Consider the following 71,786-nt stretch of genomic DNA (forward strand, 5'->3'; position numbering starts at 1 on the left):
AGGACTAAGAGGAAACGCTTTTGCTTTGAATTGTGAAGAGGTCCGGCGATGTCCATGGCCCAGCGCATGAAGGGATATGGTGGCGTGATGGAGGAGAGGACTTCCGCTGGTTGTAGGATGGTTGGAGCATACCTTTGGCATTTTTCGCATTTTCGTGCGAACTTCTCACAATCTCCGATCATCGTTGGCCAGTAGAATCCATGGCGTTTGATTTTCATTTTCACTGCTAGCGACCTTCCACCGGAATGGTTTCCGCAGGACCCAGAACTTCATAACTTTTCCTCCTTTCTTTTCTCGCCTTTTCTCCCTCCAGACACGTCATGAGTGGTCCGGAGAATCTCCATTTGTAAATTTCGCCGTCGACTGTTACGAAACGCACGGCCTGTGTTCGATTTTTGCGGGCCGCCCATTTTTCGAGAGGTAATGTCCCGTCGGTGATGTAGGCTCGAATTCTTTGCAGCCATGGGGTATCATAGCCGTAATCGGATTGTTCCGGTTCCGGCTGTACCGAAACTTCCTCTACCTCTTCGTCTTTGGTCCCCGATGAGGTTGACGACGATTGGTTGTCCGATACTTGGGTGTTCGATGAATTCGACCAGAATTACTCTTTTAGAGACCTGGGTCGGAACTTGATGCCAGGGCCGCGAGAGCATTGGCTTGGACATTTTCGGAACGGGGGATTTGGTAAGAGCGAAGCAGTCAAATTCTTGGGCTAAATTTTGGACCAATTTGAGATACGCGTCCATTCTTTTGTCTCGTGCCTCGTATTCTCTGCTATATTGACTTGCAACTAGCTGGGAATCGCAGTAGGTGCGGATATTGCGTATCTTCAACCCGTGAGCTAAACGTAGCCTCGTTGTTGGACGCGTGAAATTCAAGCCTGAACGACTGTTCTAGGATCTCACCGGTCGGAGATGTGAGGCGGATTCCGATGCCCGATCCTTTCTTGGATGAGGATCCGTCGACGTGAAGGAGCCATGTCGAATTTGGTTCCTCGTTGGTCACGGTTCCTGTTGGTAGTTCGACTAAGAAGTCTGCGAGTACTTGGGATTTTGCGCTTGTTCTTGGTCGGTATTCGATATCGTACTCACTTAACTCAATCGCCCAATTGGCTAGTCGGCCCGACTGACTCGGGCTATGCAAAATTGTCCGCCGGGGGAAGGTCGTGAGGATGACGATCGTGTGGGATTGGAAATACGGTCTTAGCTTCCGCGCCGATGTTACGACTGCGCATGCTAATTTTTCCATTAGTGGATACCTAGATTCAGCATCCAGCAAGGTTTTGCTTATATAGAAAATAGGTTTTTGTTCGCCGCGCTCTTCCCTGATCAGGACGCCGCTCACAGCTGTTGCCGATACCGCGATGTATAAGAACAAAGGTTCTCCTTCCACAGGTTTTGCGAGGACTGGAGGAGTAGCTAAGTATCGTTTCAGCTGTTGGAAGGCGTTTTCGCACTCTTCCGACCATTCGAATTTTTTATTTCCCCGTAGGATGTCGTAGAAAGGTAAACACTTGTCTGTTGACCGTGAAATGAATCGTTTAAGTGCTGCGACTCTTCCGGTCAATCTCTGGACTTCTCGCTTATTTTGGGCGAAGCCATCTCGATCAACGCATTGATTTGTTTCGGGTTAGCTTCGATACCGCGGTATGTCACTAGGTAACCGAGGAACTCTCCCGATGCTACGGCGAATCTGCATTTTGTCGGGTTAAGCTTCATGTTATGGGAGTTTAGTTGCGTAAAACATTCCTCAAGATGTGATACGTGATCCCTAGCCCGGAGGGCATTGACGAGCATGTCATCGATATAGACCTCCATCGTTTTACCGAGCTGTTTGGAGAACATACGGTCACGAGTCGTTGATAAGTTGCGCCGGCGTTTTTGAGGCCAAAGGGTATTACCTTATAGCACTAAGTTCCGCGTTCAGTAATGAACGCAGTTTTCTCGCGATCGTCGGGATTCATCATAATTTGATTGTAACCTGAGAAGGCATCCATGAAAGATAGAAGTTCGTTTCCCGCCGTCGCTTCGACCAGCCGATCGATGTGTGGTAAAGGGAAACTATCCTTTAGACAGACTTTGTTAAGGTCAGTAAAGTCCACGCAGACTCGCCACTTCCTGTTTTTCTTTTTGACTACTACGGGGTTTGCGAGCCAGTCTGGATATCTCACTTCTGTTATCGATCTGACTTTAAGCAATTTTTTCGACCACGTCGTTCACTGCGGAAGCGCGTTCGGGTCCTAGCTTACGTCTTTTTTGTTTGACTGGTTTGAAAGTTGGATCGATATTCAGTTCGTGACATGTTATGTTAATGTCGATTCCTGGCATATCCTCCGCAGCACATGCGAAAGTATTAAGGTTCTTTTTCAGACAGGTTATGAGCTCTGTCCTCAGGGGCTCACGGAGATCGGCTCCGATCTCGACACACTGTTCTGGGAACGCTTCGTCGAGACACACCGTCACCACGGGTTCGCAAGTTGGTTCACGTTTTTCTTCTGGGCCAGGATTTTACGGGATTGCCAAAAGAGTTCCGCTAAATCCTGACTCCGGGTGTTTTCGTCGGAGGCCATTTTCTTCACCTTTCTAGGAATGGTTTCGAGGTCGGGTCTTTTTCCTTTTTGTTCTGCGGCGAAACACACTTACGATACCCTCGGATTTCCCCATATTACCTCGATTCCGTTAAGAGTTGGAAATTTGAGGCAAAGGTGGTACGTTGATGGGATCGCGCGCATGGAATTTAACCATGGCGTTCCCATGATAACGTTGTAGGATGCTGGACGGTCTACGACTAGAAACTCTGTGATTCTCGTCATGGTTCCAGCTTTTACAGCGAGATTAATTGATCCGAAAGCTGGTTTCTCCCGAAAGTCCCAATAACGGGCTAAGATTTTCCACTATTTCAGATGGATCGATCTCCATCTTCTCGAGAGTATCTTTGAAGATGATATCAACCGAACTTCCAGTATCGATTAATACCCTAGCGATATCGATATCACGAATCGTTAGCTCGATAACAAGGAGATCGTTATGAGGTTTGGCCTGATCGACCGTTGCTCCCCCCTTGAACGAGATGATGTTCGCGCATGTCGAGTTTTGCATATCGTTTCCGATCGTTGAGTGGCTTTTGCGGGTTAGATTGATCCGTACGTCCCCTCCTTCTAGCGCCAAACTGTGGGAACCGAAATTTGCACTGACGATTTCCGTTTAAATTAGGAAACTAGGAAAACCCTAATTTCCCAGAGATCCCGGATATCTGCTAATACCACACGCCAAGCAATCAGAACACGATATAACAACGACGAAAATATAAGAAATCGAAAAGAGAGCAAAGAGAAGTCTTATTCTGAATTTGCGTATGAGCGTTACAACAAGGTAAGAGCCTTGGCTACGAGAGCTGTCAGCGAGATCCCTAGTTCTAACAACCTAAGACTGCAAAATCTAGTTGATTCGCAGCTCATAATAACAAAAACGAAAAGTTGCCTAATTGCTCTAAGTGCTAAGTTTGCTCTGAGAAAAGTCATCTTCCATGCCTCTCGCCTAGGCCTCCTTATATACTAGCTCCTAGGTCGGTTTACGCTTTTCCCCTTCTTCCCTTAAGCCGTCATAGCCTAAAAATGGAGATATTCCTTTTTCCCGATCTTCGTAATTATCTTCAGAAACTTCGTATCCGCGGAAACTTGACATTTATCTTCCCTTGCGAACCAAGCATAAACTGTCCTACGTTTTATGAGCTTTTGGTTAAAAAATCGTAAGTGGGCTTCGAATCACGTCTTAGGTCTCTTTGGGCCGTCTTTTGATTCGAGACGTTTATTACGATTTCTTTCGATAAAAACGAACTTTCCGCGGTTTTTATCGTAAAGTTTGATTGATGACTTCAAATGACGAGAAACATGAAATGGGTTCGCTACGGTCTTCGGGGAGTAGCATTAAAGAGTAGACGAGAATGCATGGGTTCGTGTCGTATCGACGTTTTTGGAAAGCTCGATCACTTCGTAACGATCAAAACGTGCACGTGCTCGATCGCTACGTAGCGACCAAGCGGGACGCGCGCTCGGTCGCTACGTAGCGACCGAGCTTGGCTCGAGCTCGGTCACTACGACGCACTCGGTCGCTATGTAGCGACCGAGTGGGACGCGCGCTGGGTCGCTACGTAGCGACCGAGCTTGGCTCGAGCTCGATCGCTACGTAGCGACAAGCTCGGTCGCTACATAGCGACCGAGACGTGTGCGTGTTCGATCGTTACGCAGCGACCTTATTCGGGTTTTCTCCGATGTTTCGCGAACGTGTTCTTTCCGCAAGGCTCTTTGTAAAAACAAATCTTTTTCGAAAGAATATTTTTCGTAGAAATATTCTCGCTTACTTCTTCGGACATTTGAATGTTAACTTTGTCGTAACCGTTTTTGATCCCAACAGTCGTCATATGAACGGAATGGAGAACCAACATCCTACCCCCCCCTGTGGATATTGGAGGTAAACAAATCCTTACTCAGTGTCAAAGTATTCCTTATACTCAATTTTTTGGTGAATCTCTTTATTAGTCTTCACAAACCATTTTAGATTATCTCCTCTGGAGATAATAAGCTCTATCTAATGCACTATCTCTGCAAATATGCTCTCCTCTTTTTCTACCACCACCTTGCCTAAAAACTCAGCCCTGTTTTCTAAGTGATCATATAGGATCATCCTTCTCTATTATAACTTGCATCATGATAGAAACGTTAATGCAAAACGGATGATCTATCTCCCAGACTATATTTGCGAAGTGATTTTGCCAGATGTCCTCTCTACAATCAATTTCACAAAACAAATATGACATGGCTATTGAAATTGATGACATGGCTTCCGGAAAAATATGACATAGATAATTTCATTTAATGTTGATTTATATTTTTAGCAAACTTATTAGAATATGATAATAATTCATATATTACATTTAATATTGACATTTCTTTTTGGTAACCTTTTTTAAAATATGGTAATAGCTCATACATCATCTAGGGCTGGGCAAAAAATCCGGATCTAAAGAACCGAACCGAACCCGATCCGAAAAAGTAGTACCAAACCCGAACCGAAATTGATTAAATATCAGAACGGGTTCAAAATTTTGGTATCTAAAAAACCGAAACCGAACCCGACCCGAACCGAAGTATCTCGGGTACCCGAATGTAACCGAAATAGATTTATATACCTAAATATATTACTTATTTTAAGATTTAATATATATTAAAAACATCCAAAATATATAAGATACTTTAAAGTTGTCTAAAATACTTAAAAATATACATAAATAGTCAAAAGTAAATGTCTAAAATAGCTAAAATATATTCAAAACACCAAAATTCTTGAAATATCTATTAATTTTCAATCCATATATTTAAATCAAACCAATTTATATGTTAATTTTAGGTATTTTGACATATATTATACAAATTTATATGTAATATATTATTTTGATTTATTGATTTTGAGAAATTTTAAGCATATAATGAATATTAAAATTTTAAAAATAATTTAAATGGGTTATCCGAACCTGAACCGAACCCGCAAAGATCCGAACCGATCCCGAACAGAAATTTAGAAATACCCGAATGGGGCTGAAATCTTTAAACCCGAAACCCGATTAGATCCAAACAGAACCCGAATGGGTACCCGAATACCCACCTTAACATCATCTATAAAATAAATATATTCATATATAACATTTCAAATTTCGAAATATTATTATTTTTGTATAATTATACAATTTGTATTACTAAAACTTTCAAAAAATTTACAATTTAAAAAAAAATATCTAATCGTAAAATCATTAGTTTCTTATATATCTACAAATTTTATAAATATTGTTTAGGTAAATTTTTGATAATTATACAATTTTTATTAGTTTTATGCAAATTGATTTAATATATATCAAATCTATATTAAATATTAGTAAGAAAATAGTAAAATATATAATATTTAATAAAAAAAATTTAAATATAAATTAGATTTAAAAAATTCATTACTGCACACATGGTGTGCAGGAAAACACCTAGTTTAACAATCATCATTCTCTGTTAGAAAGTTAACCATTAGGATGTCACTATCTGTAGTAAACATTACGCTTAGTGGGCTATTAAGATAGTTCTGCGGGAAGGTCATGATAGCGTTAAAGAATCCCCATTCCCTGCAAAGCCACCAACTTTATTAAAACCCCATAAAAGCATTGAGACAAAAAGCAGAGCATTGAGACAAAAAGACAGAGCGATCCTCACTCCTCTCCCTCTGTTCCGATGTAATCAATTGGAAGCAATACCATTTCAAACAAACCCTTATCTAAGAGTCAATCCCAAGATCTCTAAAAATGTTGATTAAAGGAAGTAGGAGCTTACGAGAGAGTATCATGATGTCCGATAATGGTAACGCTCCACTTGGATATATTCTTCTCATCCACCAGTGTAGCATAACAATCGTTTATCTAAATCGCAAATATACCAGGAAAAAACAAATTGTAATCATCGCAAGTATCATTCCATGGTTACATGAAGGTGATAAACTAAGCTTAAGTTTTATGTTAAACCAAATGCTTACAAATATTTCATTTTTACAGGGAAATTATCACTCACAACCACACCAGGATCACGTTTTTACTTTGATAACGACATTGATATCATACAACACTTCCAAAAGATGAATAAACTGCCATCCTAAGCCTAATGGCATAACTCCAATTGGGATCAAACGTAAACCAGTCAACGGTTTTTAAATTTGCATTACCGTTTCGTAAGTCAATTAAAAAGGCACACTCAAATACTCTTTTCTCCTACGGAAATTGATTGAACAACTATTTTTTAATTAAGATTATAACTTAGATTACTATTTTTGGCTTATTTATTTAGTTTATCTTAATATTTGCAAATTTTCATTACCGTTTCGTAGTCACATTCATGAAAATATCTTATAATATTCCAAAATTCATGTATAATTATGAATAATTATAAAACAACTTACTCCTACTAATTGGTAAATCATCGCATCCTTAAAATCGAAACTATGATATTAGATGATAACTATACACTGTTTGTAGTTAATTTTTTAAATCATTGGGTCAAAATATAATATAATCCTCATACAATATGTTTTCTAAAAGTCAAAAATGGAAACTGACCGAAAATTAAACACATGTTGGTAGGAGAGTTCGAACCCTGGTCCAGGAGCATTTAGGAGGTCTACTCTACCACTAGAGTAAGGATACACTTTGGATAATTCGTGCTCGAAATACCACATATAATAGGAAGCCGGAAGACACAGGATTTTTTTAATCACGCCGTTTCAGAAAGTTCGAGTGTTTCTTCTTCCTTTTAACGAGGGAAACTCGAGACTCTTCCTCTTCATCTCTCCACTGCTCTCAAATCGATCACATCCGCCATGGCTGAACAGAACAATTCTCCTACTACTCGATCTAGACGGCAGAGGTTCACCGAGATAGATTCCTCACTCGGAGAGTCCTATCACTTCCGACCTCAAATTCAATTCAAGTCGTACGATGATCGTCTCCAGAGCAGCCGATTGTTATTCCGCAATACCGTTACCCCAATCGGAGGATATTCTCGCCGTCATCACAATGAGGACGCCTCTATCGGGTATCGTTATCTCTGTCTCCGAGGCTTTGTAGTTCAGGGTCCTTTTAGATCCTAAGAATCATGCTTTAGATGATGTGTTTAGCATTATCGATAGCATAGGATGGTCCTATACTGTGATGCATGTGCATTCGTTCTGTCCTAGAGTTGTGAGGGAGTTCATCTCGAACAAACCCTACAACGATGAGGGTGCTCTTATTCGGGGTTATATTCTCCAATTTACACCATCGGTGATCAACCAACTGATGATGACACCATCTGTTGAGCACTCTTTTGAGTGGAAAAAGGTTGTTCTGAAGCAAGCCATCTCCCATCTCACTGGAGGCCAATGCTCCGGATGGACAGGATTCAACCTCAATGCTTTGCTCAATCCTTTCCATACACTCTACCGTGTGTGTGAGCGGAATTGGCTTCCAGGTCCTGACTCTGATTCAATGATGAAGAACCGACTCCACCTTCTATATGCTGTCGCCAAACGCGAGAAGATAAGCTTTGTTCATCTTGTGTATGACCAAGTGATGGACATGACCCGCAAGACAGATTGGGACAAAAACCTGATTTTCCCAAACCTCATCTACCAACTCTTGATGCTTCAGAAGGAAGTTCCTCTGCTACCAGGAGATGAAGAACCTATTGGAAGAGGTCTTCCCATCAGTGGAGTATCAGTGACACAAGTGGACCAAGGGGACGTAGAAGGCTGAATTAGAATAGCAGCCAAGTGATTTTTTGTAAAGTCAATAACTCTTTGAAGAATGTGACTAATATATGATCTTTTTGTCAAGTAGCTTGTGTCTGAATCCTCTTCTAATCGGTTGTAATCTCAATGACAGTTAGTTTTTTGGTATAATGTTATTGTCTAAGTTAAAATGTTGTTTCGAAATGATATAATGTTCCGAAACTCTGTCTGCATCTAGCATAAAGCTAAATATCTCTCTCTCTATTTTTACTGGTTGAATCGTTTCAATGATGGTGATTCACAGGATACAAGGCCAGAACCATAACCAAAGACTCCTTCAGATCTTACTTTGTCTGACAGATCTTCCGAGCATCTCACGGTATCTGCTATTCTTGCTTGGCTCAACGGCGGAGATTGGAGGATGGTGAATCGAGAGTGGTTCAGGCAGGACGACCTGCTTCACACATCAGTCTCCTGTTTCTCTCTTCCTCCATACCCGAAGTTTCAAGCTTCCTCAACGTATCCTCTCTTCCTAAGATTGGTCAGTTTAACCCGAACCTTAACTCAAAACGTTTGGTAAGAAAGTCTTCAATGACCCACACATCTGCTCCATCATTGCACACATGAGTAAAAGAAGTAAAGTTATAACAAAAGCTTTCTAGATAACAGGCCAAAAGGGTCAACGAATTGGCTATAAAGCTCTAACTTTCAGGAGTAATCATAGTATATGAAATATTTCAAAACCCTATTCTACAATGCAAAAAGCAAAAAAAATATTACTCTGTGGCTACGGCTTGAGTCTTGCATAACATGCTCCAAAACATAAGTTTTTGATAAAAATATAGTTACTAAAAAAAATTAACCTCTAAAAAGTATTATTACTAACTTTAATTAAAAGTTGTTTAAAAATACGATAACATATATTTGGAAACAAAAAAAAATATTATTAAAATATCTTTTTCTCAATTTTATACAATATCTTTCTATTAAAATACTACTAAAAAATATTTGTAATATTTATATTTCAGACATTCTTATTTGTGTGAACTTTTTATTTATTGGATACTTAAAACTACATCAAGTCTCGCATTTTTTTATAATGCTGTGAAGACTTTGTTTTCCCTTTATTTAAAACTATGCTTCTAAATTATTTTTATTTATATCATGAAAAAAATATTTAGTATTTCTATGGTATCAATTTAATTAGATATGTGATTCTATAAATAATAATTTGGATCCTTTCATGAACGGTCCCAATATTTATAACCATATTTCCGTATTTAATTGAAGAGAAACAAAAAAAAAACAACAACTTATACCATTGGATTGACATGATTTAACGGTGGAGATTAGTAGTTGAAGTTATCCTCACCATTGGTCGAACTTTTTGGAAGTAACCTAGATATGCTACTACCCTTATCGATTTCTCTCTTCCCTCAAACCACCACAACTCTCTCATATGCCGTAATCCATCTCAAGCCACCACAAACTCTCAGAGCCTCCACAATCCTATATCAAATCCGTCTTCAACCACCACGATTTAGATAACAGTGTTATCTTACACATGTTATCGACATCTAGTCCCTCGATCTTATTCATCCATCTTATAAATCTTTTGAATACACCACAAGCCTCATAGATCCACAAAGATTTGAAGCCTTACGTACCTCAGAGATAACCAATAGTCTCGATTTATAGGGATAGTCAAGGATCTAACTTTTGTAAATTTATCAGTTTTGTCTTTAGTAATTCCTTCTTCACATAGTTTTGTTCATTAACTTAGATTGCATGTTCTTATTTTCGTTATTTACTTATTTTAAAGATCTAAATTTGGTTAACTTTCCAGCTAGCAACTCTAATGGAAGCAGAGAAGCAGTCAACACAGCTCAACCAGACACAATAACCGCCACAACAATTAGCGGTCAACACAGCTCAACCAGCCACATCAATAATTAAGCACTCAAGAAAGCTCAACCTCAGGAGTAACTAATGTATACAAGCTAACCAGAGCCGAGCGCAAACCAATTGATACGCATTGAGGATCGGGAAGAAGACATCGACCCAGATTACATGCATTATCTGAGGGCAATAGGTGCATATGACTCAGTTCAACCACAGTCAGCACGAGGAAAGTGTCGTGATCGTAATGGTCCTCGCTAAAACATCTACCTAATATTCCTACTGCTGTGATATTTGTATCACCATTGCTTCACTTATGTTTTATTTGCTTCAGTATGCTATATTTGCTTGGTATGTTTTATTTTGATTCTCTATGTTTTATTTGCTTCAGCACGATATTTTCTTTCTCCTATGTATGAGATTTGTGTGTGTCTCTAATACAAATTATAATTCTAATTGTATATTTCCAAAAAATCTACAAATTATGCAATTAAACATTCCAAATCAAACAATTTTGCAGCAATTCAACCAGCAAATGTTTCATTATCCAATATGCTACATATAAAAAAATGTATATATGAAACTTGATAACCTATCACAAGAAAAAAAAAACTACATTATAGTATTCAATGACACATGGTAGATGATATAATCTTTGTGATTTAATATAGCAATATAAAACATTATAATACCGTGTTTCATAATACCCAGACTATGTATTTAAAAAATGATATACATATGAGCACAAAAAAAATAAACTTTAGCAAAAAAACAGAGTATTTTAATTACTAATAAATATTAAGTATGATTATTAAAAGACTAATATAAACATTTTTTCAACCTCTTCAACTGATACCATTTGACTAATATAAACTTTAACTATGTTTACATATAAAATATGAAACAAAATATGAATTTATGGTATTCCAAACAGAACATTATAATCTTCCGAAGAACTTGCTCTGATTTTACAAATATTTTATAAAAAAATAAGATGATAGTAATGATTTTGATGTTATAGTTGATGTTAACACAACAAATTCATTAGTATAATTTAAACAAAATCATTAGTATAATTTAAACAAAACATAAATTAATGATATTCCAAACATGACACTATAATCTTCAGAAGAAATTGCTCTGCTTTTACAAATATTTCATAAAAAAAATTATTAATAGTAATAAACATTTCAAATCAAACACAAAATTGCAATATCCAATTTTCCTTAATATAAAAATTACTAATAGTAATAAAATATTCCAAATCAAACACAAAATTTAAATAGCCCATTTTCTGCGCGTAGCGCGGACAACGACTCTAGTCCGGATAAAAATAAAATCTTGCACTTACTTTAGACCATCTGACTTGGAAAAGAAACGTTTAACCTTTTAAAATCCATATGTACCATGTCCTGAGCCTTGTCTACTGGATATGCAATATGCACTGATGACAATGTGGAGAGTTGATAAGAGTTTCTGTAATAAATCATAAACACACAGATACACAGACATGGAAGACAACCGTAAATCTTGAAATAAAACCCCAAACCAATTCCATTATTCCAAACCGTAAATCTTGAAATAAAACCCCAAACCAATTCCATTATTCCAAGACCTTGCAAATAAATGCTAATTAGAAACCAAGTTCCCCCCTTTTCTTGAAAAGATAGTCCTTAATTTTATAAGCAATCCATCTCCTTATTTATTCCTAAGAGAACCACCAATAAACTCCAAAGCAGTTGTACACTAACCTCAGTGATATGATAGAGAATTTCTTGACTCATTTATGAAAATCACCCTTCATAGATCTTGACTTGTTTATGAGAATTTCTTGACTCTTTTATGAAAATCTCCTTCATAGATGAGTTAGTTTTTTTCTTTTGTGTCGTGATAAGTATTCATCATTAGTCAGGAATTTTTTTTTTTTTTTTTTGTTAGTCAGGAATTATAAATTGTTGTTTTATTAAGGGAAATGCAAAGCATAATAATTTGTTTAGTAATTAGTATTGATAGAGAATATTCTCTTGCTCAATTCAAATAAATAGTATTAATAATTAATAATAAAAATAAAAATGTAATGTTTATTAAAAATGTAATACAACACATTGTAAATAATTCAAAACTTCAAGGTGACCTCAAAAAGGACCCTTCAGTTTTAATAGTATTGATGATAGATATGCTATACAAAAAATTTATTTGTATTTATGAAATTAATTTTAAAAAAGTTAGTTTTTTAGAAAAGTATTGTATTAATTTAATTTATTCTAAAGTATTATATTTATATACTAAAGATATTTCCTAATTGCATATTTTAATATTATTTTTATGCATATTTTATTTTTTAATGATAATATTTTTATTCAATTACTTAGATGCATATTCCAACTATATAAAAAGAAGTTGGTATGGATCTGCTAACGTTTTAGCTAAAGTAAATGATAATAATTAATTAGTATTTATGGTTTTATTTTGGTTTGTAAAGAAAATTTATTTGTTACCATAAATATAGGGATATTTTCATTGTTTTGTAAATATGATAAAATCCAAGGGTAGAATCCTGGATTTATAAAATAGGATCCTGCTTTAAAAAACATAAATTACCTTTCTCGTTGACCCCCACCCCCAATAGAAGAAGAAAGACACTAGGGTTCCGGCGATCTAACATCGGATTGGATTCGCGAGGAATTAAATCCTATTCCTCGGACTAGCATTGATTTCTCATCAAGCTTGGGTCTTTGTTATCTCCGGGAGTCTCACCTTCTCTCCCGACCCGATTAAGGTTCTTTTTTTTCCTTTTTTTTTGTGTGTGTGTGTGTGTGTGTGTGTTCATATATATATATATATATATAGTTCAAGTGAATAAATCAATCTTATTATTCCCGTAATAGAAAGGCTAGGGGATTCACGTTTAGTCTTTGGTTTGTATGTATTCATTCAATAGTAATTGTAGTTTCTTTTCTTTACGAACTTAGCTTAATTCACGGTGGTTGGTTGTCAATTCGATTCCTATTCTTCTTCTATTTCTGATGTTTCCTTGTTGATGTTGTAGAGAAGAAGAAGAAGAAGAAGAAGAAGAAGAATGACGTCGCCACCACAACCTCCTCCAGAAATCTTAGTAGTGATTGAGAGAACAGCACGTGTGGTAGCCCAGTTGGGCTTAGAGCATGAGAAGTTAATCTTGGAAGCCAATCGTTGTATTGAGAATGCACCTTACAAGCCGCCTGGTAGCAAGACTGTATTGGAGGTTGAAAGGTCCGGCTTTTTGAAGAGTTGTGATCATCCCTATCACCAAGTCTACAGGAAAAAGCGCGATGCATACTTTGCTCAGTGCCAAGATGGGGTGATTCATTTCCTACGACCTAAATTCGATGATGATGATGATCTCAAGCCTCCTCCCAATAGGGACGACCCTCCTCCTCCTCCTCACCCTCCTCCAGATGACATCACACCCATCGACCTCGGTTTGGTTAAGGTCACTGCTCTGTTTGTGGCGCGCTACGGCCAACAGTTTTGGCACGCTTTGATCGACATGCCCATGTGCCCCCATTTCAGCTTTTTGAAGTCTTCTGACAAGACATTCAGTTACTACAACGGACTTGTTGGTCTGTATCATAGAGTCCTAAGGCCTTTTCCTCCTGATGCTGATGAAGCTCCTCTTGGGGAGTTTTTCCGCTATGTTCAGTTGGAGAAGCTGCATCAGAAAGTCACTGATTTGCATGCTTTGGCGTATGGTCTTGACTGCATGGACGACCGAGATGCTTCTCCTCTTGCCATGCCACCCTCCTTTTCACTTATGACTATGCCTCATCATCCTAATCAAGATGAGGATGACATCCAACCCCAGTGTGAACCTGATCCCATTCCCCCATATATGTTTCCCGAAAGGATTTCACTAGAAGAGCTAGTTATCATTAAGCTTACTGCATTCTTTGTGTCTCGGTACGGTCAATGTTTTCTTCGGGCGCTGATGATGAGAGAGGTTTCCAACCCTCACTTTGACTTTCTGTTTTTCCGTTGGGATCAAAGGCCTCAGTTTCCGTCAATGGAGCCAGCTGAAATCAGGTCCCATGTTTTCAATGTGCTTGTTTATGCCTATTCAAAAATACTAATGCCTTCCAAAAGGGCCAACGACCCTGGTTTCTGTTCGGTGGTCGTTCTTGCTGTTTTTTCTTCCCGTCTTCTTCGACTTGAGAAGCCGAAGCTGGGGGAGGGAGTGAAGACTAGGGCTATCATTGATTTGCATGCCTTTGTGGCAGGTGTGGACTATCTTGCTCACATGCATGAGCCGCAGTATTCTGGTATCATGTCACCACCTCAACGCCTTTCAGTTATGATAAAGAACCTGCAGTCACCACTACAAACGCCGCATCCTGGTATACTTGTTCTGCTTCCCCTGGGACGTAAGCTCAGTGACTACCCTCAATGCTCAAGGTCCATGTGTAGCCACCTTGAATACACATTTCCTCAATCGATTGGACCCGATGAGCTTGGTGTTATCAAGCTCACAGCGCTGTTTGTAACAAGGTATGGGATGTCTTTTATGGAGGCTTTGATGAAGATAGCGCCTACTGAGTTTGAGTTTCTGAAGCTAACTCATAGCAGGAGAGCGCTCTTTTTCGCGTTTATTGACGTGTATTCCAGTGTATTGAAGCCTTTCACAAAGGGCGGTGATCATTTGGCCATGGCTCTTGAGTTTTTCTTCTACTGTCTTCAGTTGAATAAGCTTAAAAAGGGAGTGGCTGTGATGGAATTGTCGGCTTTTTTGAGTGGTGTTGATCATTTTGCATGGATGGATGTTAATGGCTACTCTGCTATCGTGGCTGCACCTGAATGCCGTTCAGTGATGATGAACCGGCTAACGCAGATTGATACTGGTGGTGGTCTTGATCAGCCTCCAACTCTAAGAACTCCCTTCTCGTTTCCTTCTAACTATTATCGATTTTCCTCACCCCATGATATAGCTATCATTAAGCTGACAGCTGTGTTTGTGGCACGGTATGGGGTGCGCATTTGTCGGGAATTGAAGAAGAAATTGGATGCAAGAACAGTTTTAAAGTTTATGGAACCAAGTGATGAATTGTTCCATTTTTATGAGGTAGCTGTTCATGCATATTCCAACATATTAGAGGGTTCAGATGATGCTGATACAGAGACAGTTATTGAGAGATACTTCCATTGTGTTCAATGGGAGGAGCAAAAGGAAGAAGGGTCAATGACTTTTGATGATGATTTGTATGGTTTTGTGGAGGCTGTTGACTGCTTTGCTCAGTTGGAGGATGGATACTTTTTTCAGATGATGGGGAACATCCATCTCCATCTAGTACGTCCGTGTGATTGTCTTTATGAACAGACCTCTTCATCAGAGCCAAAGAGACGAAAGGTTGACGAGTCATCTAGTGTTATAGAGGTAAATATTTTTCTTCCTTGGGCTGGAACTGGACTAGTCTTTGTGTGTTAAACTTGATATATATGTATGTGTATTTTTTTTTCAAGGATTCCTCGACGATCAAGGTGTGGGTTCCAACAGTGTATGGAAGGAAAGTCATTAAAATAGCAGTGGGGTCGTTATCGGAAAAGGTGTCGAGTTTGAAGGAGAAAATAGCCAATGAGATTCAAATGCCAGCAAAGGATCTGAAGTTACGTGGCAAAGAAGGGGTATTGAAGGGGGACAAGTCACTAGCACAAAACGATGTTGAAACAGGAGAAATCCTCACCCTGACTTGGCGCATTTCTAGGTGGTATTAGAGAAATGCAAGTCTCGTCTATTTACTAAAAATATGTCCAAAACTTGTTTTTGATTGGCAAGCAACGTTTTGTCTCTGGTATCTCTGTTTTGTCTTCAAATATTTACTACTTTTGTCTCTGCTATCTCAAAAATATTACTACTTATGATTGTGTGCTCATTCACTTCACTGGTTTCTCGTGCAAAAAACGGAGCATCACAATAACATTTGCAACAGTTTATGAACAAGGTTGCGCACATGTTCTGCTTTTGAAATAATGAGAGCAGAACAAAACATGGTACAACCTGATAATCTCATGTCAATGCATCAACCACAAACACACACCCAAAAGAAAAACAAAAAAAAAAAACCTACAATATTTCACATCTTGATATCTCTTTCTTCTATCATATGGATACTGAACATGACACAAGTGATATCCCCAGCTTTTCACCATCCGACTCCCAAATACAGACTTGGTAGGAATATCTTCTCACTACTAAAAGCTTCCACCTCCACTCTGAACAGAAGATCTCTTCCTCGTCCCCACAATCAACTCATTGGGAACTCCGTTCTCCCATTGTCTTGGCTGGCTGGCTGGCTCCTCACATTGACGAACGTCTCATTATATGTATGGTGTCTCTGTGGTTTCCCCTCAATCCACCAGGCCGGATTTCACCTGCAAATTAGGCAAGTGAAACTTTTGGATTACACAATAATCTAACGTTCACTATCATTCGAATAAACTCTCTCCAGTCACTTAAGATAACCTATGCAGCCTCTTCAGTACAAACCATTATCATATTAGCTTACGCATGGTAAAGAAGCATACGTTTATTCAGTGCTACCACGTCAAACTTAACGGAGTTTTACAAGCATCTTCAGCTCTTTTAATTGCCCGTAAGATAGAAAACAAGATAAGGACGGTTTCCTTGTTACTAAGTAACACCGACAACATAGGGCTGCAAAGGGAAGATGTAATAATCAAAAATTCAACAGAAACTAATTAGCAACAATAAACGGAACTTAGCTATTACCCACAAAACCGAGCATATACATGCTCATCCATGCAGTCTTCTGAAGGGAAATCCGGGTCATGTGCAAGAACATGGATCAGGAACACTATCATGTTAATCTGGACAATCAGTGAGTGATCTACTTCCCGTTGATCTACACCCCCAGCTTCTCTTGTAGCATTTCTGATGAATCCATTGATATATCTAAGTGACTGAACAACTGAAACATTCCCATCTTACAGTGAGAAGTATTAGCAACTTACATCATTTTGCTGATCTCTGCATGGATCACAGATGGATGGAAAACGAAAAAGCACATGCGTATCTTCTGGCTGGGTATCATATTTTCCATCAATAGCTTGTGTAATTTGGTGAGAAAAGTCATGGTAATAAAAGCATTGGAGTCCTGACAGAAAACAAAGGCAAATGACCATAAAGACAATCAAGTGCACCATAAACTCAACCAAACTAATCCAACTTTCTGAACACAGGTATCTAGTACAAGAGACCAAAAGAAGCAATTACAAGTCAGACAGCCCTCACTGCCACTAAATGGTTAACTATACTAGTAACATCCCTTTTTTCAGGAACAAATGACCATAAACCCAAGCCAATTCCACTAGAGCAACTTTTGGATATGTCACATATGCAAGGGTAGATACTCTCATAAGTTATCAAGAAATTCACATAAATTCCTTCAATCTAAGAAATCGATATGTGATCAAGTAATGTAGAGTCAAAGAAATAAACGCACGTTGCAGAAAAAATAACCTTGCATAACTTGGAAAAGACAGATTTTTCAAATGTCTAGCCAACGAAGCAATGGCAGAAACAGCATGTTTTGCCTGAGAACGAGTACCCTCCAAACACATCTTCTCCAGAACAGTGGAATAGTCACTGCAAAAGCAAACCAATGTCTTAAGTATGTCCAGGTCTCACTAATCCATACGTAGTATAGTAGTTGTCTAGGCATGCTAACTTACATAAGCGACATTCAAAAGTAACAAAGTATCTAAAACGAACTCAAAGCATCTAATAAATCTATAAATTTTAGTTACTCTTTAGAAAAGTAGACTTTATGTTTGACCGAAAACGATAGACTACATAACGTGCCTATATCTGAAATTTTGTATTCAGAATGTTCATTGTATATTGCCGTATAATAATCTTCTTCAATTAATTTTCCATCAGAGAACTAATATTAGTTATGGGTGTAGTATAAACAGGCAGAACACTTAAGCCCAATAGCTTGATAAGTTTATGTTTATATCAGCACAACATATTTGCAAATGTTTGTAAATCAGATCTCAGAGAGTAGATTCTGAAACCTTGCGCTACAAAGATGGACAGGAAATTCTTTAGTATGATCAAACAATTGGTTAACTAATTAGCTTTTTACTTTGTGTCTGATTACGTATACAAACTCAGTAGAAAATGCCATGTTACACATTTCTCTAGCAACACCATAAAGCAGTACAGCAAGATACTTAAGATGATAGCTTAACCTAAACCCATTGCAAGTCAAATAGTGCTGGATGGTTACCTGAAGTTGGCAGAAATATATGGAGCTGCCTTTGACAAAGCTTCAGTTACCTCGTCAGCGAATGAATCATTGTCCTCTAACAGCTCCGAAAACTGTTTTTTTTTTCTGAACCTCTCAGGTAAGAAGGGAACATGTTGAGGATTACCTAATTTAGGAAAACAGTAACTGTGTCTCATTTTCATATCCGAAGTCGATTTAAGCATATAACACTAATGTACACTTAAGAACGATGATATTCATAAAATAAAATTTAAATGTTTTATGGATTATGGAACATTAGTGCACAACAGAACACCTTAAATGAACAAAGGACGGATATCAAACGGAACAACAAAAAATTATACGCAAGGATAATAATTAGAGGATGCCTGCATGTTTCTCTGCATTTGTTCTTACCAGAAGAAGTTTGATGACAGAAGCCTTCAACTGCGTGTCAGCAGAGGTGCTGTTAGAAAGCTGTTCCAGAAGATACCGAACATGCTCTGAGCTAAATATAGTAGGGGCACATTTTGTAGAAAGTATGCGCAGGAAGTCAAAAATTTAATGATTTGCACCAATTCTCTCGAGAAACTTCTCCTGGAAAAAAAAAGAGTAAAATGTAAAGAGCAAATATGTACTGAAGTTGAATATATCTACTATGCACATTCAAGTGTTTATATATTTTGCTTCTTTCTGAACACCAATGCCTTTCCTGAAAAATATACTCTAGCCGATAATACTAAAATAACGCAGCACAGAATTAATCAAGAAAGAAAATGAATAGAATATTCACGATACTGTAGATGTTTCAGAGAAAACCTTACGAACTGTGAAGTGAATTTAACATAAATTACGCATAAGCCAATCATAATAAAAGTTTGGACTTACTCTAATAGTCGGAGCTTTTGTGAATGTCAGTTCATCCAGCAGTAGAGTTAAAGCATCAAAAATTGAGGTGTCGTCCATTTGGTCGAATTTGTGAAAGAAATCTTTTGCCTTAGAGGCGTCTGGAAAGCAAGCTGAAAGCTGTACAAAATAGCTTTTCTGTTTTTTTTTTTTTTCATTTCTTCTACATCTTGATCCTGAAGCAAGCATCAGATTAAACTAATAAAGTGAGCAACATAAGGTTTGCGAACCCTCGGGATCTGTGAGCACCAGATTTTAAGAGATAAGCGAATACTGTTAGTGTAGATGAGGCGACGAAAACAAGTACAGAAAAGTAAGATCACACGTTTATTAAAGCGCAAATGCATAATAAATACCAGTATTTGATCTTCAGAATTGTGCAAATCATAATCGATAGATAATTAATCTCTGTACATCCATACCTTTCCCTCCTTCACTAGATTTTGAAGAATAACACCGACAAGTGACGAACTCGCCTCTTCTTTCAGAATATCAGTCATTATGGTTAGAATGTCATTGAATAAACTTTGTTGCGCTTGCTGCGTGTTAGCCTCTCGCTGCTGCACTTTAGCATTCTTCTGATGAACTAAATTCTGTTGATAGTGCTCCCTGTAACGAGAAGGAAAAAAAAATGATCATGAATACACCAGAGTAGTCTCGTAACAGTACAAAAACAAAATGTTTCATCTCTTACCTCACAACAGAGAAAAACGTGTTAAGTCATGGCAGTCCACGTCCAGCATTAGCATACAACATTTGCTATCGAGAAACTGTCTTCAAGATCTTTGCCCTTCTCGAGAAGTAGGGGCTTACAGTATCAGAGAACTCAGCAAGAAAGAGGTTGAAGATATCCTGAAATTAGGATACCACATGTTAAAAAAAATAACCCACCTGACAAAACCGAACCTAGTACTACTAACGCTGTAAGTTCCACAAAGATGCAAGTGACTACTACACAAACAGGAGCCATAAATGAAAAGGGGCTAAAGGAAATGTTTATACCCTGAGATACTTGTCTTCAAAAGGTGGCTCAGGTGCCAGAATCCGAAAGCTCTCACTGACGCAAACAGTAACTAATAGATTCACGTCGTTATCAACGATTCTTAAGAAGGTCATGCTTGATAATGGATTTCTTCAGCGGTTTCAGCTCAGCTTCAAGCAGTTTCAGAGCTTGTTTCTTGCTCACAGTTTCAGTAACTAAAGGCTGCTCGATTTGTGACAGTGTAGTAGCAGCTTCCTGCAAAAAGTTACAGATACAGGTAATGAACATAGATTTCCCTATCACACTATAAACAGCCCTCAGATCAGCGACTAGCTTACCGATAATAGATTTCAAATGTGCAAAAGCAAAAGAAAAACCTTTGGGATACTAGGGTAAAACCCATCACACACGGTCACAAAGTTGTCAATCGAACTACAGAGTGATGAAATCGAGTTGATTGGAGTAAACCCAGATACTTACACGTAGTGATTTTACGAGAGAGCCCTTGTTCGGATGAGAAGACTGGAGAGATAGTAGCACAATACAAGGTTTGAGCAGGAAAAGAAGAAAAAATCATTTTTCATGGTTCTTATGAAAATCCTCTTTTCGGGACATGACCGGTTTGATCTCCATGGCGCTTCTATATCTCTGGTCTATTCCTTGTCTCATTCTCTTATGTACCATCATTCCTTCTGAGGTCAAAGCATCCAACACCAACTTATATGTATACTCTCTAGGAACCAACCCGGCCTCCACCATCTCCACGAGCCTCTGCCACTCTCCTTGTCTCAACAAGAGCGTGAATCAGCGGCGTGTTCGTGCTTGAACCAGGTACACCGTGACCCATCATCCTCATCATCTCAACCCCACGTTCTATCTCATTGGTCACACTGTTTGGGACACACTCTCTCTTCTTCATATCTTCAAACAGCTCCAACGCACGACCAATCCTGTTAGTTTTACAGCATCCATCGATCAAGCAGTTGTAAGTAACCACATCAGGTGCAAACACTCTGAACAGCATTTCCCTAAACATTCTATTAGCTTCCCACATCCTCCTCCTTATCGCCTTTCTGCATCCCATATCTACAGTTATCGGTAACTGCATCTGATCCAACAGGAATCTAGCCTTTTTGAAGTTCCCTACTCTGCAAAGAGCGTTGATGATTGTATTGTAAGCGTAAACATCATCGGGTTTGTGTTAGTTTGAATGATTCCCTTGATGTATTCACAAGATTACAAAGGTATATATCAGCCAAGCTGTTACACGTGAGAGCTAACTATTCCTACAATATAGGAGTTGTTACAAACAGAATAATATTCCGCAAGAATAGTGGGGCATATTCTTTCACCCTTCCTCAGTCTAAGCGTTCGGTTGTCGGACGGTGAGACTGGTTCTGAAGTCATTGAACAACGAGGTAGGCAGGCCCTTTGTGAAGATATCCGCATATTGATATGCCGTTGGAACGTGTAGCACCTTGACTTGACCTAACGCGACCTTTTCCCTAACAAAGTGAATGTCTAATTTGACATGTTTGGTGCGCTGGTGCTTTACCGGGTTGGCTGAGAGGTATACAGAGCTGATGTTATCACAGAAAACAAGAGTGGCGCTAGAAGCTGGGCGATGAAGCTCCAAGAGTAAGTTGCGTATCCAGGACGTCTCTGCAACCGTCTTCGCCACGCCTCTGTATTCTGCTTCGGCATTGGAGCGAGAGACCGTTTGTTGCTGTTTGGATGACTAGGTGATGAGGTTGTCGCCAATGTAGACACAGTAACCTGAAGTAGATCGTCGTGTGTCCGGACAGCCAGCCCAGTCCGCATCAGAGTAGGCTGTGATGCTGTTAGATGTCGACTTATACATTTGTAAGCCATGCCCCTTCGTGCCTTGAACATAGCGTATGATTCGTTTAAGTGCGTTCAAGTGTTGCGTTCTTGGATCATGCATAAAGAGGCATACCTGCTGCACCGCATAGGCCAAGTCGGGGCGTGAAGGTGAGATACTGAAGAGCACCTGCGAGGCTTCTGTACTGTTTAGGATTTGCGATTTTGTCTCCTGGTTCCGCAGACAGTTTTGAGTTGACGTCAGTTGGAGTTGATACCGGCTTGCACTCTGACATACCAGCTCTCTCGATGATCTCTGTTGCATAACTTTTCTGTGACAGAAACATGCCAGCATTGTTGTATTCTACCTTGATTCCCATGTAATAACTGAGTTTGCCCATATCGGTCATTGGGAATTCTTTTTGTAGACTTGTAATGATCCTCTGTAGTAATGAAGAGCTTGAGCCGGTGAGGATAATGTCATCAACGTACAAGAGGAGATAGGCAAGATCGTTGTTGTTTTTGTAAACAAAGAGAGATGCATCAGATTTTGTAGTTACAAATCCGAGACGCTGAAGAAATGTGCTGAAGCGAGCATTCCATGGGCGAGGGGCCTGCTTGAGGCCATAAAATGCCTTGTCCAATTTACATACGTGATGCGGATGTTGCTTGTCTACAAAACCGGGAGGCTGATGCATGTATATGTCCTCCGTGATCGTGCCATGAAGGAACGCATTCTTGACGTCTAATTGCCTCATCTCCCATCCTCTTCTTAGCGCTTCATTGAGCACCGTTCTGATTGTCGCCGGTTTCACCACTGGACTAAAGGTCTCGTCGTAGTCTATCCCCTCTTCTTGCGACTTTCCATTTGCTACCAAGTGTGCTTTGTGTCTCTTTGGTCTGCCCTCTGCATCAAGTTTCAACTTATAGAGCCACAAAGAGTTAATTATGTTAGCACCTACTGGCCGAGGTACAAGCCTCCATGTCTTATTGATAACCTGAGCATCATATTCTTCTGTCATTGCTAGATTCCAATTGGGATCTAACAAAGCTTTTTGATGATTGTTTGGAACGCAAGAGGCAGAGGAAGTAAGAAGAGAGAAGATTTTCTTTGGCTTGACTATACCTAGCTGACCACGAGTTGTCATCCTCGGAGCAGGAGCTTGAGGAATGACTCTAGTTTGAGGTGGAGCGTGTGGAACAGCTGGTGGAGTTGTTGTTTGAGGTATAGTGTTTGGTGGCAAAAGAGATTGGTTTTGAAGGATAGACTGAAACATAGGCGATGTTGTAGAATCAAGAAAGGTGTACGTGGTTTGGGGAGAGGAGGTGTTTTGAGCTTTAGGAAAAGTAGACTCGTCGAAGATAACGTGTCTTGACATTATTATTTGGTTGGTTTTGAGGTCTAGACACTGATATCCACGTTGATTGACAGGGTAGCCCAAAAACAGACATGGCTTTGAGCGAGCAGCCAGCTTGTGAAGGTTGGAATGATTGACGTTAGGGAAACACAAACATCCAAACACACGAAGATGATCGTATGTGGGTGGGCTACCATAAAGAACTTGATGAGGGCTTTGCTTGTTAATAGAGGATGAGGGCAAAATGTTTGTGATATGACACGCAACGTGAAGAGCTTCGGCCCAAAACGTTGGCGACATCTGAGCTTGAAAGAGAAGAGATCGGATGGCATTGTTTAAAGTGCGAATCATTCTTTCAGCTTTGCCATTTTGCTGCGAAGTGTAGGGACATGTAAACCTGAAAAGGATCCCATTTTGATCAAAGTGTTTAGTGAACTGAGAATTGTGATATTCCCCCCCCCCCCCCCCCCCGGTTATCACATTGAAGAGCTTTTATATTTGCCTCAAATTGGTTCTTAACATAAGTAGTAAAGTGAAGGAATTTAGAAAACACTTCACTCTTTTGTCTCAAAGGATAGACCCAAACAAAGTGAGAATAGTCATCAAGAAATAGAACATAATACTTAATACCGCTTAGGCTTGATATTGGAGATGTCCAAATATCAGAGTGAATTATTTCAAACGGTTTTGAAGTTTTAGTTGATGACTGAGAGAAAGGAAGTTTAATGTGTTCACCCAGTTGACAAGCAGTACAAAAGGGAATGCTGTCCTTATTACAAATGAAAGAGCTAGAAGAGATGAGAGATTTTAATTTCTCATTATTTGTGTGTGCCAAACGCTTATGCCATAAAGAAGGAGTAGCTGAAATAAAAGCTAAGTGTTCTTGAGCTCGCTGGAGATGCGACGGGACCGAATAGAGTTCTCCAGAGCTTTCACTGCGGAGTGGGGTTTTCTGAGACTGAAGATCCTTCACAGAAAAACCAAATGGATCAAACTCAACAGAACACCAATTATCTCTGGTAAATTTTCTTACAGAGATTAAGTTTTTGATTATATTCGGTGCAACAAGAACATTGTTTAGATTTAAAGGACGAGAAGTGGAATGAAGGAATGAATTTCCACTAGATAGAATAGGGATAGAAGAGCCGTTTCCAACAATGACAGTGTGTTTGGTGTTCAGTTTATCAACAGACTGTAGGTTACCTGGCGTTGAAGTGAGGTGTGAAGTAGCTCCTGAATCCATGTACCAGTTGCTGCTAGGTTCCTGGAGAGTCATGGTATTGAACATCTCTGAGAAGTCTCGCGTAGGTTGGTAGTTGTTATCCATCATGTGTGCCTCTTGTGGTGATGTAGTTGTTGGTCGTGGTGAGAATGAGCGTTGTTGCATGGCGTTTGATGGATAAGACATCCATGGATTGAATTGCTGCTGCTGCCAGTTGTTGAATGGGACATTCCAGTACTGAGGTGGCATGTTCCAGTTCATGTAGTTCTGCCGCTGATTAAAGTTGTTGCGGCCCCTTCCACGAGATCCTCGCCTATTACCTCTGTTTCCTCTGTTTTGATTATGTTGGCGTTGCTGAGTTTCTGGGCGGGAGGTGGAGTCAGCGGTTACAAGCGCCGTAGAGGAAGAGGCATTGTTTTGTGTGAGGCAGTGACTTTGGTAGACTTCTTCAACCGGGTTTCTTCTAGCTCAAGCATGTTGCGAGCTTCTTCAAACGTTGGATAAGGCTTCTGATGCTTGATCACATTAATGATGTGGTCAAATTTCTCATTTAACCCGTTGAGCATGTACATGACAAGTGTCTTGTCTGAAACAGGGGCATCAACGTTCTCAAGTAGATCAGCGATTGACTTGAGTTCCTGAGAAAACTCGCGAACCGTTTGATTCCCTATCTCCTTCGTCCTGAGATCATTGTCAAGCTGAATAGCCCGAGACTCCTTGTTGTTTCGGAATTGGTTCTCTATGCGCAGCCACACGTCGCGGGCTGTTCCACCAGTTTTGAAGGATGATTTGAACAGCGGTGGTGCAAGCGTCCCGTAAATCCAGAGCTTGACAAGGCCGTCGCGCTTCCTCCATAAAACGTCGTTGTCATCATCTGGTACAGCTGTACCCTCGACATGACCTAAGAGATCAAATGTCAAGCAGTGCGTGAGAAATAATTCTCTCCACGCATCGTAGTTGAACACGTCTAGATCCAACACCACTGGGATGTGTGTTTTGATGTTTGTGTAATGACCCCAACTCCAAACTATCCCCAAAGGTCAATTTATTTTTCTTTGAGAGAGAGAGAGAGAGAGAGAGAGAGAGAGAGAGAGAGAGAGAGAGAGAGAGAGAGAGAGAGAGAGAGAGAGAGAGAGAGAGAGAGAGAGCTCATCGCCGGAGCCACCGCACGTTGAGATTTCGCCAAGTTTGTCACCACCGTTCGCCACAGCTGAGAATCGCCGGAAACCGCCGCCTCTTAAGCTTTGTTTTCGTCCGTTCAGTAAATCGGCCATAACTTCTTAACTGTTGCGAATCTCGTGAATCCAAGACCACCATCGTGTTCCTCTCGACGAGACGAAGCCGTAGACACCAACCGCGCTGCAATCAGAGCCCGGACGAAGCCGTACGCACCTCCAGAAGTTTCGCCTCTTCGCGTGCGTGAGGTACACGCGCCCCCGCCGGACCACTGTTCTCCGCCGCCAGACCTCCGTCCTCCGCCGCAGCTCCGCCGTCACCGCCGGCAACTTACCGGTAAGCCGCCGCCATAGCTCCGCCGTCGCCGCCGGTGACCGACACCGGTGACTCGCCGGCGACTCGCCAACTCGGTCGAGTCGACCCGGTGAGTCAACTCGGTTGACTCAGTTAACCGGTTGGTTAGCCGGTTTAAATTGATTTCAATTCGGTTAGGTTAAACCGGTCGGTGAAAATCAATTGGAAATCGGTTAGGATAAACCGGATTAATTAATTAATTAATTAATTATATAATTGATTTTTGACCAGCGGGTTGACTTTTCCGTAAATACCTGTTTTAAACCGTTTGAAAGGCGTTCTGACTAGAAATTTCGATCTGATTTAAGATTTGGAGTCCATTTAAGTAGTTGGAGTTCATATATACCACTTCTCTTCATTGCTAAGGTGAGGGCTACTCCGTTAAATCCCGAGCTAGTTTAGTACTACCGTTATGGAAAGTTTAGTTTCAAAACATGATCCGTCTCTGTGAATCGAGTCTGTTTGAGAGTCTTGCTTGTTTATTATTATTATTGATTGTTAAACCGGAAATAGGACAATAGAGGATTCAACGGATGATTGAATTGATTGATATTAAGAATTGTTATATATATGTATATATATGCGAGTCCATGTTTTGGAGATTTGCGGGGTGCTGAGACGTTTGCACTGGCTGCCTATGTTTGAGGAGTTTTGCGGGGTGAAGAGACGTTTGCACTGGCTGCCATGTTTGTGGAGATTTGCGGGGGTACAGAGACGTTTGTACTTACGACGCCTTAGAGATTTGCGGGGTGCAGTGTGGACTACTGTGCTAGCGACGCCTGTAGAGTTATATATATTTATATCCTTATGAGGAAATGTGGTATGCTATTATCGCATTGGTTGTAGCATGTCTATTCCACTAGACATATGTGATTGTTCTGTGTGGTGTAATAGACACCGTGTTTGCTTCATGCTAGAGCTAGGTCTACATAGTTGTAGTGCTATGAACTGAGTCAGTGGTTTGCGGTTTAGCATCTCATACCTCATTGGGCAATTCCCCTGTCGCTCACCCCTCCTTCTTTCCCCCTTTCAGGTGGGACCGACGAGCTGGAGTGATTTTCGGACCGGTGCTATTGGGCTTTTGGGCTTCTATCATTTTATCGCTTTTATCGTTATCGGGCCTCTAGGCCTTTGGACTTTTATCGTTTATGTTATTTCGTATTTCAGACTCTCGGTTTATGTCGTACTTTATGTTTCGAATTTTATTTTATATATGGGTATTTCAGATATCTGTATTTATCGTATTATTTTTACTATTTCGAAAGTGACGGGTGTCACATTTTGGTATCAGAGCTATTTATTAATCGTAATATTTTATTATGTAAATCGGGGTGTCACATTTTGTCACTCCAAATGCTCTCTCAACCGTAGCCATGATACTGTGATTGTAGAAGAGTGTTTGGGAGATAGCAAACGAAAAAAAGATGAAAGAAAGAAGGATCAAGAAGAATCCTGCTCTGATACCATGTTAGTTTGAATGATTCCCTTGATGTATTCACAAGATTACAAAGGTATATATCAGCCAAGCTGTTACACGTGAGAGCTAACTATTCCTACAATATAGGAGTTGTTACAAACAGAATAATATTCCGCAAGAATAGTGGGGCATATTCTTTCAGTTTGCAGTGAAAGAAATTGAGGTGTCGTCCATTTGGTCGAATTTGTGAAAGAAATCTTCTGCCTTAGAGGCGTCTGGAAAGAAAGCTGAAAGCTGTACAGAATAGCTTTTCTGTTTCTTTTTTTTTTTCACTTCTTCTACATCTTGATCCTGAAGCAAGCATCAGATTAAACTAATAAAGTGAGCAACATAAGGTTTGCGAACCCTCGGGATCTGTGAGCACCAGATTTTAAGAGATAAGCGAATACTGTTAGTGTAGATGAGGCGACGAAAACAAGTACAGAAAAGTAAGATCACACGTTTATTAAAGCGCAAATGCATAATAAATACCAGTATTTGATCTTCAGAATTGTGCAAATCATAATCGATAGATAATTAATCTCTGTACATCCATACCTTTCCCTCCTTCACTAGATTTTGAAGAATAACACCGACAAGTGACGAACTCGCCTCTTCTTTCAGAGTATCAGTCATTATGGTTAGAATGTCATTGAATAAACTTTGTTGCGCTTGCTGCGTGTTAGCCTCTCGCTGCTGCACTTTAGCATTCTTCTGATGAACTAAATTCTGTTGATAGTGCTCCCTGTAACGAGAAGGAAAAAAAAAATGATCATGAATACACCAGAGTAGTCTCGTAACAGTACAAAAACAAAATGTTTCATCTCTTACCTCACAACAGAGAAAAACGTGTTAAGTCATGGCAGTCCACGTCCAGCATTAGCATACAACATTTGCTATCGAGAAACTGTCTTCAAGATCTTTGCCCTTCTCGAGAAGTAGGGGCTTACAGTATCAGAGAACTCAGCAAGAAAGAGGTTGAAGATATCCTGAAATTAGGATACCACATGTTAAAAAAAAATAACCCACCTGACAAAACCGAACCTAGTACTACTAACGCTGTAAGTTCCACAAAGATGCAAGTGACTACTACACAAACAGGAGCCATAAATGAAAAGGGGCTAAAGGAAATGTTTATACCCTGAGATACTTGTCTTCAAAAGGTGGCTCAGGTGCCAGAATCCGAAAGCTCTCACTGACGCAAACAGTAACTAATAGATTCACGTCGTTATCAACGATTCTTAAGAAGGTCATGCTTGATAATGGATTTCTTCAGCGGTTTCAGCTCAGCTTCAAGCAGTTTCAGAGCTTGTTTCTTGCTCACAGTTTCAGTAACTAAAGGCTGCTCGATTTGTGACAGTGTAGTAGCAGCTTCCTGCAAAAAGTTACAGATACAGGTAATGAACATAGATTTCCCTATCACACTATAAACAGCCCTCAGATCAGCGACTAGCTTACCGATAATAGATTTCAAATGTGCAAAAGCAAAAGAAAAACCTTTGGGATACTAGGGTAAAACCCATCACACACGGTCACAAAGTTGTCAATCGAACTACAGAGTGATGAAATCGAGTTGATTGGAGTAAACCCAGATACTTACACGTAGTGATTTTACGAGAGAGCCCTTGTTCAGATGAGAAGACTGGAGAGATAGTAGCACAATACAAGGTTTGAGCAGGAAAAGAAGAAAAAATCATTTTTCATGGTTCTTATGAAAATCCTCTTTTCGGGACATGACCGGTTTGATCTCCATGGCGCTTCTATATCTCTGGTCTATTCCTTGTCTCATTCTCTTATGTACCATCATTCCTTCTGAGGTCAAAGCATCCAACACCAACTTATATGTATACTCTCTAGGAACCAACCCGGCCTCCACCATCTCCACGAGCCTCTGCCACTCTCCTTGTCTCAACAAGAGCGTGAATCAGCGGCGTGTTCGTGCTTGAACCAGGTACACCGTGACCCATCATCCTCATCATCTCAACCCCACGTTCTATCTCATTGGTCACACTGTTTGGGACACTCTCTCTCTTCTTCATGTCTTCAAACAGCTCCAACGCACGACCAATCCTGTTAGTTTTACAGCATCCATCGATCAAGCAGTTGTAAGTAACCACATCAGGTGCAAACACTCTGAACAGCATTTCCCTAAACATTCTATTAGCTTCCCACATCCTCCTCCTTATCGCCTTTCTGCATCCCATATCTACAGTTATCGGTAACTGCATCTGATCCAACAGGAATCTAGCCTTTTTGAAGTTCCCTACTCTGCAAAGAGCGTTGATGATTGTATTGTAAGCGTAAACATCATCGGGTTTGTGTTAGTTTGAATGATTCCCTTGATGTATTCACAAGATTACAAAGGTATATATCAGCCAAGCTGTTACACGTGAGAGCTAACTATTCCTACAATATAGGAGTTGTTACAAACAGAATAATATTCCGCAAGAATAGTGGGGCATATTCTTTCACCCTTCCTCAGTCTAAGCGTTCGGTTGTCGGACGGTGAGACTGGTTCTGAAGTCATTGAACAACGAGGTAGGCAGGCCCTTTGTGAAGATATCCGCATATTGATATGCCGTTGGAACGTGTAGCACCTTGACTTGACCTAACGCGACCTTTTCCCTAACAAAGTGAATGTCTAATTTGACATGTTTGGTGCGCTGGTGCTTTACCGGGTTGGCTGAGAGGTATACAGAGCTGATGTTATCACAGAAAACAAGAGTGGCGCTAGAAGCTGGGCGATGAAGCTCCAAGAGTAAGTTGCGTATCCAGGACGTCTCTGCAACCGTCTTCGCCACGCCTCTGTATTCTGCTTCGGCATTGGAGCGAGAGACCGTTTGTTGCTGTTTGGATGACCAGGTGATGAGGTTGTCGCCAATGTAGACACAGTAACCTGAAGTAGATCGTCGTGTGTCCGGACAGCCAGCCCAGTCCGCATCAGAGTAGGCTGTGATGCTGTTAGATGTCGACTTATACATTTGTAAGCCATGCCCCTTCGTGCCTTGAACATAGCGTATGATTCGTTTAAGTGCGTTCAAGTGTTGCGTTCTTGGATCATGCATAAAGAGGCATACCTGCTGCACCGCATAGGCCAAGTCGGGGCGTGAAGGTGAGATACTGAAGAGCACCTGCGAGGCTTCTGTACTGTTTAGGATTTGCGATTTTGTCTCCTGGTTCCGCAGACAGTTTTGAGTTGACGTCAGTTGGAGTTGATACCGGCTTGCACTCTGACATACCAGCTCTCTCGATGATCTCTGTTGCATAACTTTTCTGTGACAGAAACATGCCAGCATTGTTGTATTCTACCTTGATTCCCATGTAATAACTGAGTTTGCCCATATCGGTCATTGGGAATTCTTTTTGTAGACTTGTAATGATCCTCTGTAGTAATGAAGAGCTTGAGCCGGTGAGGATAATGTCATCAACGTACAAGAGGAGATAGGCAAGATCGTTGTTGTTTTTGTAAACAAAGAGAGATGCATCAGATTTTGTAGTTACAAACCCGAGACGCTGAAGAAATGTGCTGAAGCGAGCATTCCATGGGCGAGGGGCCTGCTTGAGGCCATACAATGCCTTGTCCAATTTACATACGTGATGCGGATGTTGCTTGTCTACAAAACCGGGAGGCTGATGCATGTATATGTCCTCCGTGATCGTGCCATGAAGGAACGCATTCTTGACGTCTAATTGCCTCATCTCCCATCCTCTTCTTAGCGCTTCATTGAGCACCGTTCTGATTGTCGCCGGTTTCACCACTGGACTAAAGGTCTCGTCGTAGTCTATCCCCTCTTCTTGCGACTTTCCATTTGCTACCAAGTGTGCTTTGTGTCTCTTTGGTCTGCCCTCTGCATCAAGTTTCAACTTATAGAGCCACAAAGAGTTAATTATGTTAGCACCTACTGGCCGAGGTACAAGCCTCCATGTCTTATTGATAACCTGAGCATCATATTCTTCTGTCATTGCTAGATTCCAATTGGGATCTAACAAAGCTTTTTGATGATTGTTTGGAACGCAAGAGGCAGAGGAAGTAAGAAGAGAGAAGATTTTCTTTGGCTTGACTATACCTAGCTGACCACGAGTTGTCATCCTCGGAGCAGGAGCTTGAGGAATGACTCTAGTTTGAGGTGGAGCGTGTGGAACAGCTGGTGGAGTTGTTGTTTGAGGTATAGTGTTTGGTGGCAAAAGAGATTGGTTTTGAAGGATAGACTGAAACATAGGCGATGTTGTAGAATCAAGAAAGGTGTACGTGGTTTGGGGAGAGGAGGTGTTTTGAGCTTTAGGAAAAGTAGACTCGTCGAAGATAACGTGTCTTGACATTATTATTTGGTTGGTTTTGAGGTCTAGACACTGATATCCACGTTGATTGACAGGGTAGCCCAAAAACAGACATGGCTTTGAGCGAGCAGCCAGCTTGTGAAGGTTGGAATGATTGACGTTAGGGAAACACAAACATCCAAACACACGAAGATGATCGTATGTGGGTGGGCTACCATAAAGAACTTGATGAGGGCTTTGCTTGTTAATAGAGGATGAGGGCAAAATGTTTGTGATATGACACGCAACGTGAAGAGCTTCGGCCCAAAACGTTGGCGACATCTGAGCTTGAAAGAGAAGAGATCGGATGGCATTGTTTAAAGTGCGAATCATTCTTTCAGCTTTGCCATTTTGCTGCGAAGTGTAGGGACATGTAAACCTGAAAAGGATCCCATTTTGATCAAAGTGTTTAGTGAACTGAGAATTGTGATATTCCCCCCCCCCCCCCCCCCCCCCGTTATCACATTGAAGAGCTTTTATATTTGCCTCAAATTGGTTCTTAACATAAGTAGTAAAGTGAAGGAATTTAGAAAACACTTCACTCTTTTGTCTCAAAGGATAGACCCAAACAAAGTGAGAATAGTCATCAAGAAATAGAACATAATACTTAATACCGCTTAGGCTTGATATTGGAGATGTCCAAATATCAGAGTGAATTATTTCAAACGGTTTTGAAGTTTTAGTTGATGACTGAGAGAAAGGAAGTTTAATGTGTTCACCCAGTTGACAAGCAGTACAAAAGGGAATGCTGTCCTTATTACAAATGAAAGAGCTAGAAGAGATGAGAGATTTTAATTTCTCATTATTTGCGTGTGCCAAACGCTTATGCCATAAAGAAGGAGTAGCTGAAATAAAAGCTAAGTGTTCTTGAGCTCGCTGGAGATGCGACGGGACCGAATAGAGTTCTCCAGAGCTTTCACTGCGGAGTAGGGTTTTCTGAGACTGAAGATCCTTCACAGAAAAACCAAATGGATCAAACTCAACAGAACACCAATTATCTCTGGTAAATTTTCTTACAGAGATTAAGTTTTTGATTATATTCGGTGCAACAAGAACATTGTTTAGATTTAAAGGACGAGAAGTGGAATGAAGGAATGAATTTCCACTAGATAGAATAGGGATAGAAGAGCCGTTTCCAACAATGACAGTGTGTTTGGTGTTCAGTTTATCAACAGACTGTAGGTTACCTGGCGTTGAAGTGAGGTGTGAAGTAGCTCCTCAATCCATGTACCAGTTGCTGCTAGGTTCCTGGAGAGTCATGGTATTGAACATCTCTGAGAAGTCTTGCGTAGGTTGGTAGTTGTTATCCATCATGTGTGCCTCTTGTGGTGATGTAGTTGTTGGTCGTGGTGAGAATGAGCGTTGTTGCATGGCGTTTGATGGATAAGACATCAATGGATTGAATTGCTGCTGCTGCCAGTTGTTGAATGGGACATTCCAGTACTGAGGTGGCATGTTCCAGTTCATGTAGTTCTGCCGCTGATTAAAGTTGTTGCGGCCCCTTCCACGAGATCCTCGCCTATTACCTCTGTTTCCTCTGTTTTGATTATGTTGGCGTTGCTGAGTTTCTGGGCGGGAGGTGGAGTCAGCGGTTACAAGCGCCGTAGAGGAAGAGGCATTGTTTTGTGTGAGGCAGTGACTTTGGTAGACTTCTTCAACCGGGTTTCTTCTAGCTCAAGCATGTTGCGAGCTTCTTCAAACGTTGGATAAGGCTTCTGATGCTTGATCACATTAATGATGTGGTCAAATTTCTCATTTAACCCGTTGAGCATGTACATGACAAGTGTCTTGTCTGAAACAGGGGCATCAACGTTCTCAAGTAGATCAGCGATTGACTTGAGTTCCTGAGAAAACTCGCGAACCGTTTGATTCCCTATCTCCTTCGTCCTGAGATCATTGTCAAGCTGAATAGCCCGAGACTCCTTGTTGTTTCGGAATTGGTTCTCTATGCGCAGCCACACGTCGCGGGCTGTTCCACCAGTTTTGAAGGATGATTTGAACAGCGGTGGTGCAAGCGTCCCGTAAATCCAGAGCTTGACAAGGCCGTCGCGCTTCCTCCATAAAACGTCGTTGTCATCATCTGGTACAGCTGTACCCTCGACATGACCTAAGAGATCAAATGTCAAGCAGTGCGTGAGAAATAATTCTCTCCACGCATCGTAGTTGAACACGTCTAGATCCAACACCACTGGGATGTGTGTTTTGATGTTTGTGTAATGACCCCAACTCCAAACTATCCCCAAAGGTCAATTTATTTTTCTTTGAGAGAGAGAGAGAGAGAGAGAGAGAGAGAGAGAGAGAGAGAGAGAGAGAGAGAGAGAGAGAGAGCTCATCGCCGGAGCCACCGCACGTTGAGATTTCGCCAAGTTTGTCACCACCGTTCGCCACAGCTGAGAATCGCCGGAAACCGCCGCCTCTTAAGCTTTGTTTTCGTCCGTTCAGTAAATCGGCCATAACTTCTTAACCGTTGCGAATCTCGTGAATCCAAGACCACCATCGTCTTCCTCTCGACGAGACGAAGCCGTAGACACCAACCGCGCTGCAATCGGAGCCCGGATGAAGCCGTACGCACCTCCAGAAGTTTCGCCTCTTCGCGTGCGTGAGGTACACGCGCCCCCGCCGGACCACCGTTCTCCGCCGCAGCTCCGCCGCCAGACCTCCGTCCTCCGCCGCAGCTCCGCCGTCACCGCCGGCCAACTTACCGGTAAGCCGCCGCCATAGCTCCGCCGTCGCCGCCGGTGACCGACACCGGTGACTCGCCGGCGACTCGCCAACTCGGTCGAGTCGACCCGGTGAGTCAACTCGGTTGACTCAGTTAACCGGTTGGTTAGCCGGTTTAAATTGATTTCAATTCGGTTAGGTTAAACCGGTCGGTGAAAATCAATTGGAAATCGGTTAGGATAAACCGGATTAATTAATTAATTAATTAATTATATAATTGATTTTTGACCAGCGGGTTGACTTTTCCGTAAATACCTGTTTTAAACCGTTTGAAAGGCGTTCTGACTCGAAATTTCGATCTGATTTAAGATTTGGAGTCCATTTAAGCAGTTGGAGTTCATATATACCACTTCTCTTCATTGCTAAGGTGAGGGCTACTCCGTTAAATCCCGAGCTAGTTTAGTACTACCGTTATGGAAAGTTTAGTTTCAAAACATGATCCGTCTCTGTGAATCGAGTCTGTTTGAGAGTCTTGCTTGTTTATTATTATTATTGATTGTTAAACCGGAAATAGGACAATAGAGGATTCAACGGATGATTGAATTGATTGATATTAAGAATTGTTATATATATGTATATATATGCGAGTCCATGTTTTGGAGATTTGCGGGGTGCTGAGACGTTTGCACTGGCTGCCTATGTTTGAGGAGTTTTGCGGGGTGAAGAGACGTTTGCACTGGCTGCCATGTTTGTGGAGATTTGCGGGGGTACAGAGACGTTTGTACTTACGACGCCTTAGAGATTTGCGGGGTGCAGTGTGGACTACTGTGCTAGCGACGCCTGTAGAGTTATATATATTTATATCCTTATGAGGAAATGTGGTATGCTATTATCGCATTGGTTGTAGCATGTCTATTCCACTAGACATATGTGATTGTTCTGTGTGGTGTAATAGACACCGTGTTTGCTTCATGCTAGAGCTAGGCCTACATAGTTGTAGTGCTATGAACTGAGTCAGTGGTTTGCGGTTTAGCATCTCATACCTCATTGGGCAATTCCCCTGTCGCTCACCCCTCCTTCTTTCCCCCTTTCAGGTGGGACCGACGAGCTGGAGTGATTTTCGGACCGGTGCTATTGGGCTTTTGGGCTTCTATCATTTTATCGCTTTTATCGTTATCGGGCCTCTAGGCCTTTGGACTTTTATCGTTTATGTTATTTCGTATTTCAGACTCTCGGTTTATGTCGTACTTTATGTTTCGGATTTTATTTTATATATGGATATTTCAGATATCTGTATTTATCGTATTATTTTTACTATTTCGAAAGTGACGGGTGTCACATTTTGGTATCAGAGCTATTTATTAATCGTAATATTTTATTATGTAAATCGGGGTGTCACATTTTGGTATCAGAGCGGGTTCCATCCCGGCTCCGACCCGGGATGGCGATTTTGGAGACCTTTGTTTATTCGGTTTTATTCGGTTTACACGATTTTAGACGATTTCAAAATATTTTCGGGGATTTGGGAATTTTGAAAATGAAAATAAATAGCACCATTCGGTTCAGTAACTTCTAATCAAATTGTCTTTTTATTGACGATGAGTTACTCATCGTCATCCGTTTTCTAGCCAACATGATTTCTGCCAGATGTTTGACAGGTGGATGATGATGTCACAGTTTAACGTATTGCTCAGGTGTGTATCAGTTTCGTCAGCCTTATTCGGAGATTGTCGGTATGTGGATGTGTGACGTTGTTGCCACCACCCAAACTTCAAGCCATCGCTCCACGAGTTTTTGTTACTGGAGTTTATGTGGTATGAGATGTGAGCCATGAGTTGGCATGTGTTATTCGTGTGTATGATATATTGACTGCCTTGGAGGCATGGTTATTTTGTAAACTCGTGGGGTTCACTTTTGGATTTGGGGTGCGGCAGCTTACGTTGTGTTCATATTGGAGTTATGCTTGGTAGGTTTGCCAGTTTTTGGCATTGTTGATCGTGTCAGAGATGTGTCAGTTCGGATAGCTGACATAGGACGTTGGAAACTATTTATATTCATCGTGGTGACCTGTTGCCTCATTTATATTCATCATAGTGTACCAGTTATGCTTGGAAGGACAATTGGTTCAGAGACTCGTCAGAGATGGAGCTATGCTTTTTACGATGTCATCCTTGGGATGGATTGACTGTCATGACCTCGAGAAGTGTTGGATTGCCTGAGGGCAAGAGTTCCTATTGCTGGAGCAGATGAAATTTTTTATTGCATACATGCTACATGCAGAGAAGTTATTGGATATGGGGAGTAATTGGATTGGGTGATCATTTCTATGGTCAGCATGAGCTGCAGGATCTTCCGGTTATTGCAGAGTATGAGGATATATTTGTGACCTTTGGAACGGCCGCCACAAGACACATGAGACGCTCTTGCAATTTGTTTGGAGCAAACAACACCGGTTTCACAAGTTCTATACCGATTAGCACCAACAGAGATGACCAAGCTGAAAGAGCATGTTGAAGATTCATCAGACAAGGGTTTTATCAGACCGAGCACTTTACTGTGGGGAACATCATCATTGTTTGTAAGGAAGAAAGATGGGAGTTTCAAACTTTGTATCGACTACATAGACTTGAACATGGTAACCATCGTATTGATGAATTTTTGGATTATCTACATGGAGGATCATGGTTCTCGAAGGTTGTCTTGACATCAGGACATCATCAGATTGCTATAGTTGAGGAGTATGTACGGAATGTGAGTTTTCGTATACGCTCTGGATATTATGAGTTTTGGTGATATCATTTTGGATCGACGAATGCAACGATAGCATTTGAGAAGCTTATGAATGATGTCTTTCGCGAACACTTGGACAAGTGCGCGATTGTACTCATCAACGACCCCTTTGATTTGTTTTTGTAATAGAGGGAGCATGTTGAGCGTTATTGGATTGTGTATTGATGCATAAGGATCAGTTCATTGCATATGCATCGCATCAGTTGAGACCTCACGAGACCCACTACCCTATTCATGATTCGGAGTGGCTGCAGTGGTATTTATGTTATAGTTTTGGAAATCATAATTGTACGGGAAGGAAGTTCAGATTCTCTCGGATCATTAGAATATGAAATTCATCTTCATTCATTAAAAACTTGTAATTGGACAGTGCAGTTGGATTGAGTTTGTAGCAGACTATAGTTTGGATATCGCCTACCATCTGGTAAGGACAACCAGGTGATAAATGCCTTGGGTAGGCGTATGAACTGTTTCTCAGGAACCAGGGAGGTTCATGAGTTTACTGGAAGATTTGCTAGTTTCATATTGGGTGTCATTACTGTCAATGGAGAGACAAATGTCCTTGGGACTTTGGAGCAGGCAGTTTTGCTATGGAGGATACGCAAACACAAGTTAGCATTATGGATTTGGTTGAGCAGATCGAGATTGAGAGTATTGGATATCATACAGCTTTGAGCAGGATGTACTTGTACTGAAACCGAGTTTGTGTGTTTGACGATAAGCTGTTAAGAAAAGGGATCTTACGGCAAACACATCACTCGTGTTTCTCTACCCATCGGGAACACCAAAGGGTACAAAGATATGAAGAGTTAACTATAATTGGTGTAATATGAAGAGAGTGTAACTACATTGCGTCGCGGTGTCAGACATGTCATATTACTATTACAGAGGATCAGTTATCTATTATGTTATTTTTGAGCTTTCTTTTGCCTGAGTGGAAATGAGGCATGGTGATTATGGACAATGTTATTGGATTTTAAATCACCATATGTGGAAAGGATGCCACATAGGTAGTCATGGATAGACCTACCAAGTCAGCCCATTTCCTAGCAATTAAGAAGACAATCAGTGTTGAGCAGTTGGCGCAAACCTACATCAGCGTGATTATGAGGTTTCATGGAGTTCCTATCAGCATTGTATTGGATTGGGATGAGAGTTCGCGTCTGCATTTCGGAGAGCCTTTGGGAAGGTGCTTGGGACAAAGGTCCATATGAATACGGCTTATACCCGTTGACAAATTCTCAGTCAGAGATGACTACTCAGAACTTAAAGGATATGTTCAGGAATTGCATCTTCCAGTGGGATAGAAGTTCGGAAAGCATATACATCTAACAAAGTTGCCTACATCGACAACAATCATTTGAGTAATGAGATATCGCTATAAGAGGTTCTTTATGGTAGGCCTTATCGTATACCACTTTGCCGGACCAAAGTGGGGGAGCGACATGAGTTAAAAGTATTAATGGTTCAAAAGACGGCTGAGCAAATGGAAATGCTCAATGATGGGCTTTCGGAAGCCCATGACGTCAGAAGATTTATGCAGCTAAGCGCCGTAAATATTTGGAGCTACATATGGGCGACTTAATATACCTGAAAATAAGGACATTTCAGGAGGGACCTAAGACTCAGAAGATAAAGGAACTTAAACCGAGGCACATGGGATTGTATCCTTTATTTTATCAGCAGTGTATCAGCCTTTTATGACTTGGTTCATATGACAGCATTGCGAAAGTTGAGAAGGCGCCATAATTTATTTTGCAGTAGATGTCAAGTGAGTTCATAAAGATTTTATGGACTTTATCATCTATTGGAGATTTCGGATCATCAACTGAAAACAATTCAGGGAATCTCGACCGTGTTTGTCCGAGTTCGTTGGGAGAGAGATAAGACTCAGGAGGAGACCAGAAAGGCCGAGCGAGGATTAGTATTCGAGGTTTTGTTATGTTGAGATTGGGCATGTCAGCTTATGAATTGAATTCGGGGACGAAATCCTTGTAAGTGAGAATTGTAATGACCCCAACCCCAAACTATCCCCAAAGGTCAATTTATTTTTCTTTAAAAGAGAGAGAGAGAGAGGGAGAGAGAGAGCTCATCGCCGGAGCCACCGCACGCTGAGATTTCGCCAAGCTTGTCACCACCGTTCGCCACAGCTGAGAATCGCCGGAAACCGCCGCCTCTTAAGCTTTGTTTTCGTCCGTTCAGTAAATCGGCCATAACTTCTTAACTGTTGCGAATCTCGTGAATCCAAGACCACCATCGTGTTCCTCTCGACGAGACGAAGCCGTAGACACCAACCGCGCTGCAATCGGAGCCCGGACGAAGCCGTACGCGCCTCCAGAAGTTTCGCCTCTGCGCGCGCGTGAGATACATGCGCCGCCGCCGGACCACCGTTCTCCGCCGCAGCTCCGCCGCCGGACCACCGTCCTCCGCCGCAGCTCCGCCGTCACCGCTGCAGCTCCGCCGTCACCGCCGGCCAACTTACCGGTAAGCCGCCGCCGTAGCTCCGCCGTCGCCGCCGGTGACCGACACCGGTGACTCGCCGGCGACTCGCCAACTCGGCCGAGTCGACCCGGTGAGTCAACTCGGTTGACTCGGTTAACCGGTTGGTTAGCCGGTTTAAATTGATTTCAATTCGGTTAGGTTAAACCGGTCGGTTAAAATCAATTGGAAATCGGTTAGGATAAACCGGATTAATTAATTAATTAATTAATTAATTAAATAATTGATTTTTGACCAGCGTGTTGACTTTTCCGTAAATACCTGTTTTAAACCGTTCGAAAGGCGTTTTGACTCAAAATTTCGATCTGATTTAAGATTTGGAGTCCATTTGAGCAGCTGGAGTTCATATATACCACTTCTCTTCATTGCTAAGGTGAGGGCTACTCCGTTAAATCCCGAGCTAGTTTAGTACTACCGTTATGAAAAGTTTAGTTTCAAAACATGATCCGTCTCTGTGAATCGAGTCTGTTTGAGAGTCTTGCTTGTTTATTATTATTATTGATTGTTAAACCGGAAATAGGATAATAGAGGATTCAACGGATGATTGAATTGATTGATGTTAAGAATTGTTATATATATGTATATATATGCGAGTCCATGTTTTGGAGATTTGCGGGGTGCAGAGACGTTTGCACTAGCTGCCTATGTTTGAGGAGTTTTGCGGGGTGCAGAGACGTTTGCACTGGCTGCCATGTTTGTGGAGATTTGCGGGGGTACAGAGACGTTTGTACTTACGACGCCTTAGAGATTTGCGGGGTGCAGTGTGGACTACTGTGCTAGCGACGCCTGTAGAGTTATATATATTTATATCCTTATGAGGAAATGTGGTATGCTATTATCGCATTGGTTGTAGCATGTCTAGTCCACTAGACATATGTGATTGTTCTGTGTGGTGTAATAGACACCGTGTTTGCTTCATGCTAGAGCTAGGCCTACATAGTTGTAGTGCTATGAACTGAGTCAGTGGTTTGCGGTTTAGCATCTCATACCTCATTGGGCAATTCCCCTGTCGCTCACCCCTCCTTATTTCCCCCTTTCAGGTGGGACCGACGAGCTGGAGTGATTTTCGAACCGGTGCTATTGGGCTTTTGGGCTTCTATCATTTTATCGCTTTTATCGTTATCGGGCCTCTAGGCCTTTGAACTTTTATCGTTTATGTTATTTCGTATTTCAGACTCTCGGTTTATGTCGTACTTTATGTTTCGGATTTTATTTTATATATGGATATTTCAGATATCTGTATTTATCGTATTATTTTTACTATTTCGAAAGTGACGGGTGTCACATTTTGGTATCAGAGCTATTTATTAATCGTAATATTTTATTATGTAAATCGGGGTGTCACAGTTTGTCACTCCAAATGCTCTCTCAACCGTAGCCATGATACTGTGATTGTAGAAGAGTGTTTGGGAGATAGCAAACGAAAATGAAAGATGAAAGAAAGAAGGATCAAGAAGAATCCTGCTCTGATGTTAGTTTGAATGATTTGAATGATTCCCTTTGTATTCACAAGATTACAAAGGTATATATCAGCCAAGCTGTTACACGTGAGAGCTAACTATTCCTACAATATAGGAGTTGTTACAAACAGAATAATATTCCGCAAGAATAGTGGGGCATATTCTTTCAGTTTGCAGTGAAAGAAATTGAGGTGTCGTCCATTTGGTCGAATTTGTGAAAGAAATCTTCTGCCTTAGAGGCGTCTGGAAAGAAAGCTGAAAGCTGTACTAAATAGCTTTTCTGTTTTTTTTTTTTTTTCACTTCTTCTACATCTTGATCCTGAAGCAAGCATCAGATTAAACTAATAAAGTGAGCAACATAAGGTTTGCGAACCCTCGGGATCTGTGAGCACCAGATTTTAAGAGATAAGCGAATACTGTTAGTGTAGATGAGGCGACGAAAACAAGTACAGAAAAGTAAGATCACACGTTTATTAAAGCGCAAATGCATAATAAATACCAGTATTTGATCTTCAGAATTGTGCAAATCATAATCGATAGATAATTAATCTCTGTACATCCATACCTTTCCCTCCTTCACTAGATTTTGAAGAATAACACCGACAAGTGACGAACTCGCCTCTTCTTTCAGAGTATCAGTCATTATGGTTAGAATGTCATTGAATAAACTTTGTTGCGCTTGCTGCGTGTTAGCCTCTCGCTGCTGCACTTTAGCATTCTTCTGATGAACTAAATTCTGTTGATAGTGCTCCCTGTAACGAGAAGGAAAAAAAAAATGATCATGAATACACCAGAGTAGTCTCGTAACAGTACAAAAACAAAATGTTTCATCTCTTACCTCACAACAGAGAAAAACGTGTTAAGTCATGGCAGTCCACGTCCAGCATTAGCATACAACATTTGCTATCGAGAAACTGTCTTCAAGATCTTTGCCCTTCTCGAGAAGTAGGGGCTTACAGTATCAGAGAACTCAGCAAGAAAGAGGTTGAAGATATCCTGAAATTAGGATACCACATGTTAAAAAAAAATAACCCACCTGACAAAACCGAACCTAGTACTACTAACGCTGTAAGTTCCACAAAGATGCAAGTGACTACTACACAAACAGGAGCCATAAATGAAAAGGGGCTAAAGGAAATGTTTATACCCTGAGATACTTGTCTTCAAAAGGTGGCTCAGGTGCCAGAATCCGAAAGCTCTCACTGACGCAAACAGTAACTAATAGATTCACGTCGTTATCAACGATTCTTAAGAAGGTCATGCTTGATAATGGATTTCTTCAGCGGTTTCAGCTCAGCTTCAAGCAGTTTCAGAGCTTGTTTCTTGCTCACAGTTTCAGTAACTAAAGGCTGCTCGATTTGTGACAGTGTAGTAGCAGCTTCCTGCAAAAAGTTACAGATACAGGTAATGAACATAGATTTCCCTATCACACTATAAACAGCCCTCAGATCAGCGACTAGCTTACCGATAATAGATTTCAAATGTGCAAAAGCAAAAGAAAAACCTTTGGGATACTAGGGTAAAACCCATCACACACGGTCACAAAGTTGTCAATCGAACTACAGAGTGATGAAATCGAGTTGATTGGAGTAAACCCAGATACTTACACGTAGTGATTTTACGAGAGAGCCCTTGTTCGGATGAGAAGACTGGAGAGATAGTAGCACAATACAAGGTTTGAGCAGGAAAAGAAGAAAAAATCATTTTTCATGGTTCTTATGAAAATCCTCTTTTCGGGACATGACCGGTTTGATCTCCATGGCGCTTCTATATCTCTGGTCTATTCCTTGTCTCATTCTCTTATGTACCATCATTCCTTCTGAGGTCAAAGCATCCAACACCAACTTATATGTATACTCTCTAGGAACCAACCCGGCCTCCACCATCTCCACGAGCCTCTGCCACTCTCCTTGTCTCAACAAGAGCGTGAATCAGCGGCGTGTTCGTGCTTGAACCAGGTACACCGTGACCCATCATACTCATCATCTCAACCCCACGTTCTATCTCATTGGTCACACTGTTTGGGACACACTCTCTCTTCTTCATATCTTCAAACAGCTCCAACGCACGACCAATCCTGTTAGTTTTACAGCATCCATCGATCAAGCAGTTGTAAGTAACCACATCAGGTGCAAACACTCTGAACAGCATTTCCCTAAACATTCTATTAGCTTCCCACATCCTCCTCCTTATCGCCTTTCTGCATCCCATATCTACAGTTATCGGTAACTGCATCTGATCCAACAGGAATCTAGCCTTTTTGAAGTTCCCTACTCTGCAAAGAGCGTTGATGATTGTATTGTAAGCGTAAACATCATCGGGTTTGCAGTGATACTCTTTCATCCTGTAAAACGCCTCTTTCACAAAACCTTCTTCTCCTAGACATTTCATCAAACAGGTTATAGACGCCATGGTGACAACACTTCTTCCTCCGTCGAAAGACTCCCAGAGACCTTGAAAGTCGTTTCCTTTGGTGAACAAACACGCCATGTCTCTGCAACTGCGCCTCGATCCAGAAGAAGAACTCCGTTGCTTTCTGCAAACCGAGAGACGCTTTCTTAGGATCCATATACCCCCCGGGACCTAGGACTAGGACTTCGAGACGGCGTCGTACTGATTCTTCACGGAGGTTTCTCTGTTTTAACGGTGATCGGTGATGGAAACCGTTTTGACGACCGATGGAAGGTGGGGAGATGAAGAAGAATCTGGGGATAGAGCGGAGAATGTCGGAGACGAGATGATGAGTCCATGGATTCGCGGCTTTTGCCCTCGAATGGACGGTTTTAGATCATTGCGGCGGCGAGCTGATCAGTAGTGCGGTTGCTTAACGGTGCTCTGTCCTAACTTAACTTCGCATTTCAAAGCGTTAACTCTTTTTGAATTACAATTTAGCCCTGTAAGTTTTGAATTGACAGGTTCGGCCCTTCACTTATGATCAGTTTTACAGTAGAAAACTTTTTCACACCCACATTTTTCTTTCCTTTTTTTTCAATCACAGAAATTCTAAAATTTCAGATATTAATTTATTGCTATACTGTGATCCGCCCTTTGAAACCACCAAATATTTTATATCGTAAAGTTAGTAAACAATACATCAAATATTTTGGTAGAGATATAAAAATGCTTATAAACTCGTCTCATTTAAACCCGTATCTTTTATGATCTCCCCAATTAAATTTCCAACCCATTTACACCAATTTTATTTTGGACATAATTAATAGATATGTTAACCCCTTAATTCATATAAAAATGCTATTTTTAAAAAATATTTATAGAGAGTTTACAAACCCAACTCTAATCCCTTAATACCAAACCTTAAACGATAATCACTAAAACCTAAACTTAAATGTTAGTATATTTTTTGATTGGTGGTATTTTGGACAAGTGGTACTTAGCTTGTGGTATTTCTAAAAATCTATATTATTAAAACTAAAATACATTTGAGAATTATTTGGAAACATGGATATGAGTATAAAAAAGAATAATGTTGTTTGGAAACATAGATAGCAGTATATTTAAAAATATATATAATAGGCTTATGTTATTAAAAAAAATTGGAAGTCTATTATACTATGAAAAACAATCTATCTCGGTCATCTTTAATATATATACAAAAAAAATGCCAATCTAATTACCTAAAAACATATTTTGTCTAAATAATCATTAAAAAAAATTAACTTTATATACACATTTTGGTTCGGGTTTCGGTTTGAATCTTTGCGGGTTCGGTTCGGATCTTTGCAGGTTCGGTTCTGATTTGGATAACCCATTTAAATTATTTTAAAATTTTAAAAATCATTATATACTTTAAATTTTGTAAAATCTATAAACAGAATAATATATTACATATAAATTTGAATAACATATGTCAGAATACCTAAACTTAACATATAGATTGGTTTGGTTTAAATATTTGGATAGAGAATCAATTATTATTTTAAGTATTTTTGGTGTTTTGAGTATGATTTAACTATTTTAGATATTTATTTTTGACTGTTTGTATATATTTTCAAGTATTTAAACCAACTTAAGAATATCACATAAATTCTGGATGTTTTTATATACATTAAATCAAAAATAATTAATATATATAAGTATATGAATCTATTTCAGATACATTTGGGTATCCAAAATACTTTGGTTCAGATCGGATTCGGTTTTGATTCTCTAAATACCAAGATTTTGATTAGTTCTCATATTTAATCAATCTTAATTTGGGCTTGGTACTACTTTTTCTGATAGGGATCGGTTCGGTTATTTGTATTCGGATTTTTTGCCCAACCCTAATAGTGACATGAAAAACAAATAGCTACGTAATTTTATACGAAGATGGAAATCATGTAGATATATCTAACAATCTTTTTCGTTTCTGGAGGTTAGTCTTCGATTGAGATTACGAGATATGGTTAAGGTTCATGATTTGAGAGGAGGAAATACATATATCTGCCTTCCCGACAAAAAACAAACTAAATACAAAGTCGAGGGGAAGATGAATTGCCCTGGAAAAATTTAGTTAGATTTCCAAATGGGCTTAGTTAAAAAAATACAAATTATAAATTATTTTACTAATAAATTATTTTACTAATATGATCTATTAATATGTTTATTGAGCCTTTGAGGATTAGACAAATATATATGCCAAACTGGATTTACAATAGTGAAATTATATCAAAAATAAAATAATAGCTTCACCATTATAACATATAAATATATATATATATGTTCCTATAAATTTTTTTAATTTATGTTCCATTTTTTTACAATTCACAAATACGTTCTTATAAATAAACAACTAGAAGAATACATTATAGAAAAAACTTAAAATTACAACGTATAAACAATAAAACTGTTATGGTTAACATAGTAAGTATTATATATCTATAGTATTAAAATATACTAGATTCTGACTCGGGTACGAGTGTTTATTTTAAGATAAAGATAATGTTTCTAAACACAACAATTTAATAATTACATCTGTACTATTTCAGTTTATTATTGAGACCATATAATACATTAATGGTTCATGTTATGCATATATTTACTATATGTGTGTTGGATGAGTTATCTAATTATAAAACTGATTAGATCTATGTATACATATCAATATTTTGAAAACCGGACTGGATTGGCCGGTCAAACTGTGACTCGCTTTTCAAATTGTTTCCAGATTGTGTTAAAAATCAGAATTGAATTAAACAGGAAAACCTGGTCAAAAGTTGATCTAACTTGCTAATACCAGTGACCCAGTTCGTTATTAAAAGTCGATTTTTTCAAATTCAAGTTAAAAAGAAAATCAAAAAGATGTCCAAAAAATAATAATATTATTTTTAATATATATCTAAACAAATTAGTTGTCATCATAATTTTTTATTATTTAGAAAAAAATATTTTATTTTCATATCATTTTTAGATTCGAACAATTATAAATTTTTATCAATTTTAATAGTTACTAGATCCTTTCTCTGCGCTATGCGCATATAATATATTTAAATTTGTTACATTTATCATTTTTATTTGTATGTGAATTTTTGTATATTAAATTATATATAACTAATTTTTAAATTTGCTTTTTTATATATTTTTAGTTTGAAGTAAGTATTTCTATTATATGTAACACAATTAACTAATAAAATATGAAGAATCAAGTCCGAGATTTTTGAGTTATGTAAGGATTTAAAGATGTTAACACTTTGGTGGATGTTGGAGGAGTAAGTGGCACTACAGTCTACGAGTGGAGCATGTCCCTGGAGACATTTTTACCGGTCTCTTATGCCTAAAGTGGACAATATCGTACTAATCGAAGAATAAAGATTTGGAAATGGGATTTCACGATCCCAACAATGCAGTATTTATGAAAGTAAGAATATATATGAATATAAAACTTGATATCTTTGAATTTCGTTAGTCTAATATCTCTAAATTAATGTGGTTAATTTGTTGATAGTGGATATTACATGATTGGACGGACGAACTTTGTATAAAGCTTCTAAAAAATTGTTGGAAAGGAAAATGGAAAAGTGATCATTGTAGATTTGATTACACCAACAGACCCAAAGAGGGGTAACTTTTCCTCTAACTATATGTTTGCTATAGACATGTTGATGCTAACACAATGCTGGGGCGGTAAAGAGAAATCGTTTTCACAGTTCGAGCATTTGGCATTTGGTTCAGGTTTTAGTCGATGTGAAGCTATATGTCGTGCTTATTCATATTCTGTTATCGAATTCCACAAATAGATTTGGAATCTACGAAAACAACATAATGATTGAAGTTTTTTTTACTTTTATTAATGATTTTTATTGCATGTAATACAATTTTATGATGTCGGTTTGCTCAATTTTTTTTTCAGTTTGTTCCTTTGTGGTGCTTGTTAGTATTAACGGAGTGTAATGACTCTGATTAGTATGAAAGTGTGTGTGCGTGTGTTTGCATTATGTTTTTTTCTTACATTCTATTCGTGTATTATGCTTAATTTATCATATATTTAGTTTCAGAGTTAGAATCGTGAACATTAAAACCGCAGCAGAAAGGATTTTGATTTTTTTTAAATATAATTTTTGTAAAAATATATTTTATTTGGTTTTTAGCATGGTTTAGTACGTACCGGTATGTAAACGTGATTTGCTAAACGCCTTAGTCATTTAAACGCCATTTAGTAGATTTTTTGGAATTAAATTAGAAGTTGAAAATTATATGTGGTTTGGGGATGATATTTGTAAGATTGGGGGGATCTAGTGATAAGAAATTTTTTTTTTTTTTTGGGGGGGGGGGGGGGGGGGGGGTGTCTGGGTGTGGGATTTAAAACCGGACCGAAACCTGAACCAAATTTATTTGGGTTACGGTTCAATATGGTTCGACCGGATCAAACCTTATTCAATAATATAGTTATTAATAATTTAGATATAGAAATTTTAAAATAAACAGAGTAAATATGATATATAATTAAAATGAATACCATTTTTTGATCATATGATTGGTTTATATCATTTTTATAGTTTTAAAAGTGTTTTTTGTCACCGAGATCCAATCCGATTACTTGACCAGTTCATTGTCGAACCAATTATTAGATCAAACTGGTTACGTGACCGGGTCATGGTCGAACCTTGTCCAACCAAGTGTCTGTCCAGTTTTAAAAACACTACACATACTTAATGATTTAAGCAATAGGAACATAAAATAACCCTTTGGGAGCCGCCGGTTCTTGAAAGAAGCTTCATCTGATGTCATCACCAGAAGCTCCTTCGCAAATGTTTCTACATGCTCCTATTATCAGTTATCAAGACAAAAACATGTATAAGTGACGAACTTACAATGCATGCAACTTAGGAAAAAAAAATTATTCTCACCTTCTTAGTCTTTGATTCTTCATCTCCTTCCTCTGAAACAATTGGCGAGACTATACAATGTTTGCGTGGGACGGTTTTACTAGAAAATACTTGGCTTTCTGCTGGCTTACGAGTAAACCGACCCTTGCCTCGCTGCTTAACAGAGGTTGTGCTGTCAATGGTGATATCATCTGACCTCCGTATTGCTTCACTGCCATTATATATTACTATCTGGATAACCTATTATTGATGTTGTAGCTGAGTCGGAAAACTTCAGGAGGAGAAAATGGATTACGGACAGGTAATGAACGTGCAGCCTGAACCGTTCTGGCTGCAAATATCTCATGTGAGGAAACAACCAGCTCTCGTTGTAAATATACACCAGTAAAAGGTCAAGCCCCCATTTGTTTTTTTTGTTACAGTGAAAAGAAGATCTAGGGTTTAGGTACTCTAACTAACTCTTAACTTCTCCCTCTTTACTATCCGTTCACACAGAACGCGTAACCTCTCATGTTCAACCTGGAAGAGATACAGCGAAATTTCTAAGAATTAAAAATAATTTAAAATCATTTTTTCTTTCAGCTAAGAACTCCTACCCTATAATGCTTGAGACTTTTCAGGTCATCTGCCCCATGTTTATGAAATTTAGCCTGCTAACAGTCAGACACATATATAAGCAACCTTGCGAAGCAAGTGGGCCATCATGAAAATGAGTAAATGAGATGACCAATAAAACTTTTGCCTTCTGTTTCAAGCTGTACAGTAAGCCTTATGCCGAAGTTTCCCACCACCAGTCATATGAAAGGCAACACTTCTGGCACAGGTTGGGTGAAATGTCGCCTGACAGTTACCATAACTACACTGCAAAATGAAAAATAAGTTTTTGATCAATCTTTGTCCCAATACTTGAAGCTAAATGTCTACACTGTAAAAAGGTAAGGAGGGTCAGTACCTTAATGCTTGTACCATTTATTCGTTGGCATACACAACAAGTGTAGGTGTTTTTGGGCAGAGATTCCTAACAAAGCATCATATATTAAGTATTTTAAAACAGCTTAAACATGATACTGATTCTGCATTATACTGATTCTGCATAAAGATGTCCAATGAAAACACAAATCATGGAGGCTGTAATCTGTAATCGGAGGCTGATCGTACTCACAACGGTCAAGTATCAACTCCGATCTCTCCTATAATATCATAATATAAAACACCCCTCTTGTAGCTTGTCTTTATTCTTGATATAATCTAAGTTGTAATTAGTTCTGAATTATATGTCTTGACTTACCTAGATATTGTAAAAATGACGTCTGAAATTTGAAGAACTAGTTGTCCTTCCTAGAACTAACTTAACTATTACTTGAACATTAATGAATGCTAAGCAATGAAAATAGGCAATCATGTATAAAACAATGTACTGAACTATTGATAATTTTTGGTTGAGTTTAATTATTATTCTGTGTCTTAATTTTGTCGTTGTCTGAAATTATTACGGGAAAATTGCCAAAACGGAACAAAAATTTAGGATGGTTGTCCCCTTAATATAATGTCATTACTAAGTTGTTTCTACGGTATAATATTTTTCATAATCCTAAAACTAACCTTTCATTAATAAAATTAAACACAAACTAAAACTATTTTTTAAAGCATAATAAAAAAAAAGATAAAAATAAAATGTTTTAAAAAGGTAAAAGAAATGTTAAAACAATTAAAAAAAGAAACAAAAGACATTGAACCAAATATCATGTAACCTTAATCTTCTTCCATATCCAAATCTTCCACAACCATTCTTTTAAAATCCTGTAAGGTAGAACTTGATTCTAATAACAGTAGCATACCCCTTTTCATCAGCCGAAAAAACCTATTTCGTGGTTGCACCAAATTTCCAAACACCACATATTGTATAGATATACATCATAGAACAAGAGTTTGAGAAAATCACAAGATAAACCAAGGAAAAATCAGAGATTAATGAAGAAGAAAATGCAAAATCGTTTTTTATATTTTAGCAAAGCAAATCGATCAAAACACGTTTTAGGAGTTAGAATATTTTATTAACTGAAACTTCCTTAATTTTCGAAAAACAGGTTTTCTTATCCATAGAAGACACCTTTTACAATGAGTAGAACCATGAAAAAAATCTTAAATGCAATTTTTATCTCATGTAGATTTTAGAATACTTCGTAAAACTAGAAACTGCAATCGAGAGAAAAGTAGATATATTTACAATTAATAGAATTCACATTTTCCATATTTATTTTAATTAAAAGTAGATTGTTCGTTTCAGAAAAAATAAGTGGACTTGTTTATTCTTGAATTCGTTTTCTACTAACCCATTTTTCGTAAAAGATGAATTCTACTTTTAGTAGAACATAATTTAAAATTTTTTATTTATCAAGTTTTTCAACCAAAAAATATGTGTTTATGTACATGGATGTTTTATTAATTATTTATATTTTTAATATTTTTAATTCATAAAACTATTTATTCCATTAAATTTAAGAAATAAAAAGGGTAAAATAGAAACAAAATTGACAAAATTGAGGGACAACATCCTAAATTTTGTTCCGGCAATTTTCTCAATTATTAATTACTTTTTTACTAAAAGAACATAATGATTAAGTTCACCGAATAAGTGCCTTACGGCTATTAAAAGGCAAACACAAGGATGTCTAGGGTACTCATGAAGGCGTCTTATATTCAAAGTTTCAAACCAACTAATTGCTTAACTGTCAGATGTCTTGCTATTTTCTTAATTTAGATAACGTTGTTTAGGGAGAACGCATCGTTATTTGGGGTGTGGGATTTAAAACCGGACCGAAACCTGAACTAAATTTATTTGGATTACGGTTTAATATGGTTCGACCGGATCATCAAACCTTATTCAATAATATAGTTATTAATAATTTAGATATAGAAATTTTAAAATAAACAGAGTAAATATGATATATAATTAAAATGAATACTATTTTTTGATCATATGATTGGTTTATATCATTTTTATAGTTTTAATAGTGTTTTGTCACCGAGATCCAATTCGATTACTTGACCAGTTCATTATCGAACAAATTATTAGATCAAACTGGGTACGTGACCGGGTCATGGTCGAACCTTGCACAACCAAGAGTCTGTCCAGTTTTAAAAACACTACACATACTTAATGATTTAAGCAATAGGAACATAAAATAACCCTTTGGAAGCCGCCGGATCTTGAAAAAAGCTTCATCCGATGTCATCACCAGAAGCTCCTTCGCAAATGTTTCTACATGCTCCTATTATCAGTTATCAAGACAAAAACATGTATAAGTGACGAACTTACAATGCATGCAACTTAGAAAGAAAAAACGATTCTTCTCACCTTCTTAGTCTTTGATTCTTCATCTCCTTCCTCTGAAACAATTGGCGAGACTATACAATGTTTGCGTGGGACGGTTTTACCGGAAAATAATTGGCTTTCTGTTGGCTTACGAGTAAACCGACCCTTGCTTCGCTACTTAACAGAGGTTGTGCTGTCAATGGTGATATCATCTGACCTCCGTATTGCTTCACAGCCATTATATATTACTATCTGGATAACCTATTATTGATGTTGTAGCTGAGTCGGAAAACTTCAGGAGGAGAAAATGGATTACGGACCGGTAATGAGCGTCCAGCCTGATCCGTTCTGGCTGCAAATATCTCATGTGAGGAAACAGCCAGCTCTCGCTGTAAATATACACCAGTAAAAGGCCAAGCTCCCATTTGCTTTTTGTTTCAGTGAAAAGAAGATCTAGAGTTTAGGTATTCTAACTAACTCTTAACTTCTCCCTTTTTACTATCCGCTCACATAGAACGCATAACCTCTCATGTTCAACCTGGAAGAGATACAGCGAAATTTCTAAGAATTAAAAATAATTTAAAATCATTTTTTCTTTCAGCTAAGAACTTCTACCCTATAATGCTTGAGACTTTTCAGGTCATCTGCCCCATGTTTATGAAATTTAGCCTGCTAACAGTCAGACACATATATAAGCAACCTTGTGAAGCAAGTGGGCCATCAAGAAAATGAGTAAATGAGATGACCAATAAGACCTTTGCCTTGTGTTCCAAGCTGTGCAGTAAGCCTTATGCGGAAGTTTCCCACCACCAGTCATATGAAAGGCAGCACTTCTGGCACAGGTGGGGTGAAATGTCGCCTGACAGTTACGATAACTACACTGCAAAATGAAAAATAAGTTTTTGATTAATCTTTGTCCCAATACTTGAAGCTAAATGTCTACACTGTAAAAAGGTAAGGAGGGTCAGTACCTTAATGTGTGTGCCATTTATTCGTTGGCATACACACCAAGTGTTGGTGTTCCTGGGGTTATCATTTAGCCCGGTCTCGTCGCTTGGTAGCCGATATCGCTCGGTTTTCGTTTAATGATGACTTTTAAAAAGCCGTTTGTTGGTGCGTTTTTCTTTTATTATTATTTTAATCGGTAACAGCTATTTTAGCCGCCGCTAGGGCGTAGACTAGGTCATCATTATTTTCCTTGAGAACGGCGATGGAGCCGTTAGGTGGCTATATATATGCGTGAGAGATCTTCTTTAGTCTTACTATCATTTTTATCTCTCGTCTCTTTCTTCTTTGCTCTGAAATTCTTTGTTCGTTGAGCTCGAGATGTCTTCGTCGTACAATTTTCCTCCTCCAACTACTAAAGCCGACGATCTCGAGGACCTTTACAGGGCGTACATGGACGATCGTTCCGTCGTTCTCGACTTGGCCGGTATGCATGAGACTCCCGAAACCATGAGAGAAGGCTACTACGGAGCCTATCTTTCTTTCTTTCACTCTTGCGGTCTTATCTTCCCGATTCCGGAGCCAATACTCGAGATTCTGGCGGAGCATGGGTTATCGCTTACTCAGATCCTCCCGAATTTTCATAGACATCTTGTCACCTTCTTCGTCAAGGATAGGGAGGAGGGCCTTTCTTTTGGCCTTGGTGAGTTCCGACAGCTCGTTCTGGAGAAGCGAAACCAGCAGAACCCTGGTCCCTTCCTCGTGTCTCCGTGCCCAGGTCGCCATGTCATCGATGACATTCCCTACCGCGACGAGAAGTGGCGCGAACAATTTTTTGTTTTCAAGATGGATCGAGCGTCTATGGGTGAATTCGACTTCTCTCGGCTCCGTCGGCGTTGGGCCGAGAATATCGGTTAGTTTTCTTTTGTCTATGTGTCGATTTTTCCTTTTTAGGGAATTGGTGACTCAACCTTTCGTGGCCTACGAATGTGGTTTCGATTCTTCCAGTGATGCGAGAAGGATGATATCACCTATGTCTGTAGCGCTCCTCGTGGAGTAGATCCCGATTGATTCGTTTCCTTCTGGAAGCTCTTCGATGTCAGACGAGATTCGTGGTCTGATTGGTCTTCTTCGGAGAGATCGTTCGAACTGGTCTACTTTTGACCAAACTCAGATTCGAGCTGTCTTCGCTATGCCGGAGAGGACCAACAGGGCTCCTTTGGTTGGGGGTTCTGAGGATGAGGCCGAACATTCCAAGGAAGTCATAGCGACTCCTTCCGTTCAGACCCAGTCTTCAGATTGATTAACTAGACAGCTTGTGAGGAGGTCGTCGTTCTGTACTTCCGGGTTTGCGTCGAGGGGCCGAGCTTCGAGAAAATCTCCCTTGATCTCGATTCACGATTCTGACGATGAAGATGTCTCGGGAGAGAGGCAGCCTCCTGTCTCGTTGAGTCTTGGCTCAGAAGACGAGACCGTCGCGGCGACTCGTAAACGACGCCGGTTGTCGGAGGGCGCCTTGCCCAGTCCATCTCGTGCTAGGTTTTCTCCTGAGGGAGATGGTTCTTTGTTTGTGGCCCAAAGTGACCTAATTTTCCTTGCTGGTCGTATGAGGTCTGCGGGTTGCCGTCTCCCATCTCTCGCTTCCTCAGCCGAGAGGGAAGCCTATGCCAAGGTCGCAGTAGCGAGCTCTAAGGTTCGTTTCTTGCCTTGCTTTCCTTGAAAAGTTGCTTCGAGGTATTAGTTTGCTTATTTCGACTTCTTCTCCGGTGATGGAAGCTTTTAATGAATACGTCGTGGTGATGGAGGATCACGTCGTGGCTTCTCGGAATGACAAGGAAATCGAGAGTATTGGTTCCGAGATTAAGAGGCTTTCGAAGGAACTCAAAGCCACCAAGCGAGAAGGCAAGAAGGATGCCGAAAAGATCGAGGCTTTTACCGAGGATTGGAAGAGAGTTTATCAGGAGAACGAGGCTCTTACGACCCAGATGGTTGCTCAGAAGGCAAGAATTGAGGTGCTCGAGGTCGAGAGAGATCGGGACATTCGTCGTGCTTCTCGCGTTGCTCGTCATGATATCGCGACCCGATACCAAGAGATCCTTGAATCTCTGAAGGATAAATGGTCAATAAAGAATAATGAAGTGTCTGCTGAGATCCGGTTGCAAGAGGTGGCTGCCAACATCGATCTTCTGAACGAGCTCAAGGATGAGGGTCTAAGTGTGGATGCAGAGCTTGCTCGTTTAAAGGATCTCTTGCTTCAGCTGCCGTGCCGGATTGGTCAATCTCCGAGCTCGATCTTCCTCAAGTTTCAGACGATTTAGTGGATCAAGGCGGGGGGTCGTATATCCCCAATGATTCCGCTTCTAGTTAATTTTCTCCTTTTTTTGTGTAATATCTTTTGTTTTCCGCGATCTTTGATTGTGATATCTTAGATATTCCTAAAGGATAAGTATAATTTTTTGGGATATCTCTGATTCCTTAGCCTTCGAGATTCCCTTTGTTTGGGTCGTTGAGATACAGCGAGACCTTGACCTTTATAAAGCTTCACTTTGTTATAAGATTCATCATAGTGATTGATTTCGCTTTTTCTTATCAAAGTAACATGGCTTCAAGAAGATCGAACCCTCGCGATTCTGATAGGGCACAAACTCGAACTGGTAGTGCTAACGCGGAACGTATTCGATCTAGAGATGTGAGCGAGGCGCTTATGGAAGTTCTTCAGGTGGAGACCCGGCTCCCAAGGGCTTCAACCCAAGAGGTGAAGGACCTCGAGGGTGAGAATTCTGCTGCTCGTGTTAAGTCGAACAGCCCGATGGGTTCAGAGGGGCATTATCGACCCCCGAAGAAAGCTAAAACGAATGGGTCAGACCATCGTCTTGGCGTTTCGGGCGAGGCGGCTATTGCTAAGCTGTTTCACTGGAAGTTTTCCCATTCCAAGGACTGCCCTATTAAGGAAGATCCTGATAGTGTCGCTCACTTGGTGAGGCAGTTCAAACATGTTGGGTGTCCGCTTCCCTCTTTGCAGAATATGACGGAATGCGAGGCCTACGTGAAGATGGATGTGGCCCATGCTAAGGTAGTTCTTTTCGATATTCGATTCTTTTCGATTTTTCGGTTTGTTTTGTGCTGATTTGTTGTGTTCCAGGCTAGGGAGGCTAGCAACGAGTTTGCGGCGACTTTAGAGAAACGCATGCAGGATGTTCTGCATTCTGATGAACTTTATGAAATAAAGAAGGTCGTTCGCGAGCTAAAGCCTGGTCTAAAGATGGCTCAAGACCTGGAGCGCGCCAATGCTGCTCAACTGCCTGCCGCCGAGAAGCTGGGGAATCAGGCTGCTTCGCTCGAAGCTCGTCTGCAAGTTGTCAGCAACGAAAGGAAATCGGCCCTCGAGCAAGTTTCCTTTTTGGAAGCGAAGGTTGAATCCTCTGCCAACAAGTTCTCCGACGACCTTCGCCGTGCGACTTATGACGCCAAAAAGGCTATGGCGGGCAGCTATCTGGATGTGCTGGTCTCTATGAAGGAGAAATAGGAAAAGAAGAAGGCTGCAACTGATTGTGAGGCTCGTCTTCGGGAGGTCGTGGCTAATATAGATCTCTTGAAGGAGATCATGAATAACAATCTCATGGCTTCGGATGAGTTGTTGCGGCTTCGAGCGAAGGAGGTTGAGCTTGGGACTTAGGTCGATGTGATGGAGACTTCGGATTTCTCCATTGGGAAGCTCGATCTGCCTCAGATTTTAGAGGATCTGCCAGAGAATTTCTTCGCTAAGGTCCCTTCTGCAGCGGACGACATGGCGAAGTGCTCGGGTAGTCGGTTTGAGGATGGTGAATTCAACATCGAAGAGTAGCTTTTAGGGAATTTCTTTCTTTTTCCCTCAGCTTTTTGTTGCTTTATTATTTTTTATTTAATAAAGAGGGGATCGTGGATCCGATTTATTTGTTGCCCTTTTTATGTTTATGCGAGGCCGATCTTTTGGGGCCATGTGTCGATTTGTTGTAGATACTTTTATCGATAGTTTCGATGTAACAAAAGATTTTGTTAGCTAGTTTTTTGCGCTTGTTGACGGAGTTGGCTGCGGCCGAGGACTTGATCGGGATCCTGGTTTTTGGTCAACTGTCGCAGTTATGCGATTTTCTAATATTAGAAGTCTGATGTGTTCGAATTTTTAAGAACTGATTTTATTAACATGTTGGATTCTGTTTAGTTACATATTTGTGAAAAGAAGGCAGTTTTTGACATTGTTGTGCCGTCGTTCCTCGGGTGTTGCGATATGCCCGCTTCGAGTTCTGTAGGGGGAGAGTGACTGGACTCGTGTCGTGATTTGCCTACATACCCTCGTCGAGGGATCAAGTCATAACATAGTTCGATTATTTTCCTAGGGACTGGGTCTGATGTTTGATGGTTCGTGTACGTCTATTGTTGGTTTTGGCTGCTCGATTTAGGAGTGTTGCTTGATGTCTTTGAAGCTCGTGAGGTAGCATATCCTGGAGTTCTTTTGGCTTCCTCTGATAGTCTCGACTCCTTTTGGGGTTGGAAATTTTAGGCATTGGTGATATGTTGAGGGAACCGCCTTCATGCTATATAGGCAAGGCCTCCCAAGGATTGCGTTGAACGGGGATGGTCGGTCTAATACGATGAATTCTACGATTTTCCTAACTTCCCCAGCGGTTACCGTGAGCTCGATCGATCCGAGGAACTAGGTGGTTTCTCCTGCGAGCCCGATGAGGGGAGTTCGCTCTTGCTTTAGGAGTGCTTTCGTGAATCCCCTTCTTTTGAATGTGTCGTAGAAGAGGACACCGGCCGAGCTTCCGGTGTCGATCGTTACTCGAGATAGTTCGCAACCGCCAACATCGAGTCGTATTACGAGAGTGTCGTCGTGTGGTTTGTCTAAGCCTGCGGTTTCTTTTTCGTCGAAGGTGATTTTGTGGCAGGACCTGATAAGGGTTCTCTCACCCCTACATTGTTTTTGGCTCTACGTTGGTACGCTTTGATTGAGTTGACCGAATTGCAAAACTTGGAACCTCCGTAAATGAGGTCGATTCGTTTTTTGCCTTTGTTATGGGCCAGAAAATTCCATTTCTTGGTTAGTGCTGGTCGATAGTATCTTTGTCCCCCAGACAGATTACGATTGAAGGATTGCATTCTGTTTTTTTTACGAATTTGCAGAGCCGTCGATTTTCCTAGTAGCTCGCAGATTCTGATCATTTTGTTCTTTCGCTTGAAATTGGGGGTTTTTCCGCAGGGAGATTCTGTGTTTGAGTTGTATTGAGTGACGGTTGGAGGAGGAATAGCTTCATCAGGGTTTACCAACGGGCGAATAGCTACTGTGATCTCGAAGCATATTTTCCCTTTGGTCTGGCTCTTGATTTCGTTGGTCACGTTGTTGTTTAGCCCCCACGAAATCATGTCGACTCTTTTTTCGAAGCTAAGGGTGGAGAGCTCGGTGATTCCAGCTCGGTCTCCCTGCCTCTTTTGTTTGTCGAGACTCTGGCCTTTCGGTTGGATTTTGGAGTCGCTGGCTCTTCTTCTTCCTCTCCGGTTTCTTCAGTCGTTTTCTAATTTTTGTTTTGACTGCGGATTGTGGCTCGATATTCTTCGATCGAATGGCCCTTGCGGTCGTAGAAGGTGCAGTATTTGCTGAGGTCGTATGTTGAAGACTTTTGTGGCGAATTATTTATTGCATAGGAGTGTTGCCCTTTGGTGGTTGGCTCTTTGAGAGCAGCAGGCTTTTTGGTCGCATTATTCTTGTTTGCGATGCACTGTTCCTTTAAGGCTGCGACCTCCTCTTCATGGGTGGCGAAGTAAGAGGCTCGGTGTAGGGCGTCATCCAACGAGATAGGTACCTGTACTGCTAGTTCTTCCCTGAATTTGGACGAGAATCAGACGCCATACTTCAATGCTGCTAGGGCGACGACCTCGTTTGGATGCGAAATCTTGGCCTTGATTTCTCGAAAATTGTTTATGTACGCTCTCAATGGCTTGAAAGGTGCTTGTTTGAGATTCCAGAGATCTGCCTCGGTAACCCTTGTCTCTACGAAGACTGAATATTTTTTGAGGAATGTAGATACCAACTGGGTGAAATTGTCAATCGATTTTTCTTCTAGTCTAGCGAACCACTCAAGGGCGGGACCTGTGAGGTTCTCATAGGAGAAGCGGCAGTAACCGGCCTCTTTTGCATCGTCGGTGAGGTGTGCTCTCGATATTGCGAGGCGGAAGGCTCGCACGTGGGCCTTTGGGTCTGAGTTTCCTGCTTAGTCGAGGAATTTTAGTTTTCCAACATGATGCAGCCTCACGCTAGCAATTTTGTTTGTAAATGGAGTTCTTCTCGTTTCCTCAATAACCATATCGATATCTGGGGCAAAGCTCGTTGCCATATGTACGATGGCATGTATCTTTTTGAGCTCGGCATCGTTCCTCTCGATATAGTTCTGGAATGCTCCGGTTTCACTCAGGATCCCCAGGTCTTCCCTTTGAGGGTCGATATCAACGGGGGGGGGGGGGGGGGAAGGTCGAGCCTCCGAGCTTTTTCTGTTGGGTTATCGAATCTTGCTTGACGGATGGTCCTCGACGCAGACGGAGTTCGATTTTCAAGGATCGAATGGTTCGGTGGTGGGACCCGAGTTCTCGGTTCCCCCTGTCTTTCCGTTGATCCGTTCTAAAATTGGATCTGAGTACTTTGTGGGCGTTGGAGCCCAGTGTCGATTTCGTCCAATCCACTATAGCTTAAGCTTCAGTGAGTCATGCCTTGCGGCGGGGGTCATTGTGAGTTCTCTCTCGTGTAGTGTCCGGATAGGGCGCTTGGGATCTCTGGAGTGCCGAACAGACCGGCCTTTTGAGGGTTCGACGTTCCCCTTGATGGATCGAGGAGCGTTTGATTTCTTTCTCGAGCGTTTGCAGCTCGATGGTCTGTGAGTTCCGTTTCAGCTTGGTCCAGTCTGTTAGCAATGGTTTGATTGGCGATCCTATGACTACGAATTTCGTCGATTAGAGTCGTCATCATTCCTCAAAGTTTGGTAAATTCTCCTCGAGTTTGGGCTAGAGGAGTCGGCGAAGTCGGTCTAGATCAGGTTAGGTCGTCGAAAGATTGTCTATCTTCGGGACGGTTCCAGACTCGAGCTCCAGCTCGTTCCGGGATCAATGTCTGGTTGATCGGAAGAGGTTGATCTTGACTCGAAGTCCCGATTGGAGGGATTCGTTGCGTCTGGGTTGTTTCGGTTGCGTCATTGGCTCCTGTTAACCCAGTTGGTGTGGTTTCGGTCGCCGAGTCGGATCCGATAGGATCGATATCGTTGACTCTTGAGGGCGCAATTCCGGCGGTTTGGTTTGGATCCATATTCGCGCTTAGGAAACTTAGATCGGTTTCTTAGCAAAGATGCTTTTCGTTTATCTTCCCCATAGTCGGCGCCAAAATGTAGAATCTAAAATCTACACTAAGTATTTGATAGTGATCGGGAGTTTGATCTAGGGAAGACAAAAGATATAGGCAACGATATCTTTAGAACACAGCGATGTAAATAGTTTCCTGTATGCAAAAATGGACTTTATTGATGAATAAGATCGAATACAATAAGTTAAACTATATCGAATTACACAAGTGAGATCCATAAAGAAAAGGATCTAAGAATGGGAGAAAACAAGGTCGATGTATGTGTGTAGCTTTCTCTAGGGTTTTCAACGTGTCCTCCTTTGTTTCCACTCCTCTTCCTTTATAGTGAGTCGACCTCGTGATATTCGTAACGGTTCTGTGATCTCTATCTCTTGTTGCACGACCTTCGCGACCTCCTCAAGCTCGTATTTTTGTTGTGGGCTTCGGCTCCTTAAGGCCTATGTCTTTGATCGCGGCCCATTAAGATATTGACCAAAATTGGGTCCAACAAAAATCATGCTTTATTTTCTAGCAATTTCGGCGGAACTGAACTTTCTATGGGTCATCAGTAAATGGGATGATCGGGCCACTGTCTAGGCCGGATTCATGGATCAGGGTGTTGGGTCAGTTCTGATACCATAAATTCGGGTTTGTTATGGGATCAAGATAACTTGGTTCATGTCACTATATTTTCTTGTTCCATCTTGTTTAGCAAAATAAAAAGCTAAGCTCAAGATGTGTTATTGGTTCACAAGAACCCTTATCTGAAAACTTTTAAATTTACAGGATTCAAAGATTAGAGGAAGAAAAGAAGGTGAAATTAGCAAGCCTACCTAGGATCCAGTTTCTAATCACTGAAATGTCACGTATGTTAATTTTAATACTAAGCAAAATATTCTTAATTGTTTGAAGCCAAGTATGTTAACTTTATTACCATACTAGTGGTATGTCCGCGCTACGCACAGATTATTTGACATTTTTGTTATTTAAATTTGTAAATTTTTTTGCTGATTTGTTGTATAATTTAGAATGGAGATTCTTATGTTTTTTTGCTATTGGTATTGATGGGTACGTATTCAAATAGTGGGATGCGACTGACTGATGCAAGTTGAATTTTTTTTGATGTATGACATTAGGAAGTTTATATGTTAGAGATAACATATGAATTGTTATCGTAGAAGAGTGATCATTTACTTTAACTGCGAGACACATAAATCTACATAATAGTTGTTGCGTTTTAAAATCACAATATTGATATAGATATTGAATAAACATGTTTCAAATGAAACACTAATTTATTGATTTACTTGTACAAATAGCAGTGGCTAATGTTTTTCGGGTGGCAGAAAATTGTAGCTTTTGTAGCAGTGGATAGTTTAAAGACTTAAATTGTTGCTTTGTTATATATTTGACTTAATGAAATGTTGCTAAACTCCTAATCTATATGATCATTATGTACAAAATGGAAGCTTAAAACAATGCAAATATGCAAGATATCGTATCTTTGACACACAATATATGATAATTGGCTTTTCTTGGGTTAAAAGTGAAACCCTTTTCTCTTAGGTTCCGGAAACGATAATGGATTCAGATACCTGAAGGAAGAATTTTGACAAATGGAGGTTAACACTAAATCTTTGGAGGTGATGCATAAAAAGGTTTAGGCTTTCAGATATCTGACCTGGTGTAGGTTTTCATCGACCCAAGAAGACGTATGAGTTTGTGTTATACAACCACTACTGGTGAGTCTTCTAGTTCACCTTTACTAAAGCTTAAAGTAACTGCATATAAGCAGAGCTAAGTAAAAATGCATTTTTGTCCAACAGCACATTATTTGTCAAAGTTAAAATGGGTTTTTGTCGTATTGTTTAGGAAGAGACGATCTGTCAGAAGGGAAAAAATAAAAATATCAGGAGTTGCTAAGTGGAATTGATTAATTTTAAAAAAGATTTCAGGAAAACCAGAACCTCCGACAAACTTATAATTGACGTTAGTTGCGACGAACACCTTCGTCTCAACAACTGAGACCAGACCATCAAAAACACAGACACAAACAGCTGGTCCCCTTAATTAGCGTGGACTGCAACAATAAGAAAACAATCAAATGTTACAAATCCAATTCTATGCGATGAGCTAAAGAAACAAAACATTGAGCGAGTGCTCTTGTATAAGATAATGTAGTGTTAGGAAGCAAAAATTCTCCGATGAGTTAAAAGGAAGACAGATTCAGTGGAATCGAATTACCTTCTCGGTTTACCAGAACCATAGCGATCCCCATATGGAAGTTGTGGTCTCTCTTTCTGGTCTCATATATATAGTCGTCAGAATTGGTGGGGAACACATGGAAGCTAGACGGATGAAGATATCATCTATTGCAGTGATTAATTAACAGTTTCAAAAAGGTGGTGGAGTGGAAGATAGGAGTGATTTCGACGGTTTCAAAAAGGTGATGGTAGGGTAAATCAAGAAGGCGATGGAGGTGAAGCGCTTCTGGAAAATGAGTTTTTCTACTTTAATGGGCCTACGGAAAAGGAAACCAGTTCTCTCGTCAAAATTGAGAGATGTCGATGTAGAGAAACATAGGAGATGTCACGTGTCATGTTTTGCCCTCTCCTTTCTGATGATGTGGCACAAGGAGGAGAGACAAAAGTCTCTTTTATTGTATAAGATTTCAGCTGTTACGGACATCGGTAAATGGTATCCACGTCCTAGAAGATTTGTACAAATCTCTCCAGAAGAGAGATATTCAGGTAAACATATTAAAAAATAGATTTAATGTTTTCATTTTATCTAAGCAATCAGTGAATTAGTTGTAAAATATTATCTGACTATGATTTTGTCTATATAACAGTTGATTCTTGCGAATCCTGGACCGTTGGTGATAGACAAGCTACACTTGTCGCACTTTGCTGACATGATTGGACAAGACAACATATTTCTGACGATGGCTGATGTCGTAGAAGCTTGCTGTACAAAACTCTTTGATGAGGTGTGAAATTCGAAGAAATAAGAAGATGAGGATAAAATTAGGGACAATATATAAAATAGATGAGTTAATCCAGTTATCACCAATTGGTTTTAGATTGGAATCATATTTAGCTTAACATTAGATCAAAGCCCGATCCAGACAATCCAACTCGATTTGTTATCGATCCATCCCAAAGTCGGCCCGTTGATTCTTCCCAAAATATTCCGAGATCAACGCTTAAAAAACCATCATTTCGAGAGGTTGTATTAGGGACAAAAGTCTCATATCTGTAGTTAGAAAAGATTCTAAATAATATATATATATATGAGTCAATCCAATTATCACAGAGTGGTTTTTAATTTCAATTTTGTATCCTTGGTCGTTTTTTTATATTACAAGAGATGTCAAGTGTAAAGTTGACATCTAAGTCCCACCTTAGGCCATCAGCATCGGTGAGAGCCTCTCCCATAACTCTTAAAACATATTTTAAAATTTTGACAATATTATCCACTTAAAAATTGACAGCTATGTTTTGAGTTTCTAATAAAGAACGCACGTTTTTGTGGGACTAATCGTTACTTCACTTTTTCCTCCTAAATTTTACTGGTTTTTATTGCAAAAGATGATTATTCATCGTGGTAACAGATGTCCCACTCTCATCAGATGTGTGTGATTATCACTATACCCATGTTCCCACCACATCTTTCTTCGGTAAATATCTGAGTCCATGACCGACTTTTGTGCGTTATAAATACCATCTCCTTCTTTGTTGTACGATTGCAAGATACGAAACAAAAGAAATAATAACATCACTTTTGTCTACTCTCTCTCCCTTCGTTACTTTTATTCACAAAAGACAGAAATAAATATATTAATATATACTTATATAAAACAAACGGGATCCCATCTTGTCCTTGTTTTATTTATTCACAACACGTTATCAGCACGAAGCTCTGACCAACTGAAGCTTATCAATCCGAAAGTTCTTAAACCAGCCGAGGTAATGTTTAAATTTATGTATTTCAATATACTTAATTTATTTAAATTTTATTATTATTTCGGAGTGAGAGGTTGGACTTTCTCTGTTTATCTTTCGGGATGATAGGTGTTGCCTTCCCCGACTGATCGTTATGGTAGGCTATGCCTTCATGATCAGTGAAACACGTGGTAGGCTTTGCCACCTGAATAAAAATAAAAGGTCAAAAATGGTAGACCAAGTCTCCTCGGACCTTGAAATAAGTAAAAGTCAAAATAGTAGACCATGTCTCCTCGGATTTTGAAAAAATGATCAATATGGTAGTCTATGATTCCTCGGATCATGTGGTAGGCTAAGCCTCCCGATTTTATTTATGCTATTTAAATTCCCGCAATTTAAATTTCTGCAATTTAATTTTTGCTTTTATTTTATGCCTTTAATTTCTGCATTTAAATTATGCATTTAAATTCTCGTATTTACTATATTTATATTATTATTCTATGAATACAGTTATCATGTCGAATTTGACAAAGCAAGAAATTAATGCCCTGGATATTACGGGAAATAATTATATGACCTGGGCAGTGGGTGCAAAGATGCATCTGAGAGGAAACGAGCTTTTGGAAACCATCGATAGTTCGAAAACGGCGTCGGATGAGAAAAAAGCAAAAACCATGATATTCTTACGACACCACATCCATGATGGTTTAAACGATGAATATATTACAAAAGAAGATCCTTGTGACCTCTGGAAATCTTTAAAAGAGAGGTACGATCACCATAAATATGTGATTTTACCGAAAGCTAAACACGAGTGGATCCATCTCCGGTTCCAGGATTACAAAAGTGTTAGTGAGTTTAATTCCGCGATGTTCGGAATTACTTTGAGGATGATGTTATGTGGAGAGAAAATAAGTGATTATGATATGATCGAAAAAACTCTCTCCACGTTCCATCCTGAAAATGTAATCCTGCAACAACAGTACCGGGTGAATGGATATACCCGTTACTCGGAGTTGATGCAAGTCCTCCTTGTAGCGGAGCAGAATAATCAACTCATGACTTTAAACCATCAAGCTCGTCCCACTGGATCTGCTCCATTCTCTGAAGTGAATGTTGCATCATCCAGTTATGATAATAGAAGAGGACGAGGTCGTGGACGTAGTGGAAACCGTTATCATGGTCGTGGAAGAGGACGAGGAAGAAGATTTCGTCCCTATGATGAAAGAAATAATAAAGACTTCCACGAAAATGAAAGGAATGAAAAGGGCCAGGATGATAAAAGGCAAACGGGAAAGGTTTGCTACAGATGCGACATGAAAGGTCATTGGGTACGTAACTGTCGTATGCCAAAACATTTAGCCGATCTGTATAGAGAATCCCAAAAGGGAAAAGAGAAAGGAAGAGGTGAAACTAACTTCATCTCTGAAGAACCCGGGCCATCCTTTCATGGTTTAAATGATGATACTCATCTCGACGTATCGGACTTTCTGGTTGAGCCAGAGAGTATCGATGAGTGATATAAATCGATGTGATATAAGTAGATTGTATTATAGTATCTATATCTTTTGTTGTAAGATATATGTTATGTTTCATGTTTAATGTTTAATAATATATGTTTTATATTCAGAAAATGCCAAACTTTGAGACTATGGATGGAGATTTGTGTTTGGCAGATAGTGCGTCAACGCACACGATAATTAAAGATAAGAAATATTTCTCCAGTCTCAAAATAAAAGATTACGCTGGAAGCGTAAGTACAATATCTGGTAGTGCAAAGATTATTATTGGCTCTGGAAGAGCGAAATTTTCAATGCCAGGGGGAACAATATTTGAAATAAGTGATGCATTGTATTCCCCCCGAGTCTCATTGAAACTTATTAAGTTTTAAGGATATCCGAAGAAATGAATATCATATTGAGACTATGAGTAAAGATGGCACTGAATTTCTTTGCATTAAGTCCGAGAGGAAACATATATTGGAAGAGTTAAGAATGTTATTCTTTGGACTATATTGTACGAAAATAACCATGACTGAGTCTTACGCCGTGGTAAACATGAAGTTTACTGATACATTTAAAATTTGGCATGAGAGGCTAGGACATCCTGGTTCAGTCATGATGAGAAAGATTGTGCAAAATTTGAATGGCCATCCGTTGAAAAACGGAAAAATTTTGCAAACGGGCGAGTTTACATGTAATGCATGTTCTCAAGGAAAACTTATAACTCGGCCATCACCAGCAAAAGTAGACAATGAATCACCAATTTTTTTTGAAAGAATACATGGTGATATATGTGGACCGATCCACCCACCATGCGGGCCGTTTAAGTATTTCATGGTATTGATTGACGCATCTAGTAGATGGTCAAGTGTGTCTCTTTTGACGACACGAAATACGGCTTTTGCAAAGTTCATCGCCCAGATAATAAAGTTGAGAACGCAGTTCTCAGAGTATGCCATTAAGAAAGTAAGGCTTGATAATGCTGGTGAATTTACATCGCAAGCCTTTGATGATTATTGTATGTCAATGGGGATTGATGTGGAGCATCCAGTTCCCCATGTGCATACACAAAATGGCATGGCCGAGTCATTGATAAAATGGTTGCAGTTGATTGCAAGACCGTTAGTCCTGAGAACGAAGCTCCCAATTTCTGTATGGGGTCATGCTATATTGCATGCAGCTGCACTGGTTCGGTTAAGACCGAGTGCATATCATAAGTACTCCCCATTACAATTGACATCTGGGTAAGAGCCAGATGTATCCCATCTCCGTGTCTTTGGGTGTGCGGTCTATGTTCCGATAGCACCGCCACAAAGAACAAAAATGGGCCCACAAAGGAGATTGGGAATATATGTGGGTTATACGTCACTAAGTATAATAAGATATCTGGAACCAGTAACTGGTGATATGTTTACGGCACGATTTGCCGACTGCCATTTTAATAAGGATGAATTTCCAGCGTTAGGGGTGAAATTAATAGAATTCCTAAAGAGATTACTTGGTGTACACTGTCGTTGTTACACCTTGATCCCCCTACGAATCAAAGAGAGCTGGAAGTTCAGAAAATTGTGCATTTGAATAATTTGGCAAACCAGTTACCAGATGCGTTCACAGATACGAGAAGGGTGACGAAATCATGTATACCCGCTGAAAATGTTCCATCCAGAGTTGATGTTCCTAAAAAAACAAACTGATGGAAACAAAATGAATGAACCTAGGGTTCAGTTAAAGAGGGGGAGGCCATCGGGTTCTAAAGATAAAAATCTCCGAAAGAAAAAGAAATTGGATGAACAAAGTAAGGTTCCAGAAGAACCTGATACTGAAAAATGTCTGAAAGAAGGCATAGATAAAGATGATCCAGATGACGAGAAGGGAACATAAAAGTATGAGATTTCCATCAACTACGCCCAAGATGAAAAGTTATGGATCAGAAATAAGATAAAAGATGTTGATGGAATGTTCTCCTTTTTTGTGTCCAAAGAGATCGATCATGAAAATGATGATCCCGATCCAAGGTCCATTTTGGAATGTCAGAAAAGACATGATTGGGAGGAGTGGAAGAAGGTCATTCAAATTGAATTACTCTCCCTGAATAAAAGAAATGTCTTTGGACCTATAGTCATAACGCCTGAGAATATAAATCATGTTGGGTATAAGTGGGTATTCGTAAGAAAAGTAAATGAGAAAAATGAAGTAACCCGATATAAAGCCCGATTAGTTGCCCAAGGTTTTTCTCAGAGACCGGGAATTGATTTTGAGGAAACGTATTCCCCGGTAATGGATGCAATTACGTTTAGATTTTTGATGAGCTTAACGGCATCTAAAAATCTTGAAATGCATCTTATGGACATTGTGACCGCATATTTGTACGGATCGTTGGATAACGATATATATATGAAACTCCCTGAGGGATTGAAATGCCAGGGGCATTAAAAGAAAAATCCAGGGAGATTTGTTCGGTCAAGTTACAGCGATCACTTTACGGATTAAAGCAATCTGGACGCATGTGGTACAATCGCTTAAGTGAATATCTTTTGAGTAAAGGATATGTGAATAATGCGATATGTCCATGCGTTTTTATAAAGAAATGCGTTTTTATAAAGAAATCGTCATCTGGCTTTGTGATCATTGTTGTATATGTAGATGACCTGAACATAACTGGAACTCAAAAGGAGGTTGATGATGCTCGAACTCATATGAAAGAGGAGTTCGAAATGAAAGATCTCGGCAAGATAAAGTTTTGTCTTGGGCTCCAGATAGAGCATCTTCGAGAAGGGATATTTGTGCATCAATCAAACTATACAAAAAGGATATTGAAACGCTTTCGTATGGACAAAGCGACTACTTTGAGTACTCCAATGATTGGTAGATCTCTCAATGTTGAGAGTGATCCTTTTAGGCCCTGCGAAGATAGCAAGAAGATATTAGGTCCAGAAGTACCTTATATAAGTGCTATCGGTGGGCTGTTATATCTTGCAAACTGTACAAGGCCAGATATTGCCTTTGCTACTAACCTCCTGGCAAGATATAGTTCTGCTCCTACTCGCAGGCACTGGGACGGAATAAAGCATGTATTCCGTTACCTCCAAGGTACAATTGATTTAGGGTTAAAATATTTTAGAAAACCCGAGTTTAGTATGGTTGGTTTTGCAGATGCAGGATACTTATCAGATCCTCATAAGGCTTGATCGCAAACCGGCAACGTTTTTACAATTGGTGGAACCGCGATCTCTTGGCGGTCCCAGAAACAAACTCTGGTTGCAACTTCTTCGAATCACGCAGAAACTATCGCGCTTCACGAAGCATGTCGAGAATGTGTGTGGCTTCGGTCAATAAGTCAACACATACAAGAATCAAGCGGAATAGTCAATGAGAAAGAACCGACGAAAATATTTGAAGACAACTCGGCGTGTGTCGCTCAACTTAAAGAAGGCTATATCAAGAGCGACAGAACAAAACACATCCCTCCAAGATTTTTCTCGTACATAAGGAAACTCGAGAAAAATAAAGAAGTGCACATCGAGTATGTACGGTCATGCGAAAATCCGGCTGACTTGTTCACCAAAGCTCTTCCGACTACAACATTCCCAAAACATGTCTACGGTATCGGAATGCGACATTTGCGTGACCTGTGACAAGAAATCTATGTCTACTATTCTTAGGGGGAGATTACAACAGTGTACTCTTTTTTCTTGTCATGATTTTTGTCCCAATGAGTTTTTCCGTGATTAGGTTTTTAACGAGGCACTACGTAATATAAGATGAATAATTAGGGGAGTATTGGAAAAGATGATTATTCATCATGGTAACAGATGTCCCACTCTCATCAAATGTGTGTGATTATCACTATACATATGTCCCCACCACATCTTTCTTCGGTAAATATCTGAGTCCATGACCGACTTTAGTGGGTTATAAATACCATCTCCCTCTTTGTTGTACGATTGCAAGATAAGAAATAAAAGAAATAATAACATCATTTTTGTCTACTCTCTCTCCCTTCGTTACTTTTATTCACAAAAGACAGAAATAAATATATTAATATATACTTATATAAAACAAAAGGGATCTCATCTCATCCTTGTTTTATTAATTCACAACAGTTTTCATTTTTAGCTATTATTTTTGTTAGCTTCTTCTTCCTATCAACTTTTTATTAAGTGTAGATTTACTGAATTGCCATCAAGGCCATTTCAAATTGAAATTCTTATACACCTCCTTTTGTGGTGTGTTGTGTGTATGAGAGACAATGCAAGCATAACCGAATCAGAATTTACGCCAAAAATAGTATTAGCAAAGGCTGGTTCAAAATTTAGGAGAGATTAAAGCAAAAGATCTGAATTTCCCTGAAAATACAAAAGATAACATTTTTGGTTAACTTTAATGATAAAAATTTGATAATATAGAAATCATGAGATATATGTAGAATATTTTTAAAATATTTGGGATATAAACAAATATTTAGTTATAGCTAGAACCGGTTCTAAATGCGAACAATTGGTGATGACAAAAAAAAAAAGAATTAGAGAGGCTGAGAAAAGTAATGGAAGGTGAGATTTTGATTGATTTATGGACGACTGTGAGCTGAGAGAAACTGCTTTGGCGCTTGTCCTTCATTTTCGCCAAGTTTGGTATTGGTAAATAAATCATTGCTACTTAAACTTGTGTTAGTTGTTAGTGCAAAGATGATACCACAATAAGTTAATGCAGAAGATAATCAAAGAGACAATCGGATACAAGCAACCAAGTATGCTTTATTAGAAATCGCCTAAACAATCTATTACAAGACTTGCTTATCAGCTTTACACACCCTGTTAATACCATAACACCTACTACTGAAAGATTCTTAATCTACCCAAACATGTCTCTCTCCCGTCAGTACTTCAGCATCTGCTTCAGCACGACCCAAGAACACCCCTAAGGGATTTTCACTCTTCCTCTATAATAATAGCCAGTGTCTTATAGAATACACACAACTCCATAGCTCTTTTATAGTGATCTCCACGTTCCTGAAACCCTAGTCTCCAAGGAACATGAATATGGACAACTTCCATATCAATAAGTACACTTTCCTTTTTTGAAAAGCACTTATTCCTCAAGGCATAAACTTGCTCCCCAAGTTTATTTCTTTTCTTTTTCTCCATGGTATAAACTTGCTCCTCAAGTTTATCTCACGTCAGCTCAGCAACTTGCGTCCACATGGTCTCTACCACTCCGCATGCCTCCTGGTTCACTCTCTGAAACACACAGCCTCAGCAACTACTTCAACGACTATGTCAAGACATAAACCCTCAGTTTATCTTTCTCCATCTCAGCATATCTTGCATCCACATGGTAACCCACTACTCCGCATTTCTTATGTAGTAACGACTAATGCATCCATCATCAGTGACTTCGTCGCCTAGTTAGTCACGGAAGACTATTGACATCTACAAGCTCTACTTGCATCTTCAATCTCTCCCTTTTAGCTTTGTGTGCCGATCAAGCACAATATCCTTCTGGTTTAACAACCACGTTTCCTCACCTGGAAACCTTCATACTCGATATGCCTTTCTCCCCCACGAGAGTTGCACTATCTTCATCTTCTACAATATATATACTTTTCTCCCCCACGAGATAAGCACCATCTACTACAAGACGTCCATCACCATGCTCTTCTCCCCCACGAGATATGCACTCCTTGGACCAGAACGTCACCACTTCTCCCCCTGCTTGATTGCATACTAAGCAAAAACAAAGATGCTTAGATGTCAAGCCTTCCATCACAGACACACCCGTCTGCTCCTTCATGCGTAGTGCATCAGACTCTGACGCATCCGTCGAACTACTTCTCGAACTACCTCTCGAACCACTCCTTGTCTTGGCCCTTTAGGCTTGGGCTTCTTCCCCTCTCCTGTAAATATGGTAGGCTCTTCCCACCCAGTCTTCACAGTTATCC

The 71,786-nt window shown here is 39.9% G+C and overlaps 4 protein-coding genes, 3 long non-coding RNA genes and 1 pseudogene across 16 annotated transcripts; 4 read left to right on the forward strand and 4 right to left on the reverse strand.

Annotated features, from left to right (window-relative positions):
* Window positions 1-12,619: 12,619 nt before the first annotated feature.
* LOC111204740 lies at window positions 12,620-16,077 on the forward strand. The gene is made up of 3 exons (XM_022700099.2): window positions 12,620-12,969; window positions 13,240-15,597; window positions 15,684-16,077. The coding sequence occupies exons 2-3, from the start codon at window positions 13,270-13,272 to the stop codon at window positions 15,933-15,935; spliced, it is 2,580 nt and encodes an 859-aa protein (XP_022555820.1). The 5' UTR covers window positions 12,620-12,969; window positions 13,240-13,269; the 3' UTR covers window positions 15,936-16,077.
* LOC111203844 lies at window positions 16,057-21,552 on the reverse strand. Of its 7 annotated transcripts, none has more exons than XR_007329960.1 (12): window positions 20,820-21,551; window positions 20,360-20,594; window positions 20,052-20,209; window positions 19,780-19,966; window positions 19,340-19,596; window positions 18,869-19,048; window positions 18,473-18,617; window positions 17,701-17,826; window positions 17,193-17,335; window positions 16,951-17,112; window positions 16,746-16,875; window positions 16,057-16,592 (listed from the first exon to the last, which is right to left on the reverse strand). It is a non-coding gene; the product is annotated as an uncharacterized LOC111203844 (long non-coding RNA). The 7 variants fall into 7 exon arrangements; XR_007329959.1 differs by having other exon boundaries at window positions 19,340-19,533; window positions 20,820-21,550; XR_007329964.1 differs by having other exon boundaries at window positions 16,727-16,875; window positions 19,340-19,966; window positions 20,820-21,552.
* Window positions 21,553-27,997: 6,445 nt separating this feature from the next.
* LOC125594714 lies at window positions 27,998-29,699 on the reverse strand. Of its 4 annotated transcripts, none has more exons than XR_007329968.1 (5): window positions 29,327-29,699; window positions 28,867-29,101; window positions 28,558-28,715; window positions 28,285-28,471; window positions 27,998-28,038 (listed from the first exon to the last, which is right to left on the reverse strand). It is a non-coding gene; the product is annotated as an uncharacterized LOC125594714 (long non-coding RNA). The 4 variants fall into 4 exon arrangements; XR_007329967.1 differs by having other exon boundaries at window positions 28,012-28,101; XR_007329965.1 differs by lacking the exon at window positions 27,998-28,038 and having other exon boundaries at window positions 28,167-28,471.
* A 3,936-nt stretch (window positions 29,700-33,635) lies between these two features.
* LOC125594716 lies at window positions 33,636-34,497 on the reverse strand. The gene is made up of 2 exons (XM_048770799.1): window positions 34,389-34,497; window positions 33,636-34,150 (listed from the first exon to the last, which is right to left on the reverse strand). The coding sequence occupies exons 1-2, from the start codon at window positions 34,495-34,497 to the stop codon at window positions 33,636-33,638; spliced, it is 624 nt and encodes a 207-aa protein (XP_048626756.1).
* Window positions 34,498-34,704: 207 nt separating this feature from the next.
* On the forward strand, window positions 34,705-35,569 carry LOC125594715. The gene is made up of 2 exons (XR_007329969.1): window positions 34,705-34,747; window positions 35,074-35,569. It is a non-coding gene; the product is annotated as an uncharacterized LOC125594715 (long non-coding RNA).
* Window positions 35,570-41,420: 5,851 nt separating this feature from the next.
* LOC125594717 lies at window positions 41,421-44,241 on the reverse strand (annotated as a pseudogene).
* A 9,179-nt stretch (window positions 44,242-53,420) lies between these two features.
* On the forward strand, window positions 53,421-55,357 carry LOC106384545. The gene is made up of 3 exons (XM_013824495.1): window positions 53,421-53,952; window positions 54,455-54,711; window positions 54,764-55,357. Exons 1-3 carry the CDS (start codon window positions 53,421-53,423, stop codon window positions 55,355-55,357), a joined length of 1,383 nt encoding a protein of 460 aa, XP_013679949.1.
* A 9,585-nt stretch (window positions 55,358-64,942) lies between these two features.
* On the forward strand, window positions 64,943-65,866 carry LOC111203851. The gene has a single exon (XM_048770800.1). The coding sequence runs from the start codon at window positions 64,943-64,945 to the stop codon at window positions 65,864-65,866; it is 924 nt and encodes a 307-aa protein (XP_048626757.1).
* The last annotated feature ends 5,920 nt before the right edge of the window (window positions 65,867-71,786 follow it).

Source organism: Brassica napus (assembly GCF_020379485.1).
Source record: "Brassica napus cultivar Da-Ae chromosome C3 unlocalized genomic scaffold, Da-Ae chrC03_Random_46, whole genome shotgun sequence".
NCBI lineage: Eukaryota > Viridiplantae > Streptophyta > Magnoliopsida > Brassicales > Brassicaceae > Brassica > Brassica napus.

Coding starts and splice junctions, on each gene's coding strand:
- LOC111204740 (XM_022700099.2), top strand. CDS start 13,270: ATGACGTCGCCACCACAACCTCCTCCAGAAATCTTAGTAGTGATTGAG. Junction 15,598..15,683: donor AGTCATCTAGTGTTATAGAG/GTAAATATTTTT, acceptor TTTTTTTTCAAG/GATTCCTCGACGATCAAGGT.
- LOC125594716 (XM_048770799.1), bottom strand. CDS start 34,497: ATGGCCGATTTACTGAACGGACGAAAACAAAGCTTAAGAGGCGGCGGT. Junction 34,151..34,388: donor TGGCGAAATCTCAACGTGCG/GTGGCTCCGGCG, acceptor TTGATCTCTTAG/GTCATGTCGAGGGTACAGCT.
- LOC106384545 (XM_013824495.1), top strand. CDS start 53,421: ATGTCTTCGTCGTACAATTTTCCTCCTCCAACTACTAAAGCCGACGAT. Junction 53,953..54,454: donor GCGTTGGGCCGAGAATATCG/GTTAGTTTTCTT, acceptor CTGACGATGAAG/ATGTCTCGGGAGAGAGGCAG. Junction 54,712..54,763: donor AGAGGGAAGCCTATGCCAAG/GTCGCAGTAGCG, acceptor TTCCTTGAAAAG/TTGCTTCGAGGTATTAGTTT.
- LOC111203851 (XM_048770800.1), top strand. CDS start 64,943: ATGCATCTGAGAGGAAACGAGCTTTTGGAAACCATCGATAGTTCGAAA.